The 52,197-nt window shown below is 34.4% G+C and overlaps 8 protein-coding genes and 1 non-coding gene across 10 annotated transcripts; 3 read left to right on the plus strand and 6 right to left on the minus strand.

Annotated features, from left to right (window-relative positions):
- Positions 1-5,812: 5,812 nt before the first annotated feature.
- LOC125832146 (gibberellin 3-beta-dioxygenase 1-like) lies at positions 5,813-7,188 on the plus strand. The gene is made up of 2 exons (XM_049511295.1): positions 5,813-6,312; positions 6,424-7,188. Exons 1-2 carry the CDS (start codon positions 5,864-5,866, stop codon positions 7,043-7,045), a joined length of 1,071 nt encoding a protein of 356 aa, XP_049367252.1. The 5' UTR covers positions 5,813-5,863; the 3' UTR covers positions 7,046-7,188.
- A 1,719-nt stretch (positions 7,189-8,907) lies between these two features.
- Positions 8,908-8,979, plus strand: TRNAD-GUC (transfer RNA aspartic acid (anticodon GUC)). The gene has a single exon. It is a non-coding gene; the product is annotated as a tRNA-Asp (tRNA).
- A 675-nt stretch (positions 8,980-9,654) lies between these two features.
- LOC125832128 (uncharacterized) lies at positions 9,655-13,247 on the minus strand. The gene has a single exon (XM_049511270.1). It carries the CDS (start codon positions 12,877-12,879, stop codon positions 9,724-9,726), a length of 3,156 nt encoding a protein of 1,051 aa, XP_049367227.1. The 5' UTR covers positions 12,880-13,247; the 3' UTR covers positions 9,655-9,723.
- A 2,170-nt stretch (positions 13,248-15,417) lies between these two features.
- LOC125832142 (molybdate transporter 2-like) lies at positions 15,418-16,948 on the minus strand. The gene has a single exon (XM_049511289.1). The coding sequence runs from the start codon at positions 16,930-16,932 to the stop codon at positions 15,550-15,552; it is 1,383 nt and encodes a 460-aa protein (XP_049367246.1). The 5' UTR covers positions 16,933-16,948; the 3' UTR covers positions 15,418-15,549.
- Positions 16,949-24,348: 7,400 nt separating this feature from the next.
- On the plus strand, positions 24,349-27,955 carry LOC125832130 (uncharacterized). The gene is made up of 7 exons (XM_049511272.1): positions 24,349-24,548; positions 25,090-25,205; positions 25,304-25,422; positions 25,556-25,718; positions 25,809-26,035; positions 26,163-26,481; positions 26,587-27,955. The coding sequence occupies exons 1-7, from the start codon at positions 24,390-24,392 to the stop codon at positions 27,923-27,925; spliced, it is 2,442 nt and encodes an 813-aa protein (XP_049367229.1). The 5' UTR covers positions 24,349-24,389; the 3' UTR covers positions 27,926-27,955.
- Positions 27,956-28,447: 492 nt separating this feature from the next.
- On the minus strand, positions 28,448-31,742 carry LOC125832129 (pentatricopeptide repeat-containing protein At1g15510, chloroplastic). The gene has a single exon (XM_049511271.1). The coding sequence runs from the start codon at positions 31,597-31,599 to the stop codon at positions 28,969-28,971; it is 2,631 nt and encodes an 876-aa protein (XP_049367228.1). The 5' UTR covers positions 31,600-31,742; the 3' UTR covers positions 28,448-28,968.
- A 3,722-nt stretch (positions 31,743-35,464) lies between these two features.
- On the minus strand, positions 35,465-38,309 carry LOC125832143 (root phototropism protein 3-like). Of its 2 annotated transcripts, none has more exons than XM_049511290.1 (3): positions 38,041-38,309; positions 37,426-37,946; positions 35,465-36,089 (listed from the first exon to the last, which is right to left on the minus strand). In XM_049511290.1, the coding sequence occupies exons 1-3, from the start codon at positions 38,273-38,275 to the stop codon at positions 35,532-35,534; spliced, it is 1,314 nt and encodes a 437-aa protein (XP_049367247.1). In that variant the 5' UTR covers positions 38,276-38,309; the 3' UTR covers positions 35,465-35,531. The 2 variants fall into 2 exon arrangements, with proteins under 2 accessions (XP_049367247.1, XP_049367249.1); XM_049511292.1 differs by having other exon boundaries at positions 37,426-37,940; positions 38,041-38,284.
- Positions 38,310-40,556: 2,247 nt separating this feature from the next.
- LOC125832135 (plastidic ATP/ADP-transporter-like) lies at positions 40,557-44,303 on the minus strand. Its single transcript, XM_049511278.1, has 5 exons — positions 43,391-44,303; positions 42,137-42,391; positions 41,919-42,062; positions 41,465-41,812; positions 40,557-41,178 (listed from the first exon to the last, which is right to left on the minus strand). The coding sequence occupies exons 1-5, from the start codon at positions 44,156-44,158 to the stop codon at positions 40,810-40,812; spliced, it is 1,884 nt and encodes a 627-aa protein (XP_049367235.1). The 5' UTR covers positions 44,159-44,303; the 3' UTR covers positions 40,557-40,809.
- A 4,607-nt stretch (positions 44,304-48,910) lies between these two features.
- Positions 48,911-51,391, minus strand: LOC125832148 (caffeoylshikimate esterase). The gene is made up of 2 exons (XM_049511298.1): positions 50,803-51,391; positions 48,911-49,587 (listed from the first exon to the last, which is right to left on the minus strand). Exons 1-2 carry the CDS (start codon positions 51,331-51,333, stop codon positions 49,135-49,137), a joined length of 984 nt encoding a protein of 327 aa, XP_049367255.1. The 5' UTR covers positions 51,334-51,391; the 3' UTR covers positions 48,911-49,134.
- Positions 51,392-52,197: the final 806 nt, after the last annotated feature.

Raw genomic sequence — 52,197 nt, forward strand, 5'->3', positions numbered from 1 at the left:
CCTGTATTATTTGTCATTATCAAAACAATTGAAAGAAATATTAAAGCACCCAATTGATTTTTTTTAAGGTGATCTATTAGCTACTCCCTATGTCCCTAATTACTTGTCGACTTTTGAATTGACACATATATTAAGAAAATAATTAATGACATAGTGAATTTACCATTTTACCCCAATTAATTGTGAAGTGGATGAAAAGTTCTACATTTTTTAAAGTAATTAGTCATTTAATTGAGGGTATAATAGGTAAAAGAAAATTATCCTTTCTTGATTTGTCAAAATGGACAAATAATTAGGGACAACTAGGAAAAGTGGACAAGTAATTAGAGACAGAGGAAGTAATAAATTAGCTTAGAAGTTAAAGTAAGAGACCCACGAGCTGAGGTTTCTTTAATTTATAATGGACAAATATTAGTTTCTTTCAGCCAATAATAAGTATTAATCAACAAAATAATAATTAGATGAAGAAAATATTTGAATGGCGGACATGTCGAATGGACAGATATTTAGCCATGTTGGTGTAAAGGATTAAAGAGACGCACACTATCTGATCGTTGACAAAGTTAAAACGTATATCCAATTATTCTGAATAATTTAAGAAAAAACATTCATGTAGTAAATTTTTTAAAAATCGAGTAAAATAATACTTAATTACTTCTATAAACTAATAATATACAACTTTTTATGTTATTATATCACCTAAACTACTGTATGGTAATACTTATGGAGACTACATATAATTTTTAAAATTTTGTTCCTTGAGGAGAAAACAGTTAAATCTGGTTTAAGAGATATTTCTTAAAGTGTAATTCTCAATTAAAATATTAACAGTTGAAAAGACATTGATGATGGGAAAAAAGAAGGTATGATTTTTCAATTTTTATAGTAAATAAATTCTGGTCCCCAATCCACACTACTTGGGGTTTACCGACAGCATTTTCCCTGCAGAATGATGTAACACTACAATTATAAAATCCTTTTTTATATCATTTTTTCTATCTAATAATATTTGTCCATTATTAATTTTACATATTAAAAAATTATAAATAAAAATATAATTTTACTGTATCACTTGAATTTTTTTAATACAATGTTTTGAAAAATATAATAGAAAAATGATTATAATTAATAATAAGAATAAATTAAAAACTAAGTATAAAATTATTCATTAATTTCATAAAGTGAACAAGTATTATTGGATTTCTTAAAATGGTATTGTTGGATAGAGAGAGTAATAATAACTACACCCAAAAAAGTTAAAGTTAAATATATGTTTCTTCATTTCATATTATTTGGCTCTGGTTAATCTGACATAATTTCTAAATAAAATTTAATTAGAGATATATTTTAAATTAACCTTATTAATGTTGTTTTAGATCTTGAATTGAACTAATACTACTACTTTTATGTAGTTACTATTTACTACAAATGGTATTAAGAGAAAAGGAATAATAAATATTTCTTGATTAGTTAAAATTGATAAATAAAATAAAATATATATTTTTAATATAAAAATAAGATAAGATAAAGCGGAGGAAGTATTATATTATACTCATCTACTTAACAGTAACTTGAACCTAAGTTAAGGTTATTATATACATAGAATTTTGGCCAATATGTTCAAGTCACAAAATTAAACTGGAACATAAAGGGCAGCGTTCGACCGCTGTCATACGAATATTAATAATGTAATTATTTATATATTATTTATTTTATCTTCCATTTTTATATATAATTAAATATAAATATCAGCAGGGGCTGTTCAATCCTAAAGTTACGGGTAGATAATTAAATTTACAGTTACTTTCTACTTCTTAATTTATCTAATTCACTTCAATTTGAATCAATCATATTTTAAAATTGATTTTATAAGACTATCTTTAATTCGTCTCTTAAACATTTCAAGCTTAAAAGAATTAGATAGATAATTAAATTTAAAAAGACATAATCCGCATGATATACCAGAATATATTATATGAATACTTGAACAAAAAGGTTTATGTTGTTAACGTTTCTTGATTGGAGTTGCTACAAAAATATTCTCTATTATAGGTATTATTTATGTGACAAAAAAAGCAGATTATGTGTAGGACGTATTCGTTAGCCTAAAATTGATATAGGCCAACACACAAAAGCAAAATATAATGCCCCAACCTAATCACGTCTATGCCACGTGAAGTGCATATGCAACTTATATGGTGGTCATTTTATTCATGTGTCCTTGTATATATATAATATCCTCCTTTTGCATGATAGGATATGATTGTCCCAATAAATAGGCAAATGATCATAAAATTGACACTCCTAGGAGCCATTTATTTTTAATTTGTTCTCTTTATGTTGTGCGACCACCACCACCACACAATCTTATGGCCTATACCGCCAAAAAAAAAAAAAAAAAATTATCAAGAATTTTGCATAACACCTATCTATCTTGTCTAAGATAGAAAAAAGAAAAAGTTGGGAGACAAAAGTACACCAATCAAACAAAGAAATCTATAAATTGACAAAATTAGTGATTGCTTAAAGAAAATTAAGTGTTTGATTAAAAGAAGGGGACAAAACTCACAAAATCTAACAGCGAAAAATATTAAAAGTGGCTTTACTGCTTGTCGAAGAAAGAATAAAAAAATATAAAAACAAATAAAAAATCAACTATCTTTTATTTGAAGACGAAAATACCCTTGCTAATGTTTCCAATAGATTATTCATGCATTCTATTCTGGTCATAGTAAACATAAAATTCTATAGATTATGGTTTAACTAATTTCTTCAATACCAAAAAGGGAAATTCTAGAGATTATATGTGGAAGGAGGGTATTGTTGTCATAAATTTGATAGGCCAATAGGAGAGGGGAATTGGGGCATTTGGTTCTAGGATCAGGATGTCATGTGGGGGCATGGGGCAGGGAAGAAAAACATTATATTATCTTGTAGGTTTGATCAAATATTATTATTAGGATCTAGCTATTATTTTTAGGATCTAGCTAGTAGGGAAGTTATGATATTATTGACATAAAAAGACAAAACCATATGAAATAAAGAGACATATATAGCTCAATTCTTACAACTAGAAGTTACCTTATATGAATTTTAAATCGGTATAGGAGAAAAAAGTTGAAGGCTTATAAGTATTGGTGGAGTTTTTTTTTTTTTTTTTTTTTTTTTTTTTTACCGTGGTTTCCGGGCGTCGCTTTGCGAACCCGACTAGCTATACCCACCGGGTCCCGCTGTTTCAAGGCGGGTCCACCACGGTTAGTTCCACGGGGCCCTGGAGATGTATTGGTGGAGTCACATGTACATAAAAGAGATGTCAAATGATATTATTTTATTGAAAAATTATACTAGATAGCAAGGTAAATATTTAGTTATTGTTTCTTCGTGAATTCTGTTAACTAGTTATTATTTCATCGGAGAAGGGTCTAAAATACCCCTCAAGTATTTAAATTAATACAAAATTACCCTCCATCCACCTATCGGTCCTAAAATATCCCCGACGTCCACCTTTCGACTCAAAAATACCCTTATGTCTAACGGATCGGATCACACTCATTAGGTGGATAGAGAGTAATATTGAACCGAATCTCGTAGTTTAAGGACATTTTAGGACCTTTTCCATTAAAATAATTTTGAAATTACTTAATAAATAAGCTCACATAATTTACTTGATTTTGAATTTCATAGTAAATTTAAAATTATAAAAAGGTTAGGCATCTACTCTCTAAACTACTCCCTCCCCGGCCCTTCACTTCCTACCTCTTCCATTTTTTTTCTATTTGGATCTTGTCCATAATTTTTATATATTTATGAAAAACGAGAGAAAAAAAAGATGCATTCATATAAAAATAATTAGTTCAATAAAAGATGACTTAATCAAGCAAATATGTACAAATATTATATTTTTCTGTGTGTACCCAAAAATAAATAAAAAAGAATAAAAATAATCACTTCTTTTATCCCCACCCTCATCACATCATGACAATAATACTAATTAAAAGAATATAAATATGTGAGTTCATTTCAAGTTTGAGTTTCGGATATCTTAATTAAGAATAAGAAATTAAAATAAGGAATAAAAGAGAAAATGAACAAGACATTTGGAAAGTTGAGAGAAAATTTTATATTAATGAAAATAATAATATTTTTAGATGGACAATCAGTCGGGGTAAGTATAAATTTTAGTTGGATCCCCATTTATGAGTTGGGTTACGTTATAATAAATTGGGGTTGATTTAAAATAGGTCAATACGAAGATATCATGAAATTATTTTTCAATATTATTTTCAAGTGTATCGGGTCAAAATATGAATCATAAGTGGTTTTATAGAAAAATAGAATTTTTAAAAATATCATTTTTATTATTTATTTGAGAAGGGTTTAAATTTGGACCAATCACATTAAGCAATATAATAAATAAATATTTAATAATTTTACTTTTAGGGAGCTATTAAAAATAAGGGCAAATATAAGTCAAAGGATTAACATCGAGGGTATCTTTGAGCCAAAAGGTGGACGTCAAGGATATTTTAGGGCCGATAGGTGGATGGAGGATAGTTTTGTACTAATTCAAATACTTGAGGGGCATTTTAAACCCTTTTCCGTTATTTCACTAATTTATATTATAATTATCCAATTTATTAAGCATATTTTAAAATAAACTCGCTTCTTAATACATAGTAAACAATATACCTAACTAATAATAATTATATCAAAATCAAGAGTATTGTAAGTATATTTAATGAACTAAAAGATTATTTTATTAAGTCAATAAAAATATTTATCCGTGTTTGATTTGTTCGATATATACACAATGTACTAGCATAAAAAAGTTAGAATTATAACATTTTCATAATCAAGATAAATTTTGTTTAATTTTGTGCTATAACCATAGAGATAGTTTGTCTAATTTCCATCTTTAGTTGTGGACATAAACTTTATACTTATAAGAATCAATAGTTATCTTCTACAGATCAGTTAAAATAATGTACACCAAATGATCTAATATATAGCCAATCTATTATTTGTATAAATCTTTATTAAAACTAAATAAATAATTATTTGTTAATATTTGGTTAAATACTTGTTTAATAGTATATATTCCAAATGCAAATTCTCATTTTGACTTTTAATTATGACAATATTAAAACATTATCTTATCTAAACACATGGCTAATGATATATACCCAAACAACGTTGCGACGCTAATGGTTATACTATAAAGGGAGAAAGAATGCCTCATATGTATGTGTGGGAAAGAATATTAGAGATAGATGCCTTAACGTGCAGTAATAATTTGATCCATAGTGGAGTACATTGTTTTTATTTCAATTTATTTGAGAGACAGAGTCAGAATTAAGAACTTAGGGGTTTTAAAATTTAGGAAAGAAGAGAAAAATATTTTCGAACCTAGAGCACTAGTTTGGAAAGCATTTTCATGACCCCTTCCTTATCATTGAATCGCCAATCAATTTTGTTAGGATAATCACAGGTTAATATACATATAATTTCTCATACAAATACAAGATTTACGGAAAAGCTAATCTGTTTGTCCGAGTATATCTATGTTATGGATTAAATTTTGCCTAGAGGACATGATGGTCCATTAAACTTTTGATCTTTCGTTTGTCCAATGATAGTCTACTCTATCCATTGCTTGCTTTCATTTCTTGTCCCCTTCCTTATATCGACACCAACACTTCCCCAAAACCACTCAAATTTTACAGTCTTTCATTTCTATATACATATTTATTATTTCTTCCCAGCATTCCTTGTCTATATATATTCTTCTCATTTTTATCACCTCTTCACAACTAAATTCCAATTCCTCTTCTTCAATTCCAATAACTCCTAATTTTCTACTACTATGCCTTCAATAATCTCATCAGAAAAACAACTCGATTTGTACTCGATAAAAGAATTACCCGAATCACATGCATGGAGATCCTCATTAGACGATGATGGATCGCGTAATATTAATGTGGAGTCTATTCCAGTAATCGATCTAAACGATGATAAATTTGCTATCGATAGAATTGGCCATGCATGCAAAACATGGGGCGCGTTCCAAATCATAAACCACAATATCTCTCAGCGATTACTTAACGATATGGAAACGTGTGGGACTCGACTATTTTCCCTTCCGATGCAGCAAAAATTAAAAGCAGCTCGATCGTCCGATGGCATCGCTGGCTATGGGGTTGCTCGAATTTCTTCTTTTTTCTCTAAGCTCATGTGGTCCGAAGGATTCACAATTTTTGGCTCCCCTCTTGAACATGCCCGCCAACTTTGGCCACACAATTACAATAAATTTTGGTACTTTAATTAATCCCAATGATATATACTATCCGTTGAAAATATTAAGTTCACGCACTAATTATTATTTTCTTAATAACTATTTCGTCTCTTTAATAATGAATTTTTCAGTGACGTCATCGAAGAGTACGAAAATGAAATGGAAAAGCTAGCGGGAAGACTAATGGGTTTAATGCTTGGGTCCCTTGGAATAACAAAAGAAGATGTGAAATGGGCCGTTGGCCCAAGAAGCGGTTGTTCGGCCCTACAACTAAATTCTTACCCGGCTTGTCCGGATCCGGATCGGGCCATGGGTCTTGCTGCACATACGGATTCTACCATATTTACAATCCTTCACCAAAACAATACAAGTGGCTTACAAGTATTTAGAGAAGGAAACGGGTGGGTAACGGTTCCTCCGCTTCGCGGGGCGTTAGTTATCAACGTGGGTGATTTGTTACACATATTGTCAAACGGATTGTACCCGAGTGTTCTACATCGGGCCGTAGTGAACAGGACAAGACATCGTCTTTCGGTGGCCTATCTATATGGGCCACCGTCAGGGGTGAAAATTTCACCTCTATCAAAATTGGTAGATCAAAGGAACCCTCCAATGTATAGGCCAGTGACGTGGAGTGAGTATTTGGGAACTAAGGCAAAACATTTCGACAAGGCACTTTCATCTGTTCGGCTCTGCGCTCCTCGTATTGGGTTTGCCAATTCTAAAGATCAAAGTGGTGTCCAAGTAGGCTAAAATAACTAGAAGTCCCCACTTTTTTTCTTTTCTTTTTTTTTGTTTCTGAAAATAGATATCTACTTGTGTTCCTTTTTGACCCATTGGAAGAATTCTGGTCAATCTTTATCTTTGTGAGAACTTTTATAAAGAGGCATGTGTAGCTTTAGGTCAGCAGATTCGTCTTAATTCATTATTTCGATCTAGAACATAATTTTTATATGTAGAGTTCTATCATAGATATGAACATTTAACTTTAAAAACATATTTGGATTTAATATTAAAAATCTTAAAAACTAAATGATAAGATATGTACAAATAATCTTTAATAGATAATAACAAAGAAATTAGACATACATATATTGTATAACACATTGGACAAAATGAAGGGTTCCCATAGAAATGGGGCGCTTACTAGTACTAGAGGATAAGTTAAAGGTCAATCAATCATATACATCATTCAAAAAAAAAAGGAGATGCAAACAAGGAACAAGGTGTGTTGGCACTTCTGTTGCGCGCGGTGGGTGGATAGAGGAAAGATAGATGAGTTTGAATATTAGGGCACTCTGCCCCAGTTACAGTTACAACATCGCTTGACTAAACACAAAGTTTATCCTTAATAAAGTTACTTTAATACTTATTTTTATGGTTATCAAATTACTTATTAAAATCACTTTAATAATTACATTTTGTTGACTTTTCTTCACAATAAAGTGTCATGTGGGGACATTGAATAAATAGTAATTAGAAGACATAAGACGAAACATGTTTTTAGTGATGTTACGTTACAACTTACCAAATACAAAGACGAGGACAAGATTAAATAGATTAGATCAAACATTACGACGGCATAGCGGCAAATCAATCTTTCTTAAAAAATAATAGCTGAACCAAACATCAAACATAGAAGAAAACAAAAGCCCACCATCGTAATGAGAAACATTAGTCATTCTAATGTATTATTACGGCGTACAAGTCGGTGTGTGTTTGTGTGTACCTCAACAAGTGATGTTGTGCTAACACCGTACCCACTCTTAAAGATAGCTATAGAGATGGCAGACACTCCCATATCCCTCCAACATACTAGTAGTGATTCCCTTAAGAAATCATGTGCCTTTTTTCTCTCCACAAAATATAATATATGCCAAACCCCAAACCAAAAAACACCTTTGTCTTCACACATGCAAATTTTATTTTTTTTGTAAAGATAATGTTAAGTCTTGATTGGACCGTGAGAGTTGCGTTCTCAATTATTCCTGCCCCTTCTGTAGGATGAAAAATCAAGTGGCACTAGATCATATTCAGGTGAAATAATATTGGATATATATATGACAACTTTCAATAATTCAATATGGGTATACCAGTATGTTATATATGTATACAAGAGTAATTTACTTGTATAGTAGATTGAGGTAACAAGTAAGATTTATCATAAGGTCACTTAATTAATAACTAATACCGCATTTCGATTGAAAATCATTGATTTTCTTCTCCTATTCGAAAAAACCTTTTTGTTTCTTTCCAAGTTTCTGATATACACTTTTGGCAATTTGATCAAGGTTATGTGACTTTGAATTTTTTTTTCATTATGAGTAAAAATATTTCCTATCGAAGGCAATATTAATTTTGAAGATTAATTAAGAGATATTTGATGAAGAATATAGAGGAGTACTTCATCCCACTGTAACCTTTCGTAGTAATTAAATTATATAAGAGACCAATACAACTTATTAATTAAAAGAAAACAAAAATAGATACTAATTGGTTTCTTCAGTGATTAGATTGTATATTGTCACATCGTTTTGTCATGTGATTTTGTTGTATTTAAATCATTGAAAAAGTCATACCAATTTAAGTAACATACTCGATTACTTAACAACAAAGTCGTTGTAGTATAGTGGTAAGTATTCCCGCCTGTCACGCGGGTGACCCGGGTTCGATCCCCGGCAGCGGCGCACTTTTTTATTTTTTGCCGTGCCTAAAAGTGCCCAAATAATGCTTGGTGATCTATTGGCCACTTTTGGTAAAAAAATTCAAGATTGTTTACTACATTTTTGGTTAAAATTGTGACAATCTTTCTTGTCCCATCTGAGCATTAGTCCTAGCTAAGTCGCACTGCTCTGAGATCCATTACAAAGTTTTCATTTTTAGTGCTCTTGCATGAAGTAAGGTATTCCAGTAACAGTAATCTTCACATGTTCCTTAATGTGCCTAACAGAACAAATCTATTAGACATCATGGGCACTAAGCTAATCTATGTTGCTCGGATTCTTCAAAAATTGTCACCGAGAGAGTGGTCTGAGCAACATAGAAGCTAATAATATTTGGAAAGGGCCTACGATAACATGATTATCAAGAACCATTTCATGGTCAAAGAACAAATCTATTAGACATCATGGGCACTAAGCTAATCTATGTTGCTCGGATTCTTCAAAAATTGTCACCGAGAGAGTGGTCTGAGCAACATAGAAGCTAATAATATTTGGAAAGGGCCTACGATAACATGATTATCAAGAACCATTTCATGGTCAAAGACCAGTAAGAATCTTTGTTAAATTATTGGAACATCTCATGCATGATGGACTCTTTAAGTAAATTATATACCTCATTATCAGACAGGTAAAAACATATTTCAGAAAAGAAACAATTCCACAAGAAACTGCTCAAAATGTACATACAACAAGTCAGTAAGATCTCAGTCAGTCGACATCCCGGTTTTTGACACCCGAGGTAAGTTCAGCTTCAGCAGAAGGTAACCTCTCATAAACTCGGGACCCAACTGGTAGAAGCTTAATCTTGCCCAGTCTAAGTGTTTGGCTAAGCTTCTCATAGTTCCACCTCTGCTGAATATACACAACAACTCCCAGTACAACTGCAGCCACTGGTATGGCAATGTCTCCAAACTTGGTGTAAAAATCAAACCTGGGGTTCACAAACTCGTATTCTTCGGAGAAATAGGGATTGGGAACAGGAGATCTGATGTAATCATACACATGAGGCAGAAGTCTAACGGACGTAAGTCCAATATAATATAGCTTCCTAAGTGGTTTGCAATGGATTTGCCAAACAAGGTTGCCTATCACTTGAGGAAGCAAAAAGAAATCTTGAATCAAACCCATGTACTCCTCCAATTCAGTTTCCCATTCCCTCAAGGTGTGGAAATTTCCAGTGGAATCTATGTAACGTTCAGCATGAAGAGGTTTCTGGCTTGTATTATAGGAGTGGATAAACAGAACAATCATATATCCAACAGCATGTATTACCAGTGTACTGAGAAGTACCCACTTGTCACTTGGAACACGATGTGGTTCAAGAGGGCTCCTTGCCAATAATCTGATACGGGATCTCCACACCTTTTGGCTGAGCCTCGCTGTTACTAAAAAGGCAACAAGCACAAGAACCTTGACAGTATAATCAATCAGACGAATCCACTGGCTGTTGTCAAGATCATAAGACGGAGTCTCATTGATTTCAGAACCCATCATTTTGAACAAAGCCTCTGCACCTGTGATCAAAGGCAGTCCGTAGCCAAGAGCTTGGACACCTAGCATGGCAAGCGAGACATACGGAACTGATTCCGCATTATCTCTGATGTAAATTAGTTGGCTGAGAATGCAAAAGATCGCCAGAGAGAGTGTCAAGATGCGGAGGATGCCCTCTACTCCCCTACGGGAAAGAATGTCTTCTCGCTGCTTCCTGTACATAATGGGGAATGTTTGAATGTTTACGGGATTAAAATAGAGAGGATCATCCTCAGGTCTTTGAGAGGATACATAGATTTTAGCTGTTGGATTGACCAACCAACGAGCAGTGGTTGGTGGGTATGTTATAACCACCTCAATCAGACAATCCAATCCAGCCTCAAGGTCCATACTTTCTGATAGTATTTTCCAGGAGGCTCTAACATCCCTGCAACCAATGAGGTACATCTTTCCAACATGTGGATCATACAGTCCCTCTACAAAAAGCAATGAGATGTTATTGTATGACGTCCCAATGAGACTAAGTTGAGCAGAAACATTTAAGAGAAGCTGTTTTTCTGTGTATTCAGCCTTGGCATGATAAGAATTCTCTTTTTCACCGATGGAACCGTTTGTCAGAGGCCCAAACATTGGACCAAGAGAAAGAATCTCCATTTCAATTTCAACTCTTTGGTTAGCTGAGCCAGCAATTTGATCTGCAACTGCTGATGTGTGAAGGGAGAGATCCTCAGAAAGAATCGAAAGGCTGACAGGAAAAGAATCTGCATCCTCCAGTTTTGGGAATGTCAACAGTGATTTCTTAAACATTGAACCAAGGGTAAAGGGCTCATTTTTTTCAAGGACTGTAGCAGCTGCATTGATTTTTGAGTACTTGTAGTATGGAAGAGAAGCAGTATATTGATCCCACAGCTCAACAGGGCGGATCAGTTTCTCAAATGATAAAGGAAAGTAACGCCTACTGCTTCCATCAATACTGGAAAAATGACCAATAATTATGCTCCTTTGTGTTATAGAAAAGGAGAGCGAAACATACAAGCAGATTCGAGAATCACAGTTGCTGTCTTCTGCACCAACTACTCCATGGCAACCAACCATACAAAGCTGTCCACTGGAAGATTTCCAGATTCCCTCAGCAGAAAGAGTCATGTTATTAAGCCCAGTCCTTTGTGCTGCAGTGAACTGATTCTCCAATGGAGAAATCACTCTAAACACAGAAGAGACCCTAGAAGAAGTGACATTATCTTTTACAGATATTGTATCACATCGAACATCCTGAAGGACAAGCTTGACGTCCTTAAAACCCCCATCCGTGGCATTTATCTCCTTGTCCGATCTGAATGGACCCAATTGACTGCAAAAATCATCTGTACCGTTGCATTTCCAGTTCGGAACAACTATTAAGGCTTCTTGATGAGTGAATCTTTGAAGAATATAGCAGAAGTCAAGCCCTCTATATGTATTTATCTCAGTACTCAGACTATCTTTGTACGGATATGGATCACAAGCTTTTGACACAAACTTTTCAGAGCCAAATTCGTACTTTGAAGAAGTTCCCAGCCAAGAAGACATATGAACTTCATCAAAGTACTTAAAACTCGTCTTTGGGTTTAAGCTTTTCATGGTTCCAAGAATAGCTCTATTTGCGAGTGTATTTGTTCTAGGATAATGAAGCACCAGCAAAATTCGATCATCTTGCATAAGAGGTGGCTGATTAGTATAACCAGATTCCTTTACCCACTGCCATGGATCAGTTGACTCTTGCTGACGAGAAGGCAACATCGTTGTCCCTAACAAACACATGACTCTTTCCCCTTGATTTTTCTTCGATTCCATGTATACTCCTTCAAAAGTCACCGAAAGCTGGGAATGACCGGGCCAAATGTCAAAATGAGGACTTCTCTCGTATGGTTTACTTGAAAACAAGCCATCTAGGGTGATACCGATCTGCAATACCCCACTAACACTCACAGATGTCTTAGACAGATGAGCACGATCAACATTCGTAACCCAAAAAGAAACTAAGTTCAACGGAGATCGAAGATCCGATGATCTGTTTGCAAGATCTCTATCATCAAAAGGCATTATTGAAGCAGCCCCATTAGACACTTGCCACCAATCTCCATTCAGAAAACTTAATTCATGTTTTATGCTATAGATTCTGTTATCATCAGGTTCCAATTCAGAAGCAGAAGCTAAAACAAAAGCACATTCTTTTTTGACTTCATCAGTTCTTTCGTATTTGTAAGGCATAGAAGTTCTAGTCCTAGGTCCTAACTCACCATCTACCACATAAGAATGAACAAAACCAACAGACAGCAACATCAACCAGATAACAATACTAGCCATTGTCCAAAAAGAAGCAAAAAAAGACATTTCCCCTAACCCCCCTTAAATCAAGATTCTTCAAGTATTAGTGGAAAACAGAGAAATTCATGACTAACCCTTTTTAGAATTAAGATTGAACTTGCTAAAATCGAAATCAAAACAGTAAAAACAAACTTGGGAACTTATCAAAATCAAGTCTTTGAGATAGGAATTAGTGAATCTTGATGAAGAAATAGCAAGGTGCACTTACCTGGTAACTCAAATCTTCATAGAAAGAGAGAAATAGAACAGAGAATAAAAAGGGAGAATGATGATCAATTTGAGAAAAAAGAGAGAAGTTGGTGCTTTGATTTTGATAATTAGGGTAAGTAGAGAGAGTAAGGTGTGAAGTTGAAGTCAAGGCAGCTGATGATGGCGACACTGTTGATGTTTAGTCAAATATTTCTTACAAACTACTCCCTCTATATCATTTTATATATCACATTTTTACTTTGTACTTGCATTAAGAAATGATGTAACTTTATCCTTTTATCCTTATTTAATGTTTTCATAAGTCAACTTTATAATAAATGATGAATACATTTTCAAGATTAATTAATTATTCTATTAAGGGTATAATAGATAAAATATGATAATTTATCCATAAATTTTATAAAATGACAAGTATTATGGTCCAACTATTTATAGAAAGGGATGACAAATAAAATGAGACGGAGGGAATATGTGCCAACTCCTCTAATCTCTGTTTTTATTTACTTAATAATATTTTGGTCGGAAAAGAACCAAAATAGTTGCTTAATTAATAAACCAGATCTCAATTAATCAATTTAACTTGATTTTCAGAGGATTACTCTTGAACTACTCACTCAGTTGAGTTTTGGTTGTTCACACTAGAGAGTGCACACACTTTAAAAAAAAAAGAAATAGAAAAAGAAAACTAATATGTTAGAGTGGACAAGTAAAAGGAATTTTTTAATATATTGAATGAGTAAAAATGAATAATAATTTTCTTGTAATTATTCAAACTTATCACTTATTATGTTGGGAGTCACAATAAATGAAGATGATAGTATGCTTTTTTAAAAAGAATCATATTTTTCTTCGACAGGTTTAGAGGTTAAGAGGGATTCCTTCAAACAAATATTTTTAGTGCAAGTATTATCAATTTGGTAGGAGAAAATGAGATTAGTTAAGAGTAATAAAAGAAGTGATTTTTTTTAAAAAAGAAATAGATTTGAATCTTAGATGGGTGGCCCATGTGAGCTTCATCAGAATCTTAGATGGGTGCATATACAGTCTCGAAGAAAATATTAAACAAATCTGATTTGTCTCCTCCATTTTTTCCATGTTTTGCTTGAGGTCGTGCATATGAGATAGCTCAGTGGCGGATTCAGAAATTTTATTCCATGGGTGCTCAATTATTTTTAATTTGAGAATTGCTATATAAAGTGGGTGCTTAGTTAATAAATTTGAATGAATTATTAGATATTACAAACAAATATTAGTGTTTATTGCAAAAAGCAAGTACCCATAATCCATAACATACATCCGCCACTGACATAGATTAAATTTAGTGGCTATAATTGATCAAAGTAAATTCTTATAACCACAAGCATATTTATGAATCACTTCCATCAGAGTCACTCTAGTCTTAATGAACCAACCATGCATAGCTTCTCAAAGGAAGTAGCCATTGTTTTTTTAAAAATAAATGGTTGTTTCAAAGATGTTGCTCATGAAAGATGCAGTTTTGTATAGGAATGACTGCTCTCAAGACAGCAGAAACAGTCACATAGCTTTGTTTCTGTACTCAAGAGCTTATTGTCATGACCAGCCACTTTGCACGGAGTGTTAGTTGCAGTCTAAGTCCGTGACATTATATATAGAATCTTTCACTTCAGTCTCCCAGTCTAGGATGAACAATAGTTCCTGATTCTTACAAATTGCATCATGCTATGGCACTTTGAAACTACACCAATGTCAAATGCTTCTGTCATTGTGCAAATTCATCTTGACACATGGATTTCAAAGCTATAGATACCTGCTGTTAGATACAAAATAGTAATTCGAGTCATAGCTCAGCTTTGAAATAATATGGACGTTGTCTTATTTTAGCGTCTGATTTTCTAGTTAGATTTCTCTCTCAAAAGTCACCCGCTCGTTAGCCAAGTGAATCAGCATGAGAAAATCACTTTATCGTCCCGTTCTGTGTACATTTCACAGGAGAAACCATTTTTTTCATACCAAGAGTCGAGCCAAGATTTTAAAACAGTGTACACAACTACTAAATCACCTAGAGAGGCTCAGATTGCTACATTATGTTTAAATACTCTACTATTCAGAGAGTGTTATATATAGTTGGAAGACAATCTTCCCTAACTCAAACAAAATGTCTTTCCTGATTCTTCCTCACCTTAGACCAATCTTTTAATTCGATTTCATTTATGAGTTCAGGTCCTTTCCTTTAGTCAGGACCAAACAACAACCACATCGCCTCCTAATTGGTATAGTCACACATTCTGCAAACAAGATCCATGTATAGCAAACAGATATCGAAGAAATACATAATCTTTCTTCTTTTTTTGGTTGATTTTATCAAAGATATATATATATAGCTTATGAAGGATAGTAAACAAGCGAGTTTGTACTGATACAATCATGCTAGGAATAGATATACAGAGTTAGCAAATGAACATAAATAATGTCTTCTGAAACATGTTACGGATTGAGACTAGTTTCATCGTTTGATCTCCCAAAGCAACTATCAAAGCAGTCCAATTCCCTCAACTTCAACAGCAAAAACAGCACAATACCACACCCAAATCCCAATGCTGCACTGGACCCCGTCAATGAAACAGCAGCACAAACCAACATAACAAAAGATTCTTCCTTTGAGTTCATATCCCTTGAAGCCATAGCCAATTCAATCCCAGCAAACAACAGAAGCACCCCAAGTATCCCAATAGGAAACTGATTCAAAATCCTCACAAATGAACTCCCAAATACCAAACCAAGAACCAATTTCCCCAATCCAAGAAACGCCACCGATGCACCACTCCTCCCACCAAATCTGTACTGTCCAGCCAGCCCCCCTGCCCCGTGGCAACACGGCATTGCCCCAAACCAAGAACCAACCAAATTCATTAACCCAACACTCACGGAGACTCTAGTAGCAGACACTTCCTTCTCCGGGAACAAATCAGCTGACAATTTACACACAGCGATCACCGAATTCAATACGGATAACGGAATCTGAGGAATCGCTCCCCGGAGAAATCCGGTTTTCCAATCTTCCCATGTGATTTTCAAAATGTGAATTTTTGATGGGCCAAATTTAATATCGTGAATGATTGAAGGATCACGAACAAAACAGAGGATCAATCCCAGTAAAAACACTATAAGAGCTGCCGGGATTGCTGATAGTGTTCGTAATCTACGCCGAACGTTCCTGTCTTCATCTTCATCTTCATCGTCCTCAACAACTTCGCCGGAGCCGGTAACGAGTATAAGAAAAGACACACAAGTGAGAGCCAGAATAACGCCGTCAAGGCCAAGCCACGAACGTGGGGAGGTGGCGCTAGCCTTTGTAGAGGTAAAATCTTGGTTATAACGGATGTATTTGATAGCAGAGAAGGCAAAAGCGAGGCCCTGAGAAAGCTGAACGCCGCGAACAACAGGAAGGGGAATAAAGCGGTAGAAGAAGGACATGAGTCCGGTGACTCCAAGGAATAAAAGTGTGCCGGCGGTGCATATTCCGGCGGCGGCGATTTGGGGAACAGTGAGATGAGGTATTTCAGAGACGGCGACGGCAGCAATAGATTTCATGGGCTGAACAGGCATAGGGATTCCGAAAATAGCACCGGTGATGATGTTGTAGAATGCAGTGAAGATAAGGGTAGTGCTGAGGTCAAGATTACTGACTAAAGTGAGTGCTAAGACAATGGGGATGTAGGTGCCTAAATCGCCGACGGAGCCACCAAGTTCGGAGAGTAAGGAGGTTTTCAGGCGGAGAGAGCCGGTGAATGGAAGGGCGGAAAGGCGGCTGCGCCACCAGTTGCGGCGGAGGAGGGGAGTAGTTTGGTCAGAAGTTTGCTCTGCCATTTTTTGCCTGTGGGAGTTGGCAGGGGAGGGGAGGGACCTATCAGTGATCACAAATGATGAAAAGAAAGTGAAGATTAAATTTTTTCTAATATACACTCCCTTTATATTATATTATATAGTAATTTGAATAATTCAAGATTTAAAAAATAATTTATAAATGGGTTATATTGAACTTGTAAATAAAAATGTAATTTGATAGGTGACACAAATATTATGGTATGTTTAAAACCGCAGAGGGAAGGTAGTTTCCTAACTTAAACTCATTCATCATTTTAGAAACGTTTCAAGTGGTGAAGGTTGGAACTGTTTGTGTGAAGATGCCGTTGATATTCGAATCTGTGATAGCAGTTGATGTTTGATCTACGAGAGCACAAACAAATATCTGTGCAAAATAAGTGTAGAATTTAAGTTGGAGATAAGGAAGGAGTCATGAGAAGTACTAGTGTCGTGCTATTATTACTAATCTAAGGGAGTATGAAAGTGACCTCCCACAGGCCGCAATCATCTCTTCACTACACCAAAAGGCAAATCATATTTGGTAAAATTTGAAAGGTGCTTTTTCTTCTAGAACCTGTTGAATTTTTATCAAGGGGATGGTTGGTTGATTTATTATTTAATAATTTTATGGATGAGTAGGATCGAGTTTATAATTTAAAAACTGCAAAAGGGAGTGAGACAAATACAATTTAAAAAGCTAGCTGTCAAAGTTATTAGGGGTCGTTTTAGGGTGTATAAAGACGAGAAAATGACATAAATGGTCCCTAAACTATCATAGTAAGTCTAAAATAGTTCTTAAACTATACACTTAACATAAATAGTCCCTTAACTATCTACAATCTTGTCAAGTTTGGTCTGTATCTACTTTTTATAGACACCGTTAACAAACTTCGTAATTCAGCTACTCTCTCTTAATTTTCTTTTTTCCTCTTCTTTTCTTCATTGACGCTGTTATAGTAAAGAAAACCTTGTCAAGTTTGGTGTTGTTTTTGTGCAGTTTGGGGTAGCTTGGTGATGTTTTTTGGTGCAGTTTTTGTGCTATTTTTTATGCAGTTTGCAGCTGATTTTTGATGCTCGAGTGTTTTTGGTGCAAATTTTTCATAGTCTGATGTAGTAGTTTGGTATTGATATTTTAATGGTTTGATGTTGTTGTCTAGTGTTGTGTTATGTACAGTTTTCATGCTGATTTTTTGGCATTTTAGAGTTGCAATTTGATTCAACTCAAATAAAATAACGACCAACACACAATTACAGTAAGACAATGAAGAAAAGAATCGGACAAAATAAAGTGAAGAAATAGTGAGATAATAGAGCAAAGAAGTGGCAAAAAAAAAGTCAGGAGATAGAGATTAAATTAGAATAACAAGTTTTTTTTTTTATTTATAAAAAGTAGCTATAGATCAAACTTGACAAGATTGTAGATAGTTAAAGGACTATATTCGTTAACAGTATAGTTAAGGGACTATTTTAGACCTAGTGTAATAGTTTAGGGACCATTTATGTCATTTACTCGTATAAAGACAATGTCAAATTGAATGTATTAGTACTATTTGCATTAATTATACATTGTTTGATTTACATAAAAATATTTATTTATAAAGATATCTTTGTATTATTAATACTATAGATTTCCATATATTGGTAATGCACACCTTAATACACAATAAAGAGGTCGTTTGATAGAGTGTATTGAAAAAAAATAATGCATGCATTAGCCTTGTGTATTACTAGTACCTTGTATGATACTCTTTTTCAACCTATGTATAACTACACGCTATAGTGTATTAAGGTGTGCATTGCTAATACCATGGATCTCTAGGTATTAGCAATGCAATGATTTTAATGCATGCATTAGCATGATTATAAAGTCAATTGCCCCTCAAAATCTTTTTACATCTTTTTCACCATAGTAGTGGAGGATATCTTTGTAAATTTATATTTTACGCAATGCATACTATTTTTTTATGCATAAAAATAATCTTGTATATAATTAATGCAAGCATAATCAATACATGTATTGCTAATGCAAATATTACTATGCAAACATTAGTTATACATAGCATAAAAAAATATACAAAACAAATTATAATTAAAACACGTAGTTAATTATTTTTGCTAATACGTTCTACTAAACAACCTCTAAATACTTTTGTCAAGGAAAAGAAAATCAAAGGAAAAAGGAAACATGAAATTGGTAGGATCCGAGGAAATCCCAAGCCCACATACGGAGTAGACTTTGGACTTGGAATTACGGGCATTGTCAAGTTCGACAATATTTGGGCTTGGATGGTCCAATTTGGTATATGGATAGTCAATCCGCCGACACTTGGACAGGTGCTAGTTGTGGATGAAATTCACAAATAACTATTTTTTGGAACACTAATTAAACTTAGGGAAAACTGTACAAATTGGATCTATTAAGCAATGTATTTATCTACGGATAAACAACACAAATTCCACTAGTTTAGTGCCTACTTACGTCTCTTCCCTTCAGTTTGCATAATTACAAGTTCTACTATATTTTTCACCTCGGATACATGTATCTATCGCGTCTAGATACATGCATCTGAGATCCATGTTAGTCAGATACATAACGTTAAGCTTATATAACTAAAGATTGTAACTGACAACCATAAATTAAGGAGGAATTCACGCTTGTAAAAATTACTCCCTTTGTCTCAATTTATGTGACTTACTTTCCTTTTTAGTCAGTCCCAAAAAGAATGACACATTTCTATATTAAGTAACAATTTCAATATAAAATATTTATTTTACCCTTAATGAAATGATTTACAGTCACACAAATTTCTATCATTTGTTTTGGACCACAAGTTTTAAAAGTCTTCATTTCTTTCTTAAACTCCGTGCCGAGTCAAACTACCTCATATAAAATGGGACTAAGGGAGTATGAAATATTTTGACGTATCACAACTTCAAAAAATTATTAAAATTCTGTTATTATTTTTTTGGAGATTCAACAAACTTTACACTTCGTCTTCTTGAATAATTTCATATTTTATAAATTCAGTAGTTCAGATACATAGTGTGAAACTATTATAAATACACTGCCTAAATAATTCAGATACATTTTCTAACTTGTTTAAGATACATTATGATATAAGGCAGTTCAGATACAAAAGTTTTTTTTTCTATTGTATCACATATAGTTTGGTGTATCTGTGTCAGATACACTATTTAACATATTTCATTTAAACTGTATATGAGATAATTCAAATACATTAAACTAATAAGTATGACACATATACATGTTATATATGTAAGTAATTCTGATACATTATAAAACATGTGTAATATATGAATTAATTAATTGTTGGATACATCCCCTTGTATCTGATATAACACAAGATTCAAAAGCCATAGAATCTTAATTAATACCGATACTTCTTAGATATATATGTATCTGATAAATAACATTGCTATATATTAGATACAAAAATTGAAAAATAACTATATTAGATATATGCAATTGTATTTGATATAACACAAAATCGAGATTGTAAGATAAATACATAAAGTACAATGTGAATTATGAATAGATCTTGCATTTTTTTTTTACATAAATATTTGAAACACCATCTTGCTCGACTTGTATATCTGAGTTTTCAGATGTGATCCTAGGCCTGTTCTTCAGAACGGAATCTGGATCCCACCTTTCGGAACCTGTGATGTGGTTAGGTTCCACTTGGAAGAGCCAGAATATAAGATGACTCTACCTGTAGAATCTAGATTTATAGTTCCTTTGTGCCATACAATCAACGTTTCTGTGCTTGTTGAATGCAACGATACAAATTAAGTTGTGTGCATTATCATGAAGTCCATTTTTTATAATACAAATCGAACAACATATCAAACTTTAGCTTATGAGTATCTTGACTTCTCCTCTCTTATGTGCTTGTTTGTATCGGTTGTTCGGACAACATGGATGATTTAGTGAAGAAGATTTATGATGAAGAAGGAAGAAATAAAGAGAATGGGGAGATGAACTTGGAATAATAGATTGATGATGACGGAAGACAGAGTATGCAGATGTGATGGAAAACGTGACGGGTGGGGGGGAGATATACTGTTGGCATAGGAATTTGAGGGACAATTGTTAATCTACCTTTAATTAAGGAGTCATAATTTTAAGATAATTATTCAATATCATATTTAAGGGATTTGTTGTAACACCGCGACTTTTAAAAACATCTAAATTAACTCGTATCTTTGTGGAAAGACTAGGAGGGTGAAGTAATAAATTAAAAATGATGTGTTATGTGATATTTTAAGTGTTCAAGTGTGGTATCTCAAGTTTTGAAGTTAGGTAAGTGATAAATAAAAGTTGGCGAAAGTTACCGTAAATTTCTTTTTAAGAATTTGTCTGAAATTTGAGTCAAATGTCTCGAACGTTTTCTCCCAATCTACTAAGAGTTATGGTCCCCGCAAACTATGAAATCGAAGGTCTACGAGTCTAGTTTCCAACGCATCAAACCGTTTGTTCATACGACTTCAGAATAGAGAGATATTCGTATTTTCATAGGACTGCGCAAGCTGGCACGTGAGGTGGGGCCCTAAGTCGGTGGAATGATACATATATCTTCTCCTTCGACTTTTTTCACAATTTTTAAGCTGAAAATCAGAGAAATTAGAGAAACCCATTTCTAGGATAAAGTGAAATATAGATTTTCTCAACTTAAGTCCTTGATGAAAGTTGTTCTACGCGTTGGGCTCATCATCGTGGTATAATTTGTTTTATCGATTGCGTAGCATATCACATTTTAGTGTTGGGACAGCAATGGTTTGGATATATTTGAAGGTTTTAAAGCATATTACGACCTTAAGATCAAGGTAAGACCCTTTTTTCATCGACTCTAGCTTTTATAAGCAGCAAATAGCAATTTGCGACGGAAATACATATATTTTATCGTATTGTCATGGTATCTTTTATTTTTGTGTGTTGATTATGGTCCTACCTTGTTGTAGTATCGAGAGAGTGTTGAGTAAAAGTCATTAGGCCACGTGAATTTAGCGAAAAAGGTATGTTAAGGCTATTCCCTACTTACGACATGTTTCCTTAAAGTTTAGAAGCAATGTATTTGGGTTGTTATCCTTGATATACTTGTAGCCGTGATTGTTGATTGTTGGCTGCTCGAGTTGATATAATCCTCCCTTGTCAGGATTCTTATTCAGTTAGCAGTGTCCCTTTGTTGGACATGACTTAGAGGCTATTTGTATAAGTTACTTATAACTAAATTGCTCGCCTTTAGCGGTTGGATTGTTATTATTGCCGTTGGGACTATTGTGGTTAGCTGCAGGAATATGATATATGCCTAGAAGGGCTATGTTCTGCCTACAGGGATATATGGATGTCTAACAAGACTATATTGACGCCTAAGAAGGCTATGTGCTTCCTACAGGGCCATATTGTTGCCTAAGAGGGCTATGAGTTGTCTATAAGCTACGTTGATGCCTAAGGGAGCTATGTGCTACCTAAGGGGCTATATTAATGCCTTAGAGGGCTATGTGACTGCCTACGGGGCTAGGGGACTACTGATAGGGGTATATAGGCTGATTGGCACCTTCCGGGCTTATGGGGGCCTGAGTAGGTGGTCTTGTGTGCTTTTTTTACCTGCCGATCTTATGGGGGCTTGGTTAGGTTGTTGTTTTATTATTTTTGATAAGTTTAGATTTAGGAGTAGATCAGTACACTTATCTTAGCCTTGATTTATTTATTGGATTATTCTAGTATATCAGGATACCTCATCATAGTATATTGTCTTTCATACTCTGTACATTATTTTGTACTGACTCCCCATGGCCTTGGGGGCGCTGCATTCATGCATGCAGGTCCTGACAGACGACTGAGTAGACCTTCTCAGTAACAGGATTGACTTTTATCTGGTTGGCTAGCCCCTTTCCTCCGGAGCTGCCAGAGTTGGGAGGTTTGTTACTTTTTGTTGTATATATCTTTATGGGTAGGCTGGGGCCATGTCCCACCAATCTTTACTACTCTTAGAGGCTTGCAGACTAGTGTGTGGGGTTTATAGCTACGTATGGCCATGCTGGCCTATGTTGTTGGTTTGTGGAAGCTTGTGAGCTGTTTGATGTATTGTATTGATATATACCTGCTTTTAGTTTTGGTATAGATATCATGGTGGCCTCGACGGCCCAATTAGGACTTCTGTGCTAGTTGACTATTTATTTATATGATCTCCTGGGAGTAGCTGTTTCTTTTATAGATCAGTTGACAGGGGCCTTGCCGGCCGATGACTTAGTTTTAAGCCGAGATATACTTGTTTGATTTCTTGATTGCGTGTAGCTGTCATGCGCTAGTAGCAAATGGTTCAGCAGGGTCGGCTCGGGCCTGAGTTTTGGCATTAGGAGCCAGTTGCGCTCCTCGAGTTTGGGGCGTGACATTTGTGTATCTGATTTAACTTTTTAAAATATATGGTATAATTATTAAAAAGTGGTATTATGAGTAATATTTTTAAACTATAGATAAAATATATGGTATTTAAGTATGTCTAATTATGTAGTTTTTCCTTTATCTAAATTAGATCCAATCCAATATATTTAGTCTGATTGGATCCATGTCCTAAACTATTTACTTGTCTGCTTCCTGGTTCTATTCACTGAATCACTACTTCATTATCCTTGATACTATTAGAGTATAGTAATTGAATAGTTTTTTCATTGAAATACCAACTCTAATGGTATTACGGAGTAACTGAATAGTATTTTCACTGAAGCACCGCTTCTTCCTCTCTGATACCATCAGAATATGTGTATATATACTTTGATGGTATCAAATAGTAAACATGGATTAATAGTTAAAAATAAGAGGCATGAAAGTAAGAGAGTAGCAAAAAGAAAATCATAAGACTAAATAATCAAAACTAAGAGATAAGTTTTTTTTTAAAGCAGAAAAAGAAAATAAGAGGAATCCCCCTCCTACAATGTGGGTACGACATCGAATTTAGCAAGAGCCTCAGATGTTTGTTGGCATGTACTTGATTTGTCGTACTAAAAAGGAACTTTTCACTTTGACTTTTTAGAAGGAGTAATACATTTGTTTCACTTGTTAGTTCGTTTTTAAACTTGTTCAAACTTAAATGATGACCTGTTCTGCAACGCTCCCTTTCATTGACCAAATTACCCTTCTGTAGATTACAAACATCTATCCAGCTCAGCTCATATCTGTACTTCATAAGGGTAATATTGTCTTTTTAAATATAGTCAAGACTTTTAAATGACAAACATCTGAACTTATATGGTAGAGCTGTTAATGTAGGCCAACATATCTAGCCGTTACAACTCTCCACCTTTTTAAAAATGACATGACCGTTGGTCTCTCCTTTTGTTTCATAAAAATCACCTAATCCTCTCTGCTCTGTTTTTCTGTTCAGTTCTGATTTTTTTCATTCTTCATTTTTTCTGCAAGAAACAGAGGCTCCCCTCTAATGGCTGGCGATCTTGTTTTTACCCCTGAAGAAATGGTGATTGATCAAGGTCTTGGATACCCAAAGGCCTATGCCAAGATCTGTAAAGATCGAAGTTTTGGCCCCTTCAGCCGCGGCCCTCCTTTCACTTTCACTCCATATGCTCTGCCACAACATGAGGTAACATAAAGACTCAAAAAAAATTTCCCAAGATTTAATAGTATTCGATGCGGAATTTGATTAAATCTATGTATGGATTTGCTTTATCTTGCTTGCTCTGGTTCACCATAAAGAATGGATTAATCTGTTTTCCTGGATTTTTAACACCACCTAGCACCCCCTTCCCCAAATTTGTGTTGAATTTATGGTAGACATGCTTTTCTTGCTTCTAATTGTGAATTTAGTTGCCACTAGCAGAAGTGGCGAATGTAAGATTTAATTTCGATGGGTTCAAATTTTAAGGATCTTAGCACTGAACTCGTTGAATTTTTGAAATTATGGATTCAGAATTTAATTTGAGTTATATTTCAGTGAGGGAAATACTGGTTTTTTCCTCTCTTTTTTTTCCAGAGTGGATATCATAGTTGAATTAAACCTTGTGAATTTGAATCCTTGATTTTCAAGTAGAAGCAGCCAAGTTTCAAATCACTTAACTGATCTTGGAAAACAATAATGTTTCATTTAGAACAAATGAACTTTAGCAGAATTTTGATTGGTATAGGTTTTGAGAGCCAAGGAATTGGATGACATGTTCCCTATCATTGATCCGAATGCACAACCAAACACAAAGACCAAGATTTTTATGTCTCTGTTGTGGAAGCAACTCAGCCACCTCGGGTAAGAATCCATTGTGATGCTATTCTGTTTATCCATACTGAATAACTAGGAAAAGCTTGAAAAGTCTTTCTCATTCTTGATTATGATTTGAACTCCAGGAATGCGGGATTTGATCCTGAAGTATTTCGAGTAGACTCGTATGGCAATGTTCTGTATTATCATGCTGATTCAGCTTCGCCTTTGGCATGGGAAATTGATCACTGGTTTCCTTGCTCCAGTAATTACTCATCATCCTTCATCTTTAACTTATCTACATTTTTACACTATCGTTCCCTGTATATAAGTTAAACTCTGAGGCACAGATGATCGTTGTGTGAGTACTGAATTTGTGTCTTTCGGTGAAATTGCAGGAGGAGGACTAACTGTTCCAAGCAATCTACGGATAATGCAGTGGCAAGCCTGTAAGAAAAAGAATAACAAGCTGGAATTCCTTATACCCTGGTGGGATCTGCAAGTTGGTATATCGATAAACCAGTTCTTGTCCATCTTTGCTATATCAAATTCAGATTTCAGGTCTGTTGCTGTGTATGTTTGTTGAGTGCATTTCCAGTTTCAAAGTGAATTTTTGCAACTGCTAGATTCTCATTGTGTCATTATTTTCAGGCGTAGAGCATTTTCCTGGTTGTTTTCTGAAGGTGAAAGTGAAGAATTGAATGCCTCACAAACTGTTGATTCACATGTTTTTCCTCAACATTTTGTTGAGTCGAAAGAAAAGATTGGCCTTGCTCCAGCAGCTGTTGTTTTATCTCGAAGGGAGTCTTTTGATTCTTCCTCAGCTCTGAAATCATTGGATATAAATAGGAGACCAAGATCAAACACTCCTATTGTTGGTTAGTTTCTAAAAAATCAAAGACCATAACCTGTTTTCTTGGTTTCAATGTCGTGTGAAACAAGTCATTGTTTCTTTGGTTTTTCCTTTTAATGAGCTTTGTTTTTTTGGTTTCTCTGTTGTGACAGCTTGTAAGAGATCAAAAACTGATCTGAAAGAAAATGAAGATCCAGGCATGGTAACCAATCCATACCAGGCTATTGTGATAGCTAGAGATTCTTTGAGACACAGAGAAGAGACAGCAAAGATGCAGGCAGAAATACAAAAATTAGATGATGAAGTAGGTGAATTGAAGCAGAAGACTGAGGAGGAGAAAGCAGCTGTACAAGATTTGGAGCTAATCCTAACAAAGAAAAGAAGGAGAGCTGAGAAGTGTCGACGACTAGCTGAGGCACAATCTTCTTATAAATCTATGCTTGAGAAGATGATTCGAGATGCCATGCACCAGTAAGATCTCTGGAATGACATGTCAACTAGAAAAATAGAAATCCATTTAGTGTGTGTGATTATATGCTCTTAGTCTCTTACTCTACTGGTTTATGTGATGTGCAGGAGTATTGTGTATAAAGAACAAGTGAGGTTGAATCAGGCAGCAGCTAATGCCCTTATGGCAAGACTCGAAGCTCAAAGAGCAATTTGTGATTCTGCAGAGAGAGACCTACACAGGAGATTCAAACAGAGAGATGAACTCGAGCAACAGATAAGACCTGAGTGGGACCAAACAAGAAAAAGATCAAGAATGGATGAATTTCTGGGTGGAGAGGGAGATGAGAAGACTCTTCTTCTTCTACCTGGCAGCTGCTCAAGGGCAGAATCAGAGAAAGATGATATAAGAGTTCTATGCTTGCCTGAGATGAACCCCAAGGACATTATGCATAAGGAGTTAAGAGTATTTTTGGAGGAAGAGCAGAAAGCATACGAGGCTAGACTATCTCTAAATGGAGGACAAGAGAAAGAAACTAATCACAGAATCAGCACGGGAATCCCCTCTGATCGCAGTAACAACGTTAATCTGCAGGCAAAGGATGAGGATCCAACAGATCAGAAGGTTCAAAACATAGAGATACAAGAAGAAGAAGAAGAGATAACATGCAACCGTGGGTTTCCCACTTTTCATGAAACTGAAAGACAGGAGGAGGACGAAGAGAGCAGACAGCAGCGTGGGAAAGGAAATGTTGAAAAATGGCTTCAGTTGCTTTTGGATAACTCTGAAGAACCTACCGACTTTGGTATTCAGACTGCTGAGGAGAATGATCGTGGTAAGAGATCCCTTAATGTAGGAGAAGATGAAACTAATGAGATTGATGGCACGATAACAAAACTGAATATCAAGTATCCACAAAAGGAGATGAAGATATCTGAATCTGAGGAGGCAGAAATAGCTGAGGATGTGAAACAGCCGCAGAAGGTGCAAATTCAAAAAGAAGCTGTCCAACAGGAAGAAGAAACAAAAAGAGAGGAAGTTGTTCAAATGGCAGCCAGGAAATCATTCTCAAACAGAGGAAATGGGAAAAGGGAAGAAAGAACTGAACTTAAAGGTCAAAATTTACTATGCAGGAATCCTCCTCCTTATAGTTTAATTCCAGAAAGGAGGGACAGTGATGTAGGTTCTGCTTCTAAGGGAGTAGGGAGATCTAGCAGCTGCGAAAGGACTGCAAGGAAGAGTGAAAAGGATAAGGAAAGGGAACTCTCGAGGTCTGACAGTGTTAGGTTGTTTAGGCGTATCCCATCCTCGCCATCTCTCCTTTTGAGTGGCATGAAAAAGAGAGTGGATTGCATGAGGAAGAAGCCATCAGTCATTGGTGATGATAGTGATGAAAGTCTGGTCGGAGGTAATATTGGCTTCATAAAATCATCCATCAAAACAATCAAGAGAGCAGTGAAGATGTAGTTTGCATATAGAATTAAATTTTCGTGTTACCACCAAACGAGTGTGTGAATGGTGCTTTGTGCTTGATTTCTTTGTACGCGATAGTGTACAATCTATTATTCTTTTGAAGGATTTGTAATAACAGCTTGTTGTTTGGTGTAAAGATTTCTAATAAAGTGACTAATATTGAATTCCCTTGGGAGTATGGAAGATGACATGTCCGGTTATGCTAAAAACCAAGGCAAAATCAGATTGTGCAGAAAAATAAGAGGAAAGATTTCTCGCACAACTCTTTCTGTCGACAATTTAAAAAAGAATAGCGGTTTGCTGGTCAGTGAAAACATTGACAACAAAAAATACATGACCTCAATGCTTTATTGTTGATCCATTGAGATCAGATACCACAGAGCTAACCAATAGTGAAATCATGTCTTTATGCACATCCATTATGTAGTGTAAACTTACCTTTTCTTAACTTTATTAACTTTTTTTCAGCAGACAATACAAAACATCCTTCTCCTTCGGACATTATATTTGAAGGAAAGGTTTATGAGAAACCAATGTTTGTTTTCATGACCCTTCAGGTTCATGCAGTTTCACAAGCAAGAACCTATACTATAATCTAGCCAAGCCTCCTCGCTGTATGAGCACCACAATCATACCACCACCAAGATATACATGTTTCTAAAACAACTTCGCTAAAGTAACCAAGAACTAGCCCCTATCTTCAAGTATGGGAGAAAGGTATGTGCTATATACAGTAAATAAGGCATCTCTACGATGAGTATTACAAAATTGTCTTTGACATTGTAAACATTTCACAATATTCTAGCTTTCGAGAGCATTACCATAGGGGAAACAAACATTCCTGCAGAAGGGCAGTTGATGTTATCTGCAGAAGCAACAGACGTGCAGTGCCGGGCTGTGGATGAGATTTTATCTGGGATAGCAACCTTGGGGTGTGTTGAGTACTCTATCCAGGAGCAAAAACACCTAGCTCTGCCCGTCACCACAAACAGATTCTATTTTGCCACTTGTGAATCAATTCTTTCTGCTTATGAATTTCAAGTTTCTCCCAAATAGTTTTCATCCCCACATGTGCATCTTCCATCCTTAAAATGGTGAAATTGCTCAGTATCTCTAACTGCAATCTCCCTCCGAACAACCTCAGAGATAAACTTGATTGTGTCGTGACAGCTCTTGCACATATAAAGATTCTTTGTGACCCAAATAGGTGTCCCTGGAGCCATATTTATAAGACCAAATGCAATAGCTAGTCTCTCACTGTGTCCACAAAAGATCTCGGCTTTTGAATCATTAACTTCATTTACTGTATATCTTTCTGATTTACTAGGATGTGCTGCCTTCATTTTTTCATAAAATCCTTCTAGAACTGCATTAATTTCCTTGCTTTGGGGGTGTAAGTTATCACCACTAAGAAATGCATGTACATTTCCCTTTACTTCTATCCAGCTGCAACCAGGATCAATAGTCAGTCCTTTTTCTATCATAATCTTCCTCAATCTTACAACTTCATCCCATCTACCATTGTCAGAATAGAAGTTGCAGAGGAGAACATAATATCCCACACCTCTCTCATCTGTTTCAAGAATGTGTCTAGCTGCTAGTTCTCCGAGTTCAACCTGCCTGTGGATCCTACACGAATTTAATAAAGCCCCCCAGATAGCGGAATCGGGTTTCACAGGCAATGATAGAATAAAATCATAAGCATCTTCCACTAGACCTGCACGGCCTAGCAGATCAACCACACAAGCATAATGCTTCAGATTCGGAACAATACAGTATTTACTCTCCATGCTATTCAAATAATCAAGGCCTTCAGTCACCAACCCAGATCTACTACAAGCACGTAACAGAGAAATGAAAGTAATTTCGTCTGGCTTTACTCTTGAACTTATCATTCCATCAAAAAGCTCGATTGCAAGTGCACCTTGCCCTCGCTGAGCATAGCCAGTCAGCAAGATATTCCAAGCAGTAACATCCTCTTTCTGCGTATTAAACAGATTCAGTGCTGGGGCCATCCTTCCACACCTCACGTAGAAGTCAAGGAGTGCATTGGGTAAAAAACCATGAAACTCCATTCCATTTCTCAATACATATGCATGTATTTCTTTACCACACATCAGTGCACCGATTCTAGAACATGCAGAGAGGACAGACATTAAGGTAACAGAATTAGGATCCTGATGACGTTTCATTTCTCTAAAAAAAATTAAAGCTTCCAAACTGCGATTATTTATCCGTAGACCAAGAATGATAGAAGTCCAAGATATGACGTTTTTATCCGGTATCCTGTGAAAAATTTCCAATGCCTTGTCAATACAGTTGCACTTTGAATACAAGTCGATCAGAGTGTTTGAGACAATCACGTAAGCTATAAGTCCTCTCCTTTCGGCTAGATGTTGAAGCTTAACACCCATTTCTAGAAGGCCTAATGAAGTACAGGCAGATAGAACAGAAGCTATAGTAATTTCATCCGGCATGACACCTTCTAGCTCCATCATTTTGTACGTCATAACGGCCTTCTCAGGAAACCCATTACTCTCATAACCCGAGATCATTGCAGTCCATGAAACTACATCTTTACTTTGTATCCTATCAAAGATCTTTTCTGCTTCCTCCCAGCTCCCAATGGCTGAATAAAGTTGAATGAGAGAGTTGTGCGCCGAAACATCACTATAAAATTCCATTCTTGACACATACCCGTGAAGTGCTCTCCCTAACCTCTCATCCCCAAGAGCCTCACAAGCTGAAATCACACTTGTCATGGTCATCAAATCCGGAAAAAAACCAAATTCCCGCATTGAGGAGAACAACACTAACCCCTCCAAAAACTCACCGTTCTCAAAGTAACCCGAAATCATAGCATTCCAGGAAATTCTATCTCTCTTAGACATTCCATCAAACAGCACTCTTGCACTGTAAACATCACCACACTTAACATACATTGTAATCAATGCATTAACGACATCGATTTCCGAATCATAGCTAAAACGTATTACATGAGCATGTATCTCCCTACCCATTCTCCAATCAGGCAAACCCCCGCAAGTCCTCAAGACACAGGGAAAAGTATAGACATCAGGCCTAATTCCAACCCACAACATCCGTTGATACAAATCTAAAGCCTCATCAAAATACCCATTTTTCGCATACCCACCAATCAAAACATTCCAAGAAAAAACATCCCTCTCCTCCATTTTCCCAAAAACGTACCAAGCATCACCCAAATTCCCCAACCTGACAAACATACTCAGCAAGGCATTTCCAAGCCTCAAGCTCAACTGGGTCATACAGTTGAGTATGCAAGAAAATACTTCACACGCCTCATTCGATGCTCTCTTGAATTCGCACAGCCTAGCTAAAGAAACAAAAGTGTCTTCTTCTATGGTGCCATGAAGGTCCTTTATTGACTTCAAGAACACAATTGCTTGTTCCAGCTGGCTGTGGAAGCATAATTGGATAAGATGGGAATTTGGGTCAGTGGTGGGAGTAGAGGTGGAGGAGGAACTGAGGATAGAATTTTGGTGGGGTTTTTTAAGGGAAAAAAGGTGGGATTTTTGGAAGATATGAGAGAAATTTAGAGATTTTGATGAATGGAGTTTAGAGAATTGAGGGTTTTGGGGGTCTAAAGGGAGAGATATTGTTGGGGTTTTAGCAGAGACCGCCGCCATATTGGGAGGTGTAGTAGAGAAGGAGCATGTCGGATTTTATTTTTTCCGGCGGGGTTTTAGGAGAATGTTTAAACGGCTATCAAACACCAGGGGTTTAGCCGATAAGAGATACTTTGAATATCCCCATACGACGTCGTTAAGAAATTGTTATTATAGTTCTATCATTTCTTCTTCTTTAAATTTAATTGGCCGTTTCATTTCAATTTAACAAGCATATTTATTACAGATTTTATAGGAAATTTCCTCTCAAACAATTTGTTGTTAGGCTAAGCAAACCCTAACAACAAATTGTTAGGGTTCAGATATGATAGTCTTTCTATAACATTTTCACGCTTGTCATAATAGAATATATAAGCAAAACAAGAGTCTGGAGCCAAAAGGGGGAAAAAAATTGTCAAAAATTCCAAAAGGGCATATCATATTTTTTTAAAACCAAAAAGGCAAAATTAGGAGCGATTTTCCTCTGACACATATTAACACCGTGTACTCCGTTAAAATAAAATCGCTGCCAGGGCAGCAATTTTCGTCCAATTTTTTTTCTTTTTTTTTTTCACTAAAATCACTGGTACAGCAGCGATTTTTTCACTCTAATTATTTTTCCTCCAACTAATATCGCTGCTATGGCAGCGTTTTCATAGAAAAAAAAATTGGCAGCATTTTTGTAAAAACTTTTTTTTGGAAAATCGCTGCCCTGGCAGAGTTTTGCTTAAATTTTATTTTATTTTTGAAAATCTTTTCTTAATTTTTTTTTTAAAGTTTTATGAAAGGACAATTATTTTTTAAAAAAATTGCTGATAGGGAGCCTGATTCCACCCAAAAATTTGGACTCGACGTAGAAATTATCAAAATGAGGCACGAACTTTAATCAGTGTCAAATTAAGCTGCCTTTTCAGCGATTTTTGTTAAAAAATTTATTTTTTAATAAAAACGTTGCCTTGTTTTCAAAACAAAAAAAAATTTAAGAAAAACGATTTTTAAAAAAAATAAAAATTGAAGAGAAATGAATTTTAAAAAAAGAAAAAAAATAAACTAAAAAGCTGCCAAGGTAGCAATTTTCAGCCATTTGGCAGCTTTTTATAAAAAATCTATATATATCGTGAAATCGCTACCTTGGCAGCGATTTTGGTGGAACTAGTTTTTTTAAAAAAAAAAAATCGCTGCCTTGGCAGCGATTTTTGTAGAAATATTCTTTTATTTTATTTTATTTTTTGAAATTTCTGTCAACATCTAAAATTTTTTTTTTTTTTAAATCGCTGCCCGTGCAACGTTTTTGTGATTTAAAAAAAATATATAATCTAAACATTTGTTGCACCTCACGCTCAGTTGAATAATCAGTAATATCATCTAAACCTTCAATATGCTCAATTAATTTATATGTTGACAATCTACTAACACCAGAAAAACAATCATTATCGGGTGACTATCCCGTTAATTCAAACATCATTTCTTGTCTACCAAAAACTCCTAAAGTATCAGCTCCATTTAAAATTATAGGACTACCATCTATTACCATTCTGAACAAAATTTCTACATCTTGTAAAGTTATGGTAGCCTCACCAGTTCGCATGTGAAAGGTATGTGTTTCTGGACGCCACCTTTCAATTAAAGCAGAAATTAATCTGTTGTCATACGGCACACATCCTACATCAAGAATTCATTTAAATCTACAATTTTTAAAATACCGATGAATGCGAGGATGTAAAGGATGATATTTTATATGTTGCCAAAATTCAACATTACCACGACGCGTATATAAGCAAAAATTCTCTTCTCTTAAGCTATCATTCCAAATTCCTTCGGAACGATAATGAACTTGAATTTTTAATACATCATACTCTATTGGACCAGGATGTACATACATATTTGATAGATGCATATCTATATACAAAATATAAAAATAAGTGTTAGTGTTAATATAATTATTTAAAGATGAATATATTCACAATACCATATAAAAGTTAAAAATTAATTAATTAAAAATAAAATAAGTCCAAACTTACCTTATAAAGGAAGACTTTTGAAAAAGTTTGAAAGGAGAGTTGAAAAATTATACTTGAAGTTTGAAAGCAGACTTCAACCAATTTATAAGAAAATTTTAAATGAAACACGTGAACTTTTTCTATTTTTTAAGCATGCATCTGAGTTTGATTTTTTTTTAAAAATATGACATGTGAATGTTTGAACAATTAAAAAACAAGAAATTTGGAAGGAAATTTCGCTGTTATTTAGTGACAAAAAATAAATTTAATACGATTTTAAAAAAATATAATTGGCAGCGATATTTATAAAAAAAATGCCACCAAAATCGCTGCCAAAGCAGCGATTTCTAGAAAAAGATAAAATTTCCACAAAATTTATAATAACGTTTAAAAAAAAAAAACATTAACGAGGCAGCGATTTCCAAAAAAATAAAATAAGTTTATTTTTATAAAAACGCTGCCATAGCAGCAATTGTCATTTTTTTTAAAGAAAATCGCAAAAATGCTGCAAGGGCAGTGATTTTTATTTTTTAAAAACAAAATCGCAAAAACGCTGCACGGGCAGCGATTTTAAAAAAAAGAAAAGAAATTTACCATCAGATGTTGACTAGTTGACAGAAATTTCAAAAAATAAAATAAAATAAAAGAATATTTCTACAAAAATCGTTGCCAAGGCAGCAATTTCTTTTTTAAAAAAACTAGTTCCACCAAAATCGCTGCCAAGGCTGCGATTTCAAGATATATATATATATATATATATATATATTTTTGTAAAAAACTTTCAAATGACTGAAAATTGCTGCCTTGACAGATTTTTAGTTAAATTTTTTTCTTTTTTTTAAAATTCGTTTCTTTTCAATTTTTATTTTTATTTTTAAATTGTTTTTCGTTTTGAAAACAAGGCAGTCTTTTTATTAAAAAATAATTTTTTTAACAAAAATCGCTGAAAATGCAGCCTATTTCGACACCAATTAAAGTTCGTGCCTCATTTTGATGATTTATACGTCGAATCCAAATTTTTGGATGGAATCAGGCTCCTGTCAGCAAATTTTTTTTAAATATATTGTTCTTTCATAAAACTTTTAAAAAAAAATTAAGAAAAGATTTTCGAAAAAAAATAATTAAGGAAAATGCTGTCGGGGCAGCGATTTTCCAAAAAGAAGTTTTTACAAAAAAGCTGCCAAATTTTTTTTCTATGAAAACGCTGCCATAGCAGCGGTATTAGGTGGAGGAAAAATATTAGAGTTAAAAAATCGTTGTTGTGCCAGCGATTTTATTTTAACGGAGTACACGATGTTAATATGTGTCAGAGGAAAATCGCTCCGGCAGGAGCGATTTTGCCGTTTGGTTTTTTTAAAAATATGATGTGCCCTTTTGGAATTTTTGGTAATTTTTTTTGCCCTTTTGGCTCCGGACTCAGCAAAACAATCTATAGTTATTAACAGGTAGCTTTTAAGCTCAAGCTATTTGAAATTGAATTGCTAGTTTTTTCTTGTTTTCAATAGAATGATATTTCTTGTCCCCCTATCAAATAAAGTAGAGGAAGAACACAAAGAGAGATTTATCTAATTAATTGACTACCTTCACCTTTTATAACGATTTTCGGATCATTTTATTTGTTATTTTCTTCTCAATCTCTCTCCGAGAGAAGGAAAAAAAGGATAAATGATATTGATAAGTCTAATGGAGAAAGAATGTCTGATACACTTAGATAATAGCCCTCTCAAAGAGTGGAGATATTTTTTCCTTTTGACAAAAGAACAAATTTAGATAAACATATCTTCAATAAATTAAATATAAGATACAAAGTCTCTTTTTTTGTTCCGTTTTCATGAGTCACGTACTACGACATAGAAAGATATTAAAATAACTAAGCTTAATTAATAGTTCTAGTACTTTTGCATTGACTGATAACATGCACCTATTCCAAATTCAACACCAATTTTTTTCTTATCAGGACAAAGATTTCCTCCACTTGTTAGGTGTTCTGCCTCTAACAAGCCTAGTTTTCATATCCCCTGGAGTTTGTCTTGCAACATATCCCACATCAGTTTCTCTATCAATCTCTCCACCAATTTTATCAATCTTATTCATTAAAGAAGGCACAATTATCTTCTTCCAACCAAACAAACCACTTCCTCGTTTCTTCTCTAATAACTTCTCAATTTGCGATTGCATTGTCATACACTGACTCTGTAGCCTCAACACATCTTCTTTTAGCCTCTTTATCTCCATTTGTTGAACGTTCATTTCGCGCTTTGACATACACCGAGCTGGAGGCTCAATTAGTCCTAGTTGATTGGGGCTTCGCGTTCCGCTTATAAAAGAACCACTCCAATCAATTTGATGCTTGTTAACCTTTGTTTGTTCGGATAACAATACTTGAATTACTGCTCGCACTGGTAAACGTTCGTTTTGCGCTGCGTGCAGAGATGCCTCTGGCGACAGTTTTCTGCTGTCGATCAATCTACATAGATTTTTTCTCTCTTGTTTTGACACCCCGGGATGTATCTGCCATATTTTCATGGATTAGCATTAAATATTTTTTTTGAAAAGAGTATCAATCATTTTGTATAGTCATACAAAATGTCACACACACAACAGTATCAAACAAATTAGAGTCGGCTACATGAATTTTTATTTCTTCATTAAGCTCATTTTATATCATTAGTCACAGAATATCATACAATCCTTTAGTCCCAAGTTAGGTGATTGAGTTTGACTGGATATAGAGTTTTAAAAATAAAGAAAGATTTTTGAATTTTGTGCTCATAAATAAAAAAAATGTATAGTACTTTAAGGGGTCGTTTGGTTTGAATATGAGTTATGATGGGATAAGTTATGTTGGGATAAGTTATGTTGGGATAAGTTATGTTGGGATTAGTTATGATGAGATAAGTTGTCCTGGGATTATTTCTTATTGAGTGTTTGGTTTGTTATATTCAAAATAATATATATTGATAAATTTTAAGAACAAGTTGTTTGTTTACAAAATTACCCTTCACTTTATTTAAACTTTTTAAATTTTTCTTTGTGAGCTTTAGTTATTCATTTTTTAAAATAAAACTTTTATTTTTTTTAACTTAAATATTTTTGTTTATGTATTCCCATGATAAGTACCATGTGTATTTAAAAATATAACTTTTTTCTTATTTAGCTTAAAAATAGAACTTTCCTCTTAAGTTTATTAAAGAGAAGAAAATTTATGAGAAATCAAAATAAAATAAACATAAGAATTAGTCAAATAAATTCATAAATAAAAATTATATTTATATAGTATAATTTTTTAATAGAAAAATATGTATAATTATCATAAAAATAAGGAGTAGTAAATATTATTATACATGGTATTAAAAAAAATGTAAATATACATAAATGTAAAAAATGATATATAAAAAGGATTTAAAGGGACATATTTGTCATTTACCTATTCTATCTCGGGATAAGTTATCCCGGGATTACTATACCACCCATGGGGAGGGATAACTTATCCCGGTACTAATTATTAATCCCGGGATAAGTTATCCCGGACTTGCCAACCAAACAACATAATTTTTTTTTTATCCCATCACTATTTCCTTATCCCATCACTATTATTTCTAATCCCTCACACCAAACGAGCCCTAAGTCTTTAATCTTGCTAAATATAGAAGCAAACCCTTCAATTGAGACAGAGTAACAATGTTATGTTTTGAAGTCACACATTCTAAAGATACTTTTGGTATGTTTCGAAAAGTTTTTCTTTCTTAAACTCGCAACTTAGATATTATAAAAACTAAAGTTCAAAAGAGTTACTACTGCAATTAAATTCAACAAAAAATAAAAATAAAAACAGTTTTACACTTACTTTGAGGTAGGTATCAATGGCTCTGTACAAGCCATCATCTGTAGAACGAGCATGAGCAGGAAGTGCATCAGCAAGTCCAAAAAACTCGGACAATGTCAAATTAGCATCAACAGCAGCTTCAGCTAAGTAATTATCCACAAGTTTAGCAACCTTAATTAAAGCAGATCCACTTCTTACACTTTCATCGAAATTCATAAACCTCTTAACCAACCTAAGAACAAGTTCAACATCCAATAATGTCCCACACGTATGAACAAATGACGGTATCAATAACTCCTTCAATGTAGCCTGGTCCAATTGCCATGATATCCTTTTCTCCAAATCCACCCGGTAACTTGGCTCCACCCGAACCATATTCGCTACCCGAAGCAACCGTAAAAGGAAATTGCACGGAATCGAATCCTTCTCCGGCGGGAGAATTCCGACTAATGTTTCCACGAAAAACCTCTTCTTCATCCATATCGCTGTTACACTTTCCGGTGAGTCCTCAAAATCTTTCAGTCCCATAAAAACTTCTGAACCTGTCAAAAAAGTGCATAGTTGAGTGAGATATTAATTAAAGCAGATGTAATAGTCAACTACTAAGATATGTATAAAAAGAATTTCTATAAATACCTTCGTCATTAGAAAGGTCAGGGAGCCATTTAGAGGCGTAGTGAGTAATAATTGAGCCAATGAGTTCAGGACGGACACCTTTGGCTTTAATACCGGAAAGTGTCTTGACAAAGTAGTCCATGTCGAGGATACATGTGTCGTCGAACCAACATTCGGCCGAGAAATGCGTGGATTTGCCGGTAAGATTAACGGATTCTGGTGATAGTTTCATCATTTTTGTAGTTTGTGTGAACATACATACACTAGCTAGTAGTAATTCATATAGATGAAAGAAGATTTCTGGCCAATGATGTTTTTTTTCCCTTTCTTGTTGTTACGTGAGGTTTATTACCTCTAGTGGATAAAAAATTGTTAGGAGTGACACAACCACATAATGTTGACAACATTGTTTTTATCTGTTGTTGACAATAATACCCTCAAACACATTGTTTTAGCTTCTCTCATTCTTTTTATTAAGCATAATGATGTGAATCGGGCTTATTGTATTTTGTATCCAATGTCAAGTAGTTCCGGTTCCCTCAATCGTTATGTGTTGAGAAGTGCATTATTGAAACTTAAAGACCGAAGTAACCACACTAGCATTTACCTAGAAAAGCAATTAAATTAAAGAGCATCAAGTCGAATTAATTTATCTTTGTTATGAAATAAACTTGACCGGTTGTTGTTCCAACACTTGAATTTCGATACATAATATGTACTTTAAAAATTCATAAACTGACTAAATTTTAAATTCTGAATGCGCTTCAACTTTGGAAAGTAGTTTTTGTAGTGAAGATTTGGTAAGATGTAGTTGTTGACCGTTAACATGAGTGTGGTAGGAAGAGGAGGGATGGCAAAAAGAATAAAGGGGAAGGTATGGGGGAGTAGTGAAGACAAATTAAAATGATAAAGTGCAAGTCATTTTCCTTTCTCGTGTGGGAGTTTTATGAATTTTGTTCTCTATTCAGCAGAGAAACAGCCATGATATGTCACTATTTACTCAACGGAATATTAGCATTAATTTTACTTTGTCTTCCTTCCTCTTCACCTCGGCCCATTAATTGCTCTACCCACACCCTTGGCTTCTAAATTTGTTTCTTTCTCTTTTTCTTGCTGGCAATTTGGCTATCATGTGCTGGGAAAAGTAAGGCGGAAACACAATTGGGACTATGCTACATAGTGTTGTGAGGAATATCCAATGGGCGAGCGGGTTAAACTGAATTTAGGCACATCAAAATAGATTAAGTGAAATTATTTAGACTTGGATTAAGATGGAATAAATGCTAAGTCATAGGCGTGAGCGTTCAATACTACCAAATTCTAATTGATATGCTTGTATTTCTTATCATTTGCTTAATTACAAAATAAAACTAGGATGAAAAAAAAGAGATCAATTTGCTGTGGCTATATATAACAAACAAAGGAGAAGATATTTTATAGTATAAGGTTTGTCATGAATTAAGTTATGTTACTATATTTAAAACAAATTAGCCCAATATTCAAATGGGCTAAATGGGAGACCAGCTCATTTAAAGGATAAAAATTAAAGATCAATCTATTTGAAGGATAAAATATGCAATTTTACGAGAATCAAATATGTTGAATTAATAGATAAATGCATGACTAGCCCACCCAAATTTGAACGAGTTTGGACATATCATATTTTCATGGTTAATTTTATCATATTATATTGCAGATGATACTTGTGGTGATAGGATAAACTGTAGTGAATGGACGATGTTACAATAGTAACGGTTTGCATCATTTAGGATTATGCGATGATTCCAATTTGTATGGAAAGTTTTGAAGATGATGTTACCTCCATGGTAGTACCAATTACTGTTGTGATTCATTTCCGGCATTTAATGAGTGAGCTGTTGGTTTGTTTGTTAATGTGGATAAAAAAAAGTACTTTTTGAAGAATCCCAAGTACTTAATGTGTGTTCGGTAAGAAGGAAAATGTTTTTTGATGAAAAATATTTCCTAAAAAAACAAATTGATTTCGTACTTATTTTTTTGTGTTTGATAGGTAAGTACAAAGTATAATCCGAAAAGCATTTGTATATAATATGTGAGTTGTGGTGAGGAGGTATGTGCGGGTGAAGATGAGTTGTGTAGGAGGATGGTGAAGACAAGGTGTGTTCAATAAGAAAGAACACAAAAAAAGTTTTTCAATTTTTCCATGTTCGCTTCGTTAATAGTCAGATTGAGCTGAAACTACATGCTCTGGATGTCACTACTGAAAAGTTGTGTGTAGTTCATGTCAACAATCGGAATCCATACAATAGCTCTAGAAAATTGCAATTAATGTTCTGTACAAGTTGTTTATCACTCAATGGAGAAACCACCTGGAACGGTGGAGGCAAATAAGAGGTCAAAAGGCACAATTGATGTATTTGACACATATTTGAGAAACAATTATATGTATCTAGTTACTATTAGTGTATCTGATTAAGTATGTATGTATCAAATAAAAATATTGGAGATTTACACATGTATTTAACACAAAAAAAAAAAAAAAAAAAAAAAAAAACCAGTTTCAGGTAATAGCATTTTCATATCATGTAATCAAAGAACTCAGAGAACAATAAGCTTACAACATCTAAGGGCTGTCAAGTCAGTAACATTCTTGTCTTCTATTTTTGTTTATTTCTATCTAGTAAGAAGAAATTCCTACGACCAAGAAATTCTTGGAAACTTCATTCAATAGTTGAAACTGCTACCAACATACATATTTCTATTCCCATTTCATATTTCTCCTGCTTTGCAGGTGATGTGCCAACAATGATATTACAGATTCCTTGGCGACGAGGGTTCAGTCGAAGCATCTGCTGAGTCACCTCCCGTGGGATTCAGTGAGGACGAGTCACTTGTAAGAGAACCATTTCCACTTTCATCTTGTGACACAATAGGAATCTTCACTTCTGCTCTCTCCATTTCCTTCTCGATCTCTTCCTCACGACGCAGAGCAGTAAATTGGCCATCTAAAGACCTGGCTGCTCCCAACCATGCAAGGACAATTACTAGGAGCACACCTCCAAGGTAGGGAGTTGAGTTGGCAAGCGAACCAAAACTCAAAATCATGAACTGCTGTATCAAGGCTCCTCCGGACTTGCCCAGTGGATTGCAGACAACATCAATTGCTGCCTTCCCTTTAACCTGTTATAAGAAAATAATTGACCTCAACTTTCAGGTAACAATTGAATGTGAAGAAACATCTCCGTTTTCCGGTTAGAGAAGTCCAGACAGGTACTTGTCCGTCACATATACCAGCACAAATAAATACAAGTGGACATGCAATACAAAAAGCTATGACTGTACATGTTTCATACATTCAATTCCTAGAAAGCACGGATATATTTACGCATAACCAATTTGGCACATCTGAGTTCTGATAGAAGCACTGATTCAATACAATTTTAAGACACAGTAAATTAGTATATACCTTGGTGTCCTCATCCAAAGGAATGTAGGCCATTTCTTTGCAAGGATCAAACAAACTGTACTTTGCACTCTTACTGAAAATGTTTTGCATTGCACCCACATAGACAGCTGCTAGAAGAGGAGTGAGCCCAAACTTAGCAAGGGTAGGGGCAAGGGGGTCACCAAACAAAATCAGGGAGAAGAATCCAACTCCAGTAAGAAGCAAGACTGTCGGTGTTATCTTAGCCGCTGTTCCCCAACCATATTTGTCAAAGATCCACTGACTTAACAGCATCATCGTGAAAGTAGCTATCCCAGTAGCAGTAGAGAAGTCACCCATGAAGGAAGAGTATTCATTCGGGCTTGGGAACTGCAGAGTTAGCAAAGGGCAGAGTGTGAAAAAGATGCTTCATGTTAAAATGAGAGGTAAACTAAGGTTAACATATAAAAATGCATACCACCTAGTAAAAATGTACCTGAGCTTTGAGCTTCGATTTCCATGTAACCTCAACAAGGTTGATACTAATCCCATATGCTACAACTAATGTTGCAAGATCCCTGATATACTTTGAAGAGGCTAAAATTTTCAAGCTCTCCATCGTGCTCAGGTTAGGCTTCTCCTGCAAAAATACATTTTTGTCAGAAAATGATAATAACAACAGCAAATGTGATCCTTTAATGTAAAAGAGGTTACCTTCTTCTTCTTGCTACGGGTCGGTAGAGGAACATTGCGATTCACCCACCAGTAAATGAAACAGATCGCAACACCCATCCCCACTACAATGCTCATCATTGCTTTCAAGGAGACAGCCCAACCATCAACTCCAGGACCCAATGATTTTCTTAAATTCGAGAAGTACTTCACTGTACGGCCAGAGAAAATAAGAGCAACATTTGCTCCAAGTCCAAACAAAGGATAGAATTTTTTAGCCTCGTCAACTGTAGTAATCTGCAAAATAAAAGCATCGAAAATATTTAAAGGCAGCATAATAACAGTGCTTTCTCAAATAAAGTTCAAGCATGGATACTGAAGACACATAAATTATTTGACCAAGTTGATAACTGGCCATTCGAACAAATGGAAAAGGAAAGTGCAAGTGATAGACTGAAACCTTAGCTCCCATTAGGCCAAAGATTTTGAAGTTGAAACTTGAAAATTTGAGTTTTTGAAGTAGTGATATTTGGAACTTGAAGTTATGTTTGGACATGCATTTTATTTGGGGAAAAAATTGAACTTTTGTGAGTGGAAGTGAAATTTCTCTAAAAAACTGGTGCTACCAGTTTTTGGGAACTAGAAAATATTTGAAGATCAGATTTTCAAAATTTGATCAAATTTCATGCCTAAACAGATGATTGAAGATAAATTTTCAAAATCTGATCCAAAATTTATGCCCAAAAGCTTGCTCAGTGAACTTTTATAACTCGCTACAATGAAGAGATAAAAATATAGACGGGATGCAAAACAATGACGAAGGAGCTCAACCGACATATTAGCAATTTATGAGCAAAATTGAAGGATAAACAGGACAGTCTCCCACCTTAAAGCTAGATCAACCTCTGAACTCCCAAATGAAAAAATTTATTAACCAGCACATACAAGCATAACCATGCACCCTTTCTAACCCGGTTTCGGGAGCCAATATCCATTACCAGAAAAACTACTGAAGGAAGACTGTTGTACCATCTAATCCTACATTAGCCTGTTCCCAACATGTCAGTTTAAAGATAGTTCATATCACCCTAAAGGGAAGCAGTTTCCGGAATCCATTGGATAAACAATAAGCTGAAAAGTTCAAATACTATGTTCTACTCTTTAAATCAATATAAGTCTGACATGATTACTAGTTCACAAAACAACATATAAATAGAATGTAACAAGTTATGCCACCTACATAAGAATAGTAATCAGTTATTAAAAAGGATCTACAAAGGATGATCATATATTTACCTGATTAGCAAAACCCCAAAAAAGCACTGAAATCACCACACTTCCCCAAAGTTCAGCCATGACATAGAACAAGCAGAAACTCCAGATCCTTAATATAGCTATTGGCCCAAGAAACCTTGGACCCAAAATGTTTAGAAGGTTATCAGCAAGAGCTGTGGGGTGAAAGTAATTGCTAAGGGGATACAAAATAAAACCAAATGCCCCAAAGAAAGCAATAAAGGGAAGGATAACTGTATAGAAAAGAGCCTCCTTTGACAACACATTAGCCAACTTTGTGTACAACAGCATGAATCCTACAGCCATAGGCAAATTCACCCAAGTTTTCAAGAAAGGGATAATCTCAGCACTTGACCCTTTTGCTGTTACAACCAATACATCTTTAGTGTCTCTGAGGATTGTGTAATTGAAGAGAATACAAAAGAACATAGCCCCAAGTGGGATAATTTTCTTGAGGGTCACAACCTCAATCCCCATGAACTTAGGTGACTCCTTTTCTTCAAGAACTGGTTCTCCATCAGCAGCAGCAGCAGCAGCCTCTGCCCTGCAAATTGGGAAAAATCTGTTTTTTTGACCAACCAATTGTGGCTTTGTTGAAAAGCTTTGAACTTTTTGAAACCCATCAGAAGATAGAGATAACCCTTCTAGGGATTTGGGTTTGAGAGAATTGAATCTATGCCTTAGACCCCCTTGAGGTATTGGGTAAAATGCCCTGATTTTGGGCTTGGAAGGAAGAGAAAGAAGCCCTTTTGTTTGTAGAACAGCTTCCATTTGCTCTATTTTTCTCTATCACTAACTCTGCAAGTTCAAGAAATCAAATTATTTGAGCTTTTTCAACAGGTAAACATGAGAGAAAGGGAGAGATAAGGTGGGCAATGAAGATGGTTTTGGGAGAGAAAGGTTCTCAAGAAAAAAAGATACAAAAATCTACTGTATATAAATATGTCATCAACAACTAAAAACCTTGAAAGAGACTGAAGACACACAAAAAAAAATGAAAAACTAAAACTCCCCGTCCCAATTTTGACTCACTTTTATTATTTTATCTCTATTAAATTTTATTTATTTGGCAAAAAGTCTATATAAATATATTTTTTTAAGAATAACTTTTAAAATAATCTTTTTTCATTTTTCTTAAATTATAAATTGAGAGGGGGAGTACTTTATTACATAATTTGCTTTTATAATTGTTAAAACATTTGTTAATAGTAATTTTCATTTTTTTAGTTGTAATGTTACGTTATTTTAGAATTAATTTGATTAATTTTTAAAGTTAAATTAGATTACATTCATTTGATATTTTAAAATAACTTAGATATTTTAAATACTATACAAAAAGTACTATAAATTATTATTTTTTAAATATCAATATGAAAAAATATATCTTTATCAAAATTCATATCGTTTGACTTTCAAAAAGAAAATTTCAACAATTGAAAAGGAACGGGGAGAATATTAAAGGAAAATTGTTTTTGAAGGTGGGGTAGAATGTTACATTCTGTGTGACAAGTTGTGCTATGCAGCCGCACTCAACAACTCTTTTCAACTTGGAAATTGGTGCAAAAATTGTAATTTAGTTCTTATTTAAACGACTGGGGTCTGGGGTTGTTGGATGGGCGTGGGGACGGAGAAATTAAAAGAAAAAATTTGAAATTAATTAAGTAATTTTTTTTCATCCGTTTAATATTAATTTTTTTTTTTTTTAAGAAAGATATCAGATATTTTATAAAATTAATTAAGATGTCCGAAAACTAGCCTAAGATGAAAATTATGTCATCCAAAAAAAACTTATAAACCCATTCAAGGTGACCCCTCAAGTGTCACAATTAATAAAATGGCCCTTTCATAGATATTTTTTTCTCAAAGGGACGTGCACTTTTTGTAAACAGCAATCTAGTTCTGGTCATATAGAAGTAAAATGTCCCATTCGCAGTCGTTGCTGAACACAACACGCAGCAAATCCCTTTTTTTCTGGAATTAGTATTGGGGTACAATTTTCATTCAACACTTTTTTACCAATTTTTGTTGAATATTCTATTTTTTTTAAAATCTAAATATTGTTAAAGTAATGAATTTGGATTCTTCTTCTTCTTTTATGTTTCGAAAGACTTGTATTAACGTCTAATTGACATGATAATTTAATTACTTAAATTAAAATTAGATTGTCCGAACAAAAGATATTTTTATCGTATGAGAAATTGGCTGTTTAGACAAAATAGAGTTATATATATGTATGTCTGGTAAAACAAGTTGATGTACACCCAAATAGAAAGAAAATTTAATAATGGGGACAAGCTATATTGAGAAAAGGATGATCAACAGTAGATATTTTAACGAAATGAACACGTTTATTTTATTGGTTGTATTTCTGTTTGTTGAATAAAGTATGTTTGAATTGGCAGTATTTTGAACAAATATTAGTCAGACATGTTTAATAGGAATATTCATAATAGTAACCTAACAATTACCTACGTTTTAATACGTTCACACTAAACCTCATGAGACGTGACTTGTAAACAAATTTGACTTAATTAAAAGTGTTTATATCAACTTAATAAATTTAAATTTTACAATTCTTAAATAAAGAGGCTAAGTGAGATCAACGAATAATAGAAAGATGAAGTATAAGCTATGTAAGACCACGTAAAGACATGATAAAATATTTGAAATTGATTCAAAATTTATTAGAAGTCTTATTTATATCTATTTCAATTTTCAACGTATCAATTATACATACGTGCCCCAACATTAGCATGTGCAAGAAGTGTGTAACACTTTAATTATTTATTTTTGGATACGTAAAGTTAAACATATGACAACAAAAACAAATACAAAATCCTAAAGATTTGGGATCAATATTTTAACACAATTTACTATACTGCACTATTCCATCTCTGGCCTTTTGGAAATTGGATTATTTCATTTTATGAGCCACATGTGTAGACTTTGAACTTGGAGAGGTAACAATATTGTCGAGAATATTCTTAAAATACTCATTTCTAATATTTTATATTATCACAAGCTGATAATATCTTCTGGTCATTAATATATTGTATTGAAAGCAAATAAATATGTTAAATTTAATAGTAGTTCTTAGGTGTCAGTTTTTCAAAATTGACCAAAAGGAACGAGGAATAACGTTGTAACATAACAGTTATAAAGCTAGTTTTTATATTATATTATAGATAGATGACCTTAGCTATCTGATTAAATTATAGGAATGTGACGTTACCGTTTTATAAAGTTTAACCTATGAAATAACTTGAGTCAGGTTCAGATTTTAATAGAAACAAAAAGATTAGATAATTTTTCATCACTTGTCCTAATCTTCACGAATAGAATTATCTGATACATATTGCTATTAGATATCTGGTGGAGTTAGAAAAAGTAGAATCCGATATTTAAGGTGAAAGACGATAACAAGTTGGGCCAAAAGTTCATTCACATATATTGGTCGTGACATATTCTCTTTTTTCTCCAGATTTGTGGTTCTCATAAGCAGTTAAAAGCCGGTGCTTTCATTCATTGTTGCAAATTGGAGGCCAAAAAGTATCAAAATCAATCACCGTCACCTCCTCCAGACTTTCATAAAGTGAGCCCAATACACGTGACCCGTTTCATTTTTTGACGGTTCATTTATACAATGTTACAACAAGTACTCTTCATTTTTGTTTGCACTTCCTTTTGCGTCCAATGAACACCAATCATCTCATCCAAATTTTCCCTCCGACTTACGTATTTATTTGGACGATTTTTTTTAATCCGTACATAATTAATGTCAATTGTATGAGATAAAAAAAGTTACACATGAATCAGAAATTGTCTGAAACTTTTAAAGATTAATTTACTCGATGTCATTAATGGTCGATCACAATTTGATTACATGAGTGGTCCCTGATTTGAGGGAAGGAATAAAGTTGTGACCCATATCTTTTCGAAATGGTGCAGGTGATTCTTGATCATTTAGGAGCAACAATATTGACCCTAAGTGAATCGACCAAATGTTTGTGTCAAGGGTCAATTTGTTCAGAAGATGTCTCAATTGGACTAAGAATCAATTTAATTTTGAAAAAGAAACAAAATACTGTTATCCAGAATCCAATTCAAACAATACTAAATGGACCTGAGAATACTACTCCTGAATGCTCTAAAAAAAATTGAGACAAAAATGGAACAAATGTATTTACTTGGGCCACCCATAAAATGTTCTTTATGGATGAGTTGATAGAAAAAGTAGAACAAGGAAAAATGACAGATATTGAATAAAAACTCGGGCATATCATTTTCATGTCTATATATGTCTACAAAATTGTAGAATTATATTTATATTAAATTCGCATATGTTATAATTTGAAGTTCTCAATTTTACTTAGATGTCCACCAGCTAAAATAATGAGCATGGGCATGAAGGGAAATGGGGAATGATCAAGTACAAGACTTAGATATAAGGTTTTACTATTTTACTTTTAGAAGGTTGAATACATCAACAAATTCTTCAGTTAATTTTATTCAAATTATCACTGGTAAAAATTAAGCACATAAACACATAATAAACTATGTAGACACTTTCAATTCATATTTTAGAGAAGGTTTTGCGTGTATGCTTTAGTATCTTTTATATAAATAGTTAATTACATAAAAATATTTTCTTATTTAGTTGTATGTATTAACATCAATTGAAACATGAGATTTTAAAATTATTGAGAGTAATAAATATAACTTAATTAAAGTGACTAATTTGTCTACATAATGGTTATTTGATAATACACGCAAAAGTCTAAATAACATTCAATAGAAAAATGTGATCACGTTTATATACATAAAATGTCTAAATAAAATTTAATTAGTCAACTATATTTTAGAAAGTGTTGCTTAGGGTTGTGAATTGCATGATTTTTGTTGAAGAGTGGGAAGTGGGGACCTTATTGGTGAGCACATTCTCTACATTACTCCAATATTTTTTGTTTTTGTGCTCTGCAATGATAGCATTGCCTTGCACTCCACATGCCATTTTCCTTATACTCAACATTTTCCTATTCTTTAAAGGAGACAATTTCGTGGATGCCTATAATTGGTGCTATCTACAAATTTGTGGGAATCCTATCATTTTAGCTTGGGTGCCTAAATTTTTTTTTACCCGCCTAGACGTTGTTGATGTTACACTCAGTATAATTAATGTATAATGTGTATATATGAATTACATACAGATCATACCGTGATTATATTGACCTAAATTTGGTAAGAAATTCAAATTAAAGTTTTCATTGTTGTGTTTGTTGGGCTGTCGTAGTGTAAAAATTACCAGAATAAGGTCCCATGTTGCTTCTACCTACCTATTGATTATTATGTTTCCAATTCCACCAGACATGAAAGATAAGCATAATAGTCGCCATGTGTTATCGAAATGTCAAAAGATGCCTTTAGTTGATCTCTAAAATCTAACAAGTAGGTAACTGAAAATGACATTGCGCTGAGTCTTTTTGGAGTACCAGAAATAGGAATTCTACCAATTGCCAACCCTCTTTACTTCATATATCATATTTTCAACCAACTACAATATTACCAGACATTGAAACAGTAGCATATTCAATCAACAAGTAGAGAGAATATCGTGGACGAATAATAATTAAAATTACTATGCTTTCTGTTAAGGATATAGTTCGCCAAATGTGGTCCGCTCAACTATCAAATTTGTGGTCAAGCACCAAAGAATACATGGATTAAGCAGACTTCAAAGTTGAAGAGTATTATGCAGAGCCATTAATTTTTGCACCATACCTCTCAGCCCTCTCATCAATCCAAGCCCTCATATCAGCTAAAACAATAGCGACAGCATCGTCAGGCTCCCCTTGGATCAAAGAATGATACATTCCATCATAAATCTTGAGGGTCTTGTCCTCACTGCTTGCCTTCTCATACAACAATTTTGAGCCCGTAGGGCATGCAAGACCATCAGAGGTACCATGCGCTGTCAAAAATGGAGCAGTCACCTTGTGGAAATTGTTTTGGACGTATTCACATTGTCTAGCAATCTCCCTCATAGTTCCAACCCTTGGCTTCCCGGTGTATCTCCTGGGATTGCTTGCAATTATTTTCAGTTTCTCAGGGTCCCTGATAGCTTTGCCCACCATCTTGTTGTCCGGCATGGCAGCCCATGTATCGGCAAATCCAAATAGCAGTCCATACATGAATAAATGTACCTATGGGTTGAAAAGTAAAGCTCTCATTATTGATATTTCCTTCACCAGAAATTATAGTCCCCTTCTTTTCCAAAGAGTTAAATGAAGTAACTTTAGTAATGATTTTCAAATATATCATTAAAATTATGAACTTTCTGAAATCCAAATATAATTCTCAAAATGAGAATTAATACGTAGTACGAGTATAATTTAACTGACAATTTGATCAATTCACATTAGGCGGGTTGAAGTTCTCCAGCTCTTTTGTCTGTCACACCAAGATTAATACCTTTCTTACTTAAAAAACTACTTCATGTAATTTTTACATTGTTAACAAGTCATTACCTGAATGTTCTCTTAAGAATCAACATGAATCATCAGGAGTTCAACTAAATACGTAAAGAACAAGTTTAGCATTAACATACTAATAGCCACTACAGAACAAAGATCAGCTGTCAATTGAGATCTTACTGGCCTTTCACAGATTAGTCTCTCTTAAATCAGTAAGTATTTCCTATGAATCACAGGGATTACATGTTTAAAATAATCTTTCATTTGAATTCAGAATCCAGTTCACTGCCACAAATGTGTATGTTAGACCCTTTATCCGCTTAGAAGTGGATTCGAACCAATGACACAAGGATTCTTAGTCCTTAAGTTCTAACTAGCTAAGCTTTGTGAACCTCTGTCATAAAATTTGTTTTGTTTGAACAAATTAGACCCGAAGAGAGTAACAACTCCAGGTCCACGGACAGAGTTTAATAAAATCAAACAACAAAATTTGAAGAGTATGATCAATTCAGGAAGCATTGCTGATCTATCGCACCTCCTTCTCCTTCGTTGGAAAATTACACAGCTAAATTTTTGTTTTATGTATATATATATATATATATATATATATATATCAGATGTACGATCACCTTGAACCAAACCAATAGCCTAGCTCAGAGGTAAAGGGTTCAAATTCTCTTATTATACGAAGTAGATTAATTTCCCGCTAGCTACAGTTTCTAATGTTTTTAGCTTTTGGCTTGTTTGTTTCTCTGGTTTTACGAATCGCCTTGACAAAAATCCTGCCTCCACCGCTGCCGGGAAGGATTACTATGTCGAATAAGTCATCAATGTATGAGCACAGATAAAAGTGATCGCACTGATAAATTAGCATAAAAATATGGTGTAACGGGGCAGTATGTACTGAGAAACAATTAAATAAACAGAATAGTAGCTAAAAAGTACCTTAGAAGGCTTCATAGGCTCGGGAATGACGAAAAGCGGGGCGGAGAAGATCAACCCGGTCCAAGTATCCGGATCGGACTGGAGGTACATAAGCAGAGTAGCTAGCCCACCCATAGATTCCCCGAACAGAAACGCCGGCAAATGCTTGTACTCATCGCTATTCCTCACGCTCTTGAAAAAGCACAAGGAAGTAGCAGCGGTCTTCTCCAAGTCTCCAACGTAGCATCGGATTCCATCGGAGCGGCCGTGTCCGAGCAGATCCGCGGCAAACACAGCATAACCCCAACTTGCGTAACTAATGCATATTTTCTGAAATAGCCAACCGGTATCGGAGCCATATCCATGGGTCATGTAAACAGTGGCCTTAGGAGACACATTTGGGTCTAGTGGGAGAAATGATTGAGTGAAGAGCTTGCCATTGGGTGTGTCGAAGTGCGATTTGGAATTTCGCACTCCTTGAGAGGCATAGTACTCTTCCTCCGGCATATCGCCCCAGTAGTTAATTGCGGTTTCCGGCGCTTCCGACGCCATTTTCCGGTTGCTCTGAGTGGTTGTAGGCGTGGAGTAGGTGGCGGGCGGTATTTGAGAGTTGGTATGAAATTTTTGCAGTGATGAGTGTTTTTATCCAAAGTGGTTTCACCAACTACTATTCTTTTTCAGGTCAATTTCAATATAATATTGAATTGGTGCCCCACCTTGGTGAAGGGAGTAGGTGAAATGACTACTATTATCTCAATAAGATCAGACTAATTTGGATTGGCGATTTTCAGGATTCATTTACGGATTGGCTCCCCCTCCATTTTTCTCAAGTTCTTGTTTGGATATGAGACACATGATACAAGTAAAAATTAATGGTTAAAATTTAATTAAATTAAAATAGGATTCTAACTATGATTTATAGAATTAATATTTTATAAGAAAAATGACAATACCACAATCATAACAATATATTATCTTGTTCATAAATATATTATTAAAAAAAAAATTCCTTTTCTAATCTTTTTCTTACTAGTATTATCTTCTGTCTTTATCCATTAATATAAATACAATAATTTCTCTTTTTCTAATTATTTTCTTACCAAGTATTTTTGCTATTAATTATATGTAAATTAATTTTAAAGAGAACGTTCAAAGTTGCTATCTAAGACTTACTCAATTTTTTTAAAAAAAAACAAATGGAAGATAAATACTCGTAGGGGGGAAAATTAGAAAAGAGAAAAGTTTTTTTAAATATATTTATAGACAAGATATTATATTGTTATATGACTTATGATTATTTTAACTTTTTTCAAAAAGAATGATTTTTTTCTTTTTTTTTGGTAACATTTTAACTTTAGTTTTCCACGTGACATGTTAAAGGTCACAAGATTAAATGACAGTTTTGTACATAACTTT

The sequence above is a fragment of the Solanum verrucosum genome, unplaced genomic scaffold (genome assembly GCF_900185275.1).
Source record: "Solanum verrucosum unplaced genomic scaffold, falcon-dt-bn FXZP01000009.1, whole genome shotgun sequence".
Taxonomy (NCBI): Eukaryota; Viridiplantae; Streptophyta; class Magnoliopsida; order Solanales; family Solanaceae; genus Solanum; species Solanum verrucosum.

Coding starts and splice junctions, on each gene's coding strand:
- LOC125832146 (XM_049511295.1), top strand. CDS start 5,864: ATGCCTTCAATAATCTCATCAGAAAAACAACTCGATTTGTACTCGATA. Junction 6,313..6,423: donor CACAATTACAATAAATTTTG/GTACTTTAATTA, acceptor TGAATTTTTCAG/TGACGTCATCGAAGAGTACG.
- LOC125832128 (XM_049511270.1), bottom strand. CDS start 12,879: ATGTCTTTTTTTGCTTCTTTTTGGACAATGGCTAGTATTGTTATCTGG.
- LOC125832142 (XM_049511289.1), bottom strand. CDS start 16,932: ATGGCAGAGCAAACTTCTGACCAAACTACTCCCCTCCTCCGCCGCAAC.
- LOC125832130 (XM_049511272.1), top strand. CDS start 24,390: ATGGCTGGCGATCTTGTTTTTACCCCTGAAGAAATGGTGATTGATCAA. Junction 25,206..25,303: donor AAGCAACTCAGCCACCTCGG/GTAAGAATCCAT, acceptor TTTGAACTCCAG/GAATGCGGGATTTGATCCTG. Junction 26,036..26,162: donor ATCAAACACTCCTATTGTTG/GTTAGTTTCTAA, acceptor CTGTTGTGACAG/CTTGTAAGAGATCAAAAACT.
- LOC125832129 (XM_049511271.1), bottom strand. CDS start 31,599: ATGGCGGCGGTCTCTGCTAAAACCCCAACAATATCTCTCCCTTTAGAC.
- LOC125832143 (XM_049511290.1), bottom strand. CDS start 38,275: ATGTTCACACAAACTACAAAAATGATGAAACTATCACCAGAATCCGTT. Junction 37,947..38,040: donor TGACCTTTCTAATGACGAAG/GTATTTATAGAA, acceptor CTTTTTTGACAG/GTTCAGAAGTTTTTATGGGA. Junction 36,090..37,425: donor CCATTGATACCTACCTCAAA/GTAAGTGTAAAA, acceptor AAAATATGGCAG/ATACATCCCGGGGTGTCAAA.
- LOC125832135 (XM_049511278.1), bottom strand. CDS start 44,158: ATGGAAGCTGTTCTACAAACAAAAGGGCTTCTTTCTCTTCCTTCCAAG. Junction 42,392..43,390: donor TTTGGGGTTTTGCTAATCAG/GTAAATATATGA, acceptor TTTATTTTGCAG/ATTACTACAGTTGACGAGGC. Junction 42,063..42,136: donor CCCGTAGCAAGAAGAAGAAG/GTAACCTCTTTT, acceptor GTATTTTTGCAG/GAGAAGCCTAACCTGAGCAC.
- LOC125832148 (XM_049511298.1), bottom strand. CDS start 51,333: ATGGCGTCGGAAGCGCCGGAAACCGCAATTAACTACTGGGGCGATATG. Junction 49,588..50,802: donor AGCCTATGAAGCCTTCTAAG/GTACTTTTTAGC, acceptor TTCAACCCATAG/GTACATTTATTCATGTATGG.